Source organism: Lissotriton helveticus, chromosome 5_1 (genome assembly GCF_964261635.1).
Source record: "Lissotriton helveticus chromosome 5_1, aLisHel1.1, whole genome shotgun sequence".
Classification (NCBI taxonomy): domain Eukaryota; kingdom Metazoa; phylum Chordata; class Amphibia; order Caudata; family Salamandridae; genus Lissotriton; species Lissotriton helveticus.
This window is the reverse complement of record NC_136065.1, coordinates 767,963,003-768,035,091: the sequence shown is the minus strand read 5'-3', so window position 1 is coordinate 768,035,091 and position 72,089 is coordinate 767,963,003.

Sequence of the window (72,089 nt, the reverse complement as noted above, 5' to 3'; positions counted from 1 at the left end):
CGGGGGGAATGCATCAAACAGATCGCGGGGGTTCGCCGCACATTGGAACAGACACTCCTAACCTCGGAACGGCGTTTAGCTGCACTCACTAAACATACCGATGACTCGGAGGAACACGCCGTGCGCACGGCCGAGGCGAAGGCAGTATATCAGACTGCCTGTGCTGACCTTCGAAAATACAATTTTAGGGCCTATGCCTCCAGAGTTCATAAGGACAGGGACAAAACGGGAGCTTTGCTCGCCTGGATGGCGAGGCAGGACACCGAAATCAAACCGATCACGGACATTATCAACCCTGAGGGCGTGCCTGTGCGATCCCAAGCCGAGATCCTCATGGCGTTCCAACGCTATTACGCACGGGTATATGGAGCCCCGACCCAGTACTGTCCATCATACGTGGACCGCTTCCTGGAACCACTGACGTTGCCCACGATATCAGACGCTGATAGGCGTGCACTGGACACTAAGATAACACCCTCAGATATCACCCAAGCGCTGCGCGCCCTGTCTCGGAATAAAGCACCGGGACTTGACGGATTCCCACTGGAATACTACTCGACGTTTTCTCCTCTGGTGGTCCCCCGGTTGGCTCGGATATTCGAGGCATCCCTTAGTCTGGGAAAACTACCCCAGTCACTGCGAGAATCCGTGATTGTTACCTTTCCCAAACCCCACAGGGACCCACTCCACATGGGATCGTACCGCCCTATCACGCTCCTGTCGGCGGACTGTAAGATTCTCGGGAAGATCCTAGCTGATAGATATGCCCAGGTCATACGCCCACTAGTCCACCCTGATCAATGCGGCTTTGTTCCGGGAAGGAACACCTCACAGAACCTTCGCCGAATCTTCCATGTCCAGGATCAGGTGCGAGACAGGTTCCCCCGCTCCGCCTGCCTCATTATGGATTTGGAGAAGGCATTCGACACCCTCACCTGGCCATTCCTCTTCTCGGTCCTACGTCGCCACAACGTTGGCTCGACGCTCTTGGCGTACACACGCCTTCTGTACACCGATCTGACAACGCGGGTACGGATCGGGAAATACATCTCATCAGCGTTTGAGGTTCAACGAGGCACGAGACAGGGGTGCCCCCTGTCGCCTCTTTTATTTGCCCTGGCCGTCGAACCGCTGGCGGTTAGACTACGCCAGGAAGGAATGCTCGTACCGCTCGCTTGCGGACGGTACACATTGCGTCTCTATGTACGCAGATGACCTCCTCATATACGACCGGGACATCGAGACTGACCTAACCTCCATAGGGGTAGCGCTTGCTGAATTCGCAGACGCCTCGGGGCTCCGGGTGAACTGGGACAAGTCCACGATCTATCCCCTTCACCCGAGCTTACCCCCCCGGGACGTTGGGCTAGGGACCCATAGACTCTCATGGTCCGCGGAAGCCCCCCGGTACCTCGGTGTCCACCTGTACCACTCTCCGGCAGACATCTTTGAGGGTAATCACCGTAAAACGCTCGCTGGCCTACGCCCGACCGTTGCCTTCTGGAATAAGCTCCCACTAGCCCCAATAGGGCGGATCGCCCTGGCTAAAATGGTGATGCTTCCCCGACTCCTCTACCACTTCTCTAATCTAACGGTGGTGCCGCCCAGGTCCTTCTTCCAGGACCTCAACTCTCTCCTGGGCACCCTTATATGGGGCGCAGGTCAACGCAGGGTGGCACTGAAAACCCTCCAACTCCCCACAACACACGGCGGGCTCGGATCTCCCTCCTTCGAATCCTACTTCCTGGCGGCGCAGCTCCAATGGCTGTCGTATTGGACGGCGGATCGATACACCCAGGAGACTTTTACCCCGACTGGCAGAGTCACGACCCCGGAACTCACCCGTCTTCTCCTCCCGGGCACTAAGCCCCGGCGAACATATCCCCTTCAAGTCGCGGTGGCGCGCCAATGCATGATGCGGATCCACCGGATGTCCCCCGGTAGACCCCCATACTCCCCGCTACTGCCGCTGATAGGCTGCCCCAGACGGGACTCTTATTTCACGGCCCTAATGCTAGCTGCATGGACACACTATGCCATCATGGATATGGAGTCGCTCTTTGAAGAAGGTCAGTTGAAACCAATCAACCGACTGGTCGCTGAGTTTGAACTCCCCCCAGGTCAATTCCTCAGACACCGACAGCTGCTCGAGGGATTCCGTCCCTACTATAATATCCAGGCCGGCGAACCTGACACGCATCCAGTGATACACAGTATCCTACATATGGGAGTGGGACGCCACTTGGTCACCTGGCTGTATAAATCGATCCGGGAACTCTCGTACACTCCCCTGACGGCCCTATGGACCACATGGGAGGAAGATATCAGTCGCGCACTACACGACTCGGAATGGACCAGAGCACTTGAGGCCCCGAAACACGTCTCTAGGAATGCCCGCTTCAAAAACATTCAATACTATATACTACACAGAGCATACCTCACTCCGGCGCGACTGCAAAAGTATTACCCGTCAACACAATTCCTATGCCCTAGATGCCGCTCCCCCGATGCAGACTTTCGCCATATGTGCTGGAGCTGTCCCGACCTCCACTCCCTACGGCACACGGTGTACGACACACTGACGGCTCTCACAGGCCTTACAACGCTAGCCTCCTGGGAATCCAGCGCGCTAGGCATTTTTCACGTCCCTAAACAAGTACCGGTACATAGACGCTTTGTGTCCCTAGCGCTGCTACTGGCGAAGAGATGCATAGCCATGCACTGGCGGTCCCCGGAGGGTCCCCCCTTAGCGGCTTGGACGGGAGCGGTCTGTAAGTGGGCGGCGGCGGAAGAGGATGCTCTTAGGGAGGAAGAGGCCAGGGGTGCGCGTAAAAATCCCATTTCTATGGAATGGGCCATGCTCCTTCATAACTTCCGGCAGTCCCTGCACACAGAAGACCCACCCACACCCCCCCCCTCCCCCGCCCGAGAGGGCCCATAGTCTTTGACTGTAGCCAGTCATCCCAGTGTCGAATCCCGGTGCCTCACACCTCCTCGTCTGCGCCCCGCTACCATGTCACACGTCCCCGCATTCCACATACGTGGGATGCCTCCGCCCCCCCGACCACCCTACCACACTGCGAGTACGTACTGGGGGAACCCCTTGCCTCCCGACACCCGACACCTGTCTTCTCTTACCTTGATCTTGCTAGCGCCTATATGCTTCCCCCCCACAGTTCTGTCCCCCCTGTTACTTGGTAACACCGCTATGCGGACTGTACAGACCCCGATCCTACACCCTCGAGATGGGAATTCTCATGCCCTATGTTATTCTCCGTCTCCCTTACGGAGCACTCTCATTGTATCACAACCTGATGACATATTTGATTGATCTGTACTGTTTAATGGAGGAAGAACCTACTTACACCTGTTAATATACAGAAATGTTGCGAGCATGGCTGACCGTGGCTGAATGTTGATGCCACGCCAGCAGTTGATCCACTCTGTACCCATGATCTATGATGCAACAATAAAAACAATTTACAAAAAAAAATCTGCAGTGTATCGCGGGCCAAAGGAAACGCCACTCCGCGATGATGGATAACAATCATTCATAGGGACAAGGGGAACACAGGCAAAGTCCCGGAAATCGTTTTAAAGACCTTTTTACCCAGATTTGAAGTCCAAATTAATTCCCTTCCAGTAGGGTCCGTTACCTTTGCCATACCGTTTTTATAAAACCCCATTGTTTTGTACTCTCTTGTTAGCCCTCCAGTGGGCTTCCGGGCTGTTCTCGTGATTTAAGTGTTGGCACTCCATCGCGCTGGCAGGCTGTAACCCTTCACAGCCTCGCAGACCTGGTTTTAACTTTCAAACGGTGCATTTCCCACGGCACGGAGCCTGCCACTTTAATCTATTCAAGAAGGTACTCCAGGGCAAAGGAAACACCACTATATATATACACTGAGGAAGCCTTTACGGCGAAACGCGTTTGTCTTTCTGGGGGCAGGGGGGTCTGCCAATAAATGGTGAAATATCCCAAGCTTGGAGTGCCGTCTACTTTCTTGAAACGAAGCAAGTGTTTGCCGATATATATATATATATATACATATATCCAAATAGTAATTTCCCCAACCCTCTCGCACGCTCCAGCCGGCGATGCTCTGAGAAACGGGAAACGGGAAACGGACACCAATTGTTGTGGTTTAAAGCAGGTCTTGATTTATTGAGCCAAAGGTCAGACGCGTTTTGAATACCTCAATATTCTTGTTCACTGGCGGAAAAGCGGTTGCCAGTAGGTAGTTACAGTAAGACCTAGTTACCATAGGAAAATCGCAACATTCTATTCCAAATAAATTTGGCGCCGATTGACGAATCTTCGTGAAATGTTCAAAACTTTTGGCCCACTCTGGTCCGCTTCTATCTTGAAAGTTTTGGGGTGATTTGGCAAGCAGGGGCAGAGAAAAAAGGGTGGTCCCAAAACATGTTTTCTCCATGCAATTTTCCAAAGGAGGCTATAGAAACGGCTACAGCCCGAACTGCTGAACGTAATTACACCAAATTTGGCAAAAAAGGTAGCCCATGGTTCAGAAAGAGCCCTTTTTGTTAAATGGTGTAAATCCGTTCAGTAGTTGCTGAGAAAATCAAAATTAAAAATATATTGATATCTAGAGGCGCACAGGATCCGCACACCCTCCCGATCACAAGCTTCATGCTAATTGGCTGTCAACACTCCAAACCAGGAAGTGTTGGCAGCCATCTTGTGCCTCGGTAAAACTGAGGCACAAGAAAAGAGAAAAACAAACTCACAAAACACGAAAAAGGGGGCAGGGTAGAAACACCCTGACCCCCTAAGCCTGCTCGGGGGTCCCACAAGGACCCCCAGGGCCATAAAAATCATTTTTTTTAAAACAAATCACGGGATGCGTGCTGGATTCGCGGATCCGCACGTGAAAAATAAAAAAAACGAAGCGCGCGCTCCCGCCCTTCATTTAAATAAAGCCCCCGGGTGGGCCAGGTCCCGAGGCAGAAAAAAAGTGTGGGGCACCTCTTTATGGGTAAAAATGCAAGCCTGGTGGGTCCCGCCCAGACTTCTGGATGCCATTATCAATCTGTACTCCCATACGTGGATCCAAATCAAGAAAGGAGACAGGTCCAGCGTAGCCTGTAAGATTCCAACTTTAAATGGCCTCAAACAAGGCTGCGTTTTAGCGCCTTGCCTGTTTAACATTTACACATCAGATCTCAACAAGTGCCTTCAGACAATCCCAGCTGACCCCCCCCAAAATTTGGCAAAATACCAACACAGGGCCTCCAATATGCAGATGATATTGTGCTGCTAGCACAAACACCAGTTGGCCTGCAGAAATTGATTACGGCATTAGGAACCCACATCACTTTAAACCAACTTACGATCGATCACCAAAAGACAAAAGTCATGCGTTTCGCCAAACACAATAAAACATTGAATACGCGCACCTTTTCCTGGAAATTGGGCAAACAACCACTGGCCCGCGTAGATTCCTATAAATATCTAGGCTTTCTGCTAGATTGCAAACTTAACTTTAAACTACACATGGAACAAGGACGCATAAAAGCAAAGCAACTGTTATTCGCCTTCAAAACTCTGAAGAAAAAGCTTATAGGCTGCTCTACCGGTCATTTGCTAAAAAGTGATTGCTGCAAAATTTCTACCCTCCAACTCGTATGGCTCTGAAATCCTGAATACCAAAGATGCCACAATACTAAATACTGCACAATCCATATTCTTCAAAAGACTGTTTTTAATACCATTACACAGCTCACAAGAACAAATCCGGTTAGAATTTGGACTAAAAAAACAGATTATGTCCAGACAAGGCGCCCTAGTAAAATTCTATTGGAGGATGAGGGAGGCAGAAGATGACACTTTAGCTCAGCACTGTTGGGTTGAGATTGAAAATCAAGGAAGACAAGCTAACTCGACCACGACAATCCTGAAGGAATCTTTGTCGGCATTACAGCTAGAGGTGGCCTGGTCTACACCAGTAACGTATTCTGGATTCAAAAGTGTGGTGAACGCCACAATCAAGCGGATCTCTTTGTTAACCGATAAAACAACCTAAGCAAAAAAACATCACGCCTGGGCTGTGATACAGGCCTACCAGAGGCTAAAACCACAACAGTATTTGACTGAACACTTTTTCTACCACAAAAAGCATTACCTAATGTTGCTACGAAAGGGATCATTCCCCTCAAAGGATTGGACCCCAAAATGGAAATTAATATGGCCTTCTAAGGAATGCCGCCTCTGTTGTCAAGGTGAGGAGTTACTACTACATTTACTATGTATATGCCCCTTTTTACTGAAAACCCGTAAATCCATTCTTCGGGAGATTTTAAGGAATGAACAGATAAGAACATGTAGAACTGCAGTCATCAGGTGTCTTGGAGGGCTATCTATTCCTCTCTCCTGTAATGCCATAAAATTCTGGAAAATAGCAGCAAAGGAATTGGAAAAAATTGATATAAGCTAAGCAGCCAATAAACAACCTGCTTGCTGACTTTTCTTAAAAATACTGTACTACTTGTTAGCCTTTTAACTGTGGTATTGACTCCAAGGTTTCTTCTCCTCTCTCATGTTTAAAAAAAAAATGCTCATTGAATTTTCTGTGTTTTATGATGGTTTGCCATCCTTTTACGATTGTTAAAGAATCAGTAAAAGCATTTTTGACTTGACTTGTGGGGGGGCCCCAATCCCCCCCATACTGCCCCGGGGACCGCCACACCCTGGGGCTTTGATTTTTAACGTGGGGGTATCTAAGCCCCGGGGAATGCCACCCCCGGGGCTTTCATTTATTAATTAGCTAGCGGGGCATACGGCCCTCCGTTGCCCAGGGAAACGCCACCACTGGGGCTTTTAAAAAAAATATTCCAGGGCTTGATTCCCCCGACAAGCCCTGGGGTCTGCCACCACCCCCGGGGCTTTGTCGCTGATGGGAGTGGGCCACATGGCCGCCCTCCTGGAGCCTGTGAGGGCCCTGGGGACCGCTCAGGGCTGGCTCCTAGCGGCTCCCACCCTGCCATAGCAAACTGCTTTGGTTTTGACACCTGCTCTCTCTTCCAAAAACCAAAGACGATTGCTTTTCCACGCGGGGAGCTGCATCTTAGCAGCTCCTCATGTGGAAAAGCATTGTCGGCTCCCGCAGGGTGCAGGGAGCCGGCTGGGAATCTCCACGGTCCCCAATGGAGAGGGCCAGCCCCGGGGGATGGGCTCCCGGGACTAGAAGTAGCCCGGGAGGGGGCCACTTGGCCCCTCTCCTAAAAATAAATAAATACATATAAAAAATAACAAACAAAGGCCAGCCCCGGGGATGGGGTCCCCGGTGCCGATTATGTCCTTGGGAGGGAGGCCACGTGGCCCCCTTCCAATTTAAAAAAAAAAAGAATAATAAAATAGGGGTCAGGCCCTGGGGGATGGGATCCCCAGGGCCAATTAGCGTGTCCCCTAGTTGGGTGACGTCCCCTAGTCACAGCATAATCCCTTAGTCGGGTTGTTAATTTTCAACAAACAATTTCCAAAGACAAAACGATATCTTTTCTGTACTCCAGATATCTTTAATTCTTCATTCCATTAGGTATAAACCTGTATTCATGGTTGATAATTCTTCAAAACAAAGTAATACATCCATTATTATCCCCAGAGCATTGCCCAATGCATTTCGGCTACCGAATAGCCTTAATCAGGGACTGGGTTCTGCAAATCAAACAGGTGTATCTTACATGAGGATACGTGCAAAATATTTCAGAATCAGCAATTAACATACTAACCAATTGGTGTCTGTCATTCTATCAATGTCCGTAATATCAGTGTATATAACATGCAGCCTCCCTAAAAGAGTGTAGCATGAGCTCCACTTGAAAAATGAACGAAAATAACTGGGGTGTGGTCCTATGGGATTGTGCATATCCTTGACATTAGTGTCTAACTCATGGTGAACTATATATAACAGTATCAAGGTATTATAATAGCTCTACGATCAGCTGAGTATCCGACTAGTAATGTGAAAACTGATCTTATTCTCTGTGAACTTAACTGTGACTCATAGTGACGTACTCATAATAACATATCGGGTGAAGCGAAAAAACGAATACACGCCGACAGGCTGTGCACGTTTAAAGAACAAAATCTGTGAAAGGCAGGCTATGCGCGTTTCCAAAACAATCAAGTGTGCTCCAAGCCTCCCAAATGTGACATGCCACTGAGCGTAAGCCAAACGCTTACATGATTAAAAAATTATCTTTACTTACATTAAGAAAGAAGTTTCAATGTGCCCGCATCGAATGTCAAACGGATTTCACCGCACTCTGCTCACCAAAGTGTGTAATCACGAAACGCCATAGCGTTGTGTTTATAGTTAACATAGAAATAGGACTAACCTACCTCCAGTATAATGGAGGCCATCTTAGAGTGTGTGTATGTGGTAGAAACCATAACGTTGAGGAAAATATGAAACTAAAAGGATGAAGTTGATTAAATGGCCAACTGTCCATGTGATCAGTTATAACAACAGTACAAACATTGATAATCATTAAAAAAGGACACCAAAAACAGAGTTAGCTAGCAAGTACGTATCCAAGGTGAGAACAATAAAAGTATGTGTCAGTAGAAAAAAGGTTGAAAAATTGAAAAATTGAAAAAATGTTAGAATAAAGCAAAGTCTTTATAGATAACAGCTGTATTCGACCCGGTCATTCATTCCAGTTGGTTTCAGAGTTACTAGTTTGAAAATCCAATAATTCTCGCGTTGTAGTAGACATTTACTATTGTTCAGGCCTTCTTTTTTTACCACAATTTCCATAATTGTGTATCTCAATTGGCTTATGTTATGTGAGGCTTCCCGAAAATGAGTGGCTACTGTGGATTTCAATGATTTAGTTCGAATACTTGATTTATGTTCATTGAGTCTCATCTTAATTTTCCTCTCAGTCTTCCCTACGTACCCTTGACCGCAGGGACATTTCAATAAATAAATGACATTTGACGTGTCACACGTGGCTGTTACACGTAATTTGATCTTGTGTCCCTTGCTGGGGTGTGTCACAAAATTCCCTCTAAGGACACTGTTGCAGTGACTGCAATTATAACAGGGTAATGTCCCCTGAAATGCTTCAACAGATTGTAGTTTCTTTGGTTTTAGTAGACTTCCCAGGTTCCTTGCCCTCTGATATACAAACAGAGGCATCTCGCGAAATATGGTATTAAATTCAGATTCTTGTGAAAGTATCACCCAATGTTTCCTAATGATGTTTTTAAACGCTTTGCTCTTGGTGGAATATTTAGACACAATCACTATCCTTGAAGTTTCTTTCTTGGTGGTCTTCTTTAAGAGTTCTTTCCTGTCCCTTTGTGAACATTGTGTCTTAGCTTCATCCAAGATTTGTTGTGGATAGCGCCTTTCTTTAAATCTGTTCTCCATTTCGTTGATTCTGATTTCAGCTTTGTCAGATACTGATACTATCCTCTTCACTCTTATCATTTGGGAATAGGGGAGATGCTTCTTCAAAGAGTCTTGCTGAAAGCTGTTATGGTGTAACAGGTTATTACGATCCGTTGGCTTACGGTAAATGTCAGTTTGAAAAGTGGACCGTGTTCTCTGAAATCTCCACATTCAAAAATGTGATTTTTCTGTCGTTTATTTCTGATGTGAACTGAATACTTTCATCCCTTGTATTCAATTCGGTGATGGCAGCCAATAGCATATCTTCTGAACCGGTCCATATGATGAACATGTCATCTATGTACCTCAATATGAGTTTTGTGTGTGACTTCCACGGTTCATGATTCAGAATATGTTCCTCTTCAAATCGTTCCATATAAATATTAGCATATACTGGCGCTGCCGAATTTCCCATTGCTGTGCCAGTTTGTTGTAGGTAATATTGATTTTTCCATCTGAAGTAGCTATGGTAGAGGGTAAAATACAGAAGCTCCATTAGAAAGACTTTGAAATATTCATCCAATTCTGTGTGGAGTAATGCCTGTTCAATAGCCTCTATACCATCCTGATGAGGAATGGACGTATACAAGGACTTATCATCCATGCTACATAATATTATTTGCCCTTCCGGTGTTATTTCAACCTTTTCCAATTCCTCCAAAAAGTGAGTCGTGTCCGTAACAAAAGTCTTCATTCTCATTACACAAGGTTGTAGATGCTTGTCTAATAGTTGCCCAATAGGTTGATGGATACTACCGACTGTCGAAACAATTGGACGAAAAGGTGGTTTTCTGAGGTCTTTATGTATCTTCGGCAACATATGGATTAACGGACTCCTTGGGTGACATGTAATCAAAAATTGTTATGTTCTTTCGTTAATGATTCCATTGAGGTCCCCAGGGCCAATAAAATAGGAAAAGAAGGGGGGCTACACAGCCCCCCTTTTTAAATTTTTTTTTAAAAAAGACCGGCATCGCACTGGTGGCTCCGCCCCCTCCCTACAGCACTCTGCAAACGTGCCCCCTGGCGCGTTTGCAGTTTGGGAACTAATTCCCCTTGAATACTGGGGGTCCCTGGGGGCCAACTAGCCCACCAGGAACCTCCAGTATGTGCCAGGGAGCTGCGTTGCAGAGAAATGTTCAGAGGCCACGCCCCTATTTACACCTCTCTGCAACGCAGGTCTGTGGCGCTTACTGGAGGTACCTAGTGGGGTAGTTGGACCCTAGGAACGCTCAGGATTCAAGGGGACTTAATCTCCCAACTTAAAACGGCCATAGGGCGTGTTTACACAGTGGTGAAGGGAGGGGACGGGGCCTGAGGTGACGTGTGCAAACACGCCCTGTGACGCATTTTAAGTTGGGGAAATAATTCCTCTTCAATCCTGAGGGCCCCTGGGGGCCAACTAGCCCACCAGGTGCTTCCAGTAAGCGCCACTGAGCTGCTTTGCAGAGAGGGGGTCCAGGTCTTGCCCCTTTTTACACCTCTCTGCAACGCCACTCTGTGGCGCTTACTGGAGATAACTAGTGGGCTAGTTTGACCCTAGGGACCCTCAGGATTCAAGGGGACTTAATCTTCCAACTGAAAATGGCCACAGGGTGTGTTACATAGTGGGGAAGGGAGGGGACGGGGCATGAGGTGACATGTGCGAACACCTCCTGTGGTGCATTTTAAGTTGGGAAAATATTTTCCCTTCAATCCTGAGGGCCCCTGAGGGCTAACTAGCCCACCAGGTGCTTCCCGTAAGCGCCACTGCACTGCGTTGCAGAGAGGTGGTCCAGGAAGTACCCCTTTTTACACCTCTCTTCAATGCAGCTCTGTGGCGCTTACTGGAGGTACCTAGTGGGCTAGTTAGACCCTAGGGACCCTCAGAATTAAAGGGGACTTAATCACCCAACTTAAAACGACCACAGGGAGCGTTTTCACAGTGGGGAAGGGAGGGGACGGGGCCTGAGGTGACGTGTGCAAACATGTCCTGTGGCGCGATTTAAGTTGGGGAAATAAATCCCCTGCAATCCTGAGGGCCTTTGGGGGCTAACTAGCCCAGCAGGTGCTTCCAGTAAGCACCACTGCGCTGCATTGCAGAGAGGTGGCTCAGGCCGTGCCCTTTTTACACCTCTCTGCAACACAGGTCTGTGGCGCTTACTGGAGATACGTGGTGGGCTAGTTGGGTGCAAGGGTCCCTCAGGATTCAAGGGGACTTTATCCCCCAAGTTAAAATGGCCACAGGGCGTGTTTGCACACATGTCACCTCAGGCACCCTCCTACCTTCACCAGTGTGCAAACGCGCCCTGTGGCACCTTTTAAGAGGTAGTTTTAATCCCCCTGCCCTATTATGTACTAGGGTCTTACAGAGGAGGTCATGGTAATCACAGGGGTACCCCAAAGCATAGTGTTCCCTAGTGTATATAGGTATTTTCACAGTATTCTAAGTATCTTTTAGCATAGCACTGGCTCCAGGCCTGGTTAGTCAGATTCAGTTACCATCAGTACCCGTCAGAAAAAGTTGTGGTTACAGGATAACTTTCTGCTCCTCTGTTGGTTCTTTCTGTACATCTCATCTTCTTCCTGCACTTTTCTTCGTCTTTGTGGACTGCTGTTGTTTTTTTCTGATTTTCTTTTTTTTTCTTTCTGTAAATTTTATCTTCTTTCTTCACATGTTGTACCTCTGTCGGCATAGTTAGAAACTAGCATTTAAAAAACCTTAAAAATTAACTGAAAAAAACATAGGTTTCAGGGGCGTTATAGTTAGCTGGACATTTCACTCATACAAAGCCATAGAAATTCCCCCCCTTATAGTTAGTTCAGCTAACTATAACTTGCGTGCTCACAATGCACTGCTGATGACATCACATATTACATCACTCATGACATGGTCAGTGACATCACTCATGACATCACTGATGACATCTCAAATTACATCACTGATGGCATCATCCTTGTGATAGAGTGGCAGACCTTCTCTTACTCTAATATAACCTTTGATACACACACTCAAAAATAGAAACTAACATTTTCAAAACAATGGACATACCAATACCACTTACAACACATTTTTTCAGTAATTCCAAGATCTACACACACATCCTCTCATTCACCAACAGTCCTATACAGTCACTTATACATGTACTCACTCATGATATGTACTCTTACACCTATACATCCTGTTACACACCGACGCTCATCTATATAGTTACTCACACATATAGTCACACATGCAAACAAAGTATCAAACATCAATTTACTTGCATATACAGTTATACACACACCACAACATTTACTGCTACAGAAACTTACACATACTTACTCTCTTAAACAATCACTTATAGAAACACATACTTATTTATACAGGAACTCTTCCAATCTCTCAGTCTCACATATAGCAGCACTCACATATATTACTTTAAAACATATGTAGTTACTCATAAAGACACTATTGAGACATTCACTCACTAACATACCCATACACACTCATCCACCCATACAGTCATGCACACATGCTGTCTTCAACACATACAAACAGTGAGTCACTCATTCATGCATCTATGCACTAAGTAATACCCCTCACCGAACCATCCAGACACTCATACTAATACTCAAAAAACCATTTAATAACCCATATAGACACTCATGTAGCTACTCACCAACCCATGCAGCCACTTATACACAAAGTGAGAGACTGATACAGATATTTACATATTTAAACATTACTCACTAACCCATGTATTCACTAAGATATACTTAATTAGTCAGTTATACCATCAATTAAAAAAATCATCCATTTAGAAACATATATACCCATTTATTCTTCCATCAACCTTGAGATATACATATATAAAACATATTTAATTTTCATAAAAACACACATTCACTGGATGATGTCATCAGTGATGTCATCAGTGATGTCATTTGAGATGTCATCAGAGATGTCATGAGTGATGTCACTGGACATGTCATGAGTTATGTAATATGTGACGTCATCAGCAGTGCATTGCGGGCGCGCACGTTACAGTTAGCTGAACCAACTATAACAGGGGAATTTCTATGGTTTTGTACGAGTGAAATGTCAAACTAACTCTGACGCCCCTGAAACCTATGGTTTTTTCAGTAAATATATATATCTAATTCACTGAAAAAACCATAGGTTTCAGGCCTGATATAGTTAGGAATTGCATTTAAAAAACCTTAGAAATTCACTGAAAAAACTGTAGGTTTTAGGGGTTTTATAGTTAGCTGGACATTTCACTCGTACAAAACCATTGAAATTCCTGTACTAACTATATCTTGCGCGCCCGCAATCCACTGCTGATGATGTCACATATTACATCATTCATGAAATGGTCAGTGACATCACTGATGACATCACAAATGACATCTCAAATGACATCACTGATGACATCATCCAGTGAATGTGGTTTGCTTCGTTATTTAAATATGCATTATATATATAGCAATTTGCATTGAAGAATGAGTGGATATATACATATAAATATCAAGATGGAGGATTTAGTAGCAGTGTGATTGATTTAAAGTGTCTCTCTAAATATATTGGATAGTGACTAAACTGTGTGAACATCTGTATCACTTTGTCAGTTGTTGTAAAAACTACTTCTCCAGTTGGTTACTAGCTATTTGAAAGTCTATTTTAGTTATTGATTAGTTAACTGAGTATTAGTATGGGAGAGTGAATGTGTATGTGGTTCGGTGGGAGGTGTGTGACCGCACAAAGATGTGTGAATAGTTGATTTAGTAGGTATATGACGTTAAGACTACATGTTATAACAGTTGTTTGGGTGAGTGAATATCTTTATGGGTGTGGTGATGAGCAAATATCGCTCTTAATGGTACATATCCAACAAAGTAGAAAAATAAAAGGCAATGTATGTGTCAGTTGTTGTTTATTAATAAGTATACATAAAACTCAGTGATTGTATGCGTGACTGTATGAATAACTGTATACTTGTAATAGTGATTTTATAACACACCAAGTATAATTTACTATCTATATGAATAGATAAAGTGGTGTTTGTATAAGTGTATAGCTAAGTAAATGTAAGTATGATCCATTGTTTGCATAAGTGAATAGGATAACTTTATAAGTGAATAGGATGTGTGCTGGTGTGTAATGTCGATATGGGTGTATAAGTATATTTGATAGTGTTCTATTGATCATTGACTGCATGTATGAGTGAATCTGTAGGTAAGTGATTAGATGTCTGTATAGATCTAGGAATCACTGAGTGGGTTTTTAGAAACTTGTATTGGTGTGTCAATGGATTCAAATATGGTACTCTGTATTTTACAGTGAGTGATGAAAGGTTATACTAGTGTATGATGAGGTGTATCGTCAAGTGGATGATGTCATCAGTGATGTCATCAGTGATGTCATTTGAGATGTCATCAGTGATGTCACTGACCATATCATGAATGAGGTAATATGTGACATCATCAGCAGTGGATTGCGGGCGTGCGAGATATAGTTAGTACAACTAACTATATCTGAGGAATTTCAATGGTTTTGTACGAGTGAAATGTCCAGCTAACTATAACACCCCTAAAACCTACAGTTTTTTCTATGAATTTCTAAGGTTTTTTAAAGGCTAATTCCTAACTATTTCAGGCCTGAAACCTATGTTTTTTTCAGTGAATTTCAAAGGTTTTTAAATGCTAATTTCTAACTATATCAGGCCTGAAACCTTTGGTTTTTTCAGTGAATTTCGAAGGTTTTGTAAATGACAATTTTTAAATGTATTAATTGTTATGTATTTTTTACTACATTCTTTAAACTATTTATTTTTAGATATTTTATTTTTTAAATTACATTATAATTACATTATACATTACATTATAAAATATATTTTCTCTGAATGAATTACTTTAGTTTAAATACTTTGCAAATAGGCAATAGACTTTAAAGCACAGTAGTTACAGTTGTTGCAATGGGCAACACAATTTCAAACACAATGCAACATTGACCTCAATGTGTTTTTCTAGTTAAATGCAATTAGTTACTTTATGGATTACTTTTCTAAAAACAGGACTGGATCTTAAATTCAGTTCTAGGACATCTCCTCTAAACGGTTGAGTAAAAGTGTTTTAGTTACAGTAGTGATTTTTAAGGAATATTATTGTATTTCAAAAGTTGACACTTAAAAATTTTTCACATAGAATCACTAATGTTATCCTATGGGAGGCCATTCACTTAGCAGGTAAGTAGTGTTATCATTACTTTTTCTTACTCAGTGGTAGTTCCTGGTTCCAGCACTGGTGCATCTCCTGTAAACAGTTGAAAGAATGTGTTTAAGTCATACAAGCGATTTTTTAGGAATATTTTTAGTTTGTGAAAATAGACACAGAAACTTTTCCGGTGAAAACCAGACAATGGAGTCCTATGGAAGGAAATTCAAGTTACTGTTAAGTATGGTTAGAATTTCTTTTCAGGATCAGTACTGGGCTCAAAGATGCAGCACTGAGGTCTCTCCTGATAACAGGTGAGTAAATCGGAATTCGTAGTTCGGCTGATTTTTGTGGAAATTTTTTAATTTCCAAAACATCACACAAAGAAAAATTTCCAAGTGAAACCAGTCAATGTTAGCCTATGGAAGGAAATTCAAGTTACTGTAACTACGATTAGAATTACTTTTCAGGATCAGTAGTGGGTTGAAAGATGCAGCACTGACGTCTCTCCTGATAACAGGTGAGTAAATCGGAATTCGTAGTTCGGCTGTTTTTGAGGAATTTTTTAAAGCTCCAAAACTGCATGCTTGGAAAAATTTTCGAGTGAAATCAGTCAATGTTAGCTTATGGAAGGAAATTCAAGTTACTGTAACTATGATTATAATTACTCTTTAGGATCAGTAGTGGGCTGAAAGATGCAGCACCGAGGTCTCTCCTGATAACAGATGAGTAAATCGGAATTCGTAGTTCGGCTGATTTTTGAGGAATTTTTTAAAGTTCCAAAACTCCACACTTAGAAGAATTTCCAAGTGAAACCAGCCAATGTTAACCTTTGGAAGCACTGGTGCATCTCCTGTAAACAGTTGAAAGAATGTGTTTAAGTCATGCAGGCGATTTTTTAGGAATATTTTTAGTTTGTGAAAATAGACACAGAATCTTTTCCGGTGAAAATCAGACAATGGAGTCCTATGGAAGGAAATTCAAGTTACTGTAAGTATGGTTAGAATTACTTTTCAGGATCAGTAGTGGGCGGAAAGATGCAGCACTGACGTTTCTCGTAATAACAGGTGAGTAAATCGGAATTCGTAGTTCCGCTGATTTTAGAGGAATATTGTGCTCAATAGTGAAGGAAGGGGGCAGGGCCTGAGGGGACATGTGTGCAACCACACCCTGTAGCGCGTTTTAGATTGGGGAAATAATTCCTCTTCAATCCTGAGGTCCCCTGTGAGCCAACTAGCCCACCAGGTACCTCCAGTATGCGACAGGGAGCTGTGTTGCAAAGAGGTGTTCAGAGGGCATGCCCCTTTTTTACAACACTCTGCAACGCAGCTCCGTGGCGCTTAATTGAGGTACCTGTTGGACTAGTTGGCCCCTAGGGGACTTCTGGATTGAAGAGGAATTAATTCCCCAACTTAAAACGCGCCGCATGGCATGTTTGCACACATATCACCTCAAGGTCTGCCCCCAACCTTCACCACTGTGCAAACGCGCCCCGCAGCGCGTTCTAAGTTGGGGGATTAAGTCCCCTTGCATACTGGGGGTCCCAGGGGGCCAACTAGCGCACCAGGAACCTGCAGTATGTGCCAGGGGGCTGCGTTGCAGAGAGGTGTAAAAAGGAGCGTGACCTCAGAACACCTCCCTGGTACCTCAATTAGGCGCCAAGGAGCTGTGTTGCAGAGTGTTGTAAAAAGGGGACGTGCCCTTTGAACGACTCTCTGCAACACAGCTGCCTGGCACATACTGGAGGTACCTGGTGGGCTAGTTGGCTCACAGGGGACCTCAGAATTGAAGAGGAATTAATTCCCCAATCTAGCTCACTACTATTCCTGAAAAGTAAATTTAACTGTACTTACCAGTAACTTGAATTTCCTTCCATAGGATATCATTGCCTGCTATATAAAATATATATAAATTAAAAAAATATTAAATTAAAAAAATTACAATTTCAATATTTTTAAAAACATTTTTTTCAATTTATATTAAAAATGTGTAATGTAATTTAAAAAATAAAATATCTAAAAATAAATAGTTTAAAATAATGTATTAAATCAGTATAAAAAAATAACAATTAACACATTAAAAAATTATCATTTACAAAACCTTTGAAATTCACTGAAAAAACCATAGGTTTCACACATGTTATAGTTAGCTGGACATTTCACTCATACAACACCATTGAAATTCCCCCGTTATAGTTAATTCAGCTAACTATAACTCTACATGGAAAAACACTATTTTGAAAAAAGAAATGCAGCAATGTGTTTTTGACTCTGCACAGCAGACTGTGCAGAATGTTTCAAATGTGGTCAATTCAGAAAAGAGACAGTGAATTTGATGTGCCAGTCCAAGAGCAGCGTGCTTTTTATAGTTATTGTGAAGAACAGGGAAATAAAAGTATGCTTTTAAAGTTGTGGATGGTAACCTTTTTTAATTCTAGACAAATACAGATGCTTTTGTGCTTTTGTACATTGAAAGATACTGGACAGAGGACAATTAGACAAAATGTGATTTGTTAATCGAATGAAGCAAATGTTAATAAATGGTGTATATAGACAGAAACTGCAGTTTTCTATAAACAGTTTGCACAGGTCTCAATAGAAAGTCCAGGGGTGGAGATTGAGACACAGGATTCCCCAGTGAAGTGGCAGATTGTACTGCAAAGCACAGCTACTGTGCATGACAGAACATTTAATTTCCTTACAGATGAAAACGCTAAAATCTTGGAGACAGAGGTGGTGACGCACGATTCTGATTGGGTGTACATGAATAAATTCGAGCACCTAGGAGATAAACACCATACAAACAGGTGGGCAGAAAATGAAGGGATCCATATCCCTCTAGATTTACTCACAACTATGATTTCAATGTGTCAGGATGCACAAGTGCAGACTCAGTTAGACAGGATTGTGGAGAATTTGCAGAGCAAGGGATGGGGGATAAATCCCACCAAATTACATGGACCCTCTCAAAGTGTGAAGTTTTTGGGTATTCAGGGGCATCAGGGACACAGAGAGGTGGTGCCCCAAGTGAAACAAAAGATCAGAGAATTTGCAGTGCCCCGAAACAGAAACGAAGCCCAGAGGTTCATTGGTTGGTTTGATTTTTGGAGGCAGCACATCCCTCACTTGAGTCACATTTTGGCCCCTTTGTACAAAGTTATGCGAAAGAAAAATGCATTGAATGGGGAGAGCAACAACAGATTGCATTTAAATTAGCAAAAGAGGCGAAACAGCAAGCTTTGGATTTGTGGCCAGTACGAAGGGTGATGTTGAGCTGAATGTGACAGTACAAGGACCATTTGCTAATTGGAGTTTGTGGCAGAAGCAGGTAAGAATGAAAGTACCTTTAGAGTTTTGGACAAAGAAATTGCAGATGCTGGAGATAGATACACCCCCTTTGAAAAACAGTTGCTTGCATGCTTTTGGGCTCTGGTGGATACTGAGCAATTGACCCTAGAGCACGATGCAATTTTGAGACCAGAAATTCCAATTATGCAGTGGGTGATGAGTTTCCCCAAGACTCACAGAATCGGACGTGCACAGGAAGCCAGCATAATCAAAAGGAAGTGGTATATACAGGATGGGGCCTGAGTAGGTCCCAAAGGCACTGCGGTGTTGCATGAGCAGGTGGCACAGGTGTCAATGGAAGAGACTGAGGTGTTGCATGATGTACCTGAAATACAGGAGTCTCCTGTAAGTTGGGTAAGCCATTTAGCAAGTTGTCCGTGGAGGACAAGAAGCATGTGTGGTTTACTTATGGTGCAGCCAAGTATGTAGGGGCTAAGAGGCACTGGAAGGTGGTATCATACAATCCTGTGACCCAGAAATTCTTGACCACTACTACAAAAGGAAGGAGTAGTCAATTTGCAGAACTATATGCTGTGTATCAAGCTTTGAAACAAGAATTGCCAGGAAAATGTCATATTTACACTGAGTCATGGCCCACTGCCAATGGGCTAGCAACTTGGCTTCCCACGTGGCATACTCATAATTGGATGATAAATGCAAAGGAAGTGTGGGGTAAGGAATTGTGGAAAGAGGTCTGGACCATGTTGACACAAAGTACTGTTACTGTGTATCATGTAGATGCTCATTGCTCCACTGACTCACTTGACCGCTGGTTTAATTCTCTCACAGATGAAAAAGCTAAGATTTTAGAGGCTGAAGTGGCAACACAGGATTCTGACCTGGTTGGGATTGCGAAATGGGTACATCAGAACTGCGGACACTTTGGAGAACAGATTACTAGCAGGAGGACAGAAAATGGAGGGATATACATTCCCCTAGATTTGATTAAAACTGTAATTTTGCAGTTTCCTGTTTGTCAGAATGCACAAGCCAGACCAGTGCCACAAAGGTGAGGGGTGAGTTGGAGAAAGGAAAATTACCAGAGCAGACAGAGCAGATGGAGTGCCTTGGGCTTCTGCCAATTGATAAAGGGAGCCCGTATCCAGCAGTGAGTGGAGAAATAGTCAGGAAGGAGACTGCCCCTGCTTTTCTTACTGTACAGGGAAAAAGATAGTTTCACTCGAATACCCAGAATTCAGAGGCTAAAGCGTGTGTAGAATTCTCAGACAATTCCCCAGAGCCAGCAGTGAGCTGTGCAGATAGGAATGATAATAAAACAGGGGCAGTAAAACAGTGTGCTTTTGAAAAATGTTTCTAGCAAGAAGAGTGATGCTTGTTTCTTTTCCAGGTCATCATAGTGCGGCGTGTTGGTGTGCTTGGTGCCCGAGTCCCCGTATGAGTGGGACCCTTCCCCAGGGGGCCAGGATATTTCCACCACCACCTGATTCATGCCAGTGTCCCACTGTCGCCCTCCTTACTGTACCGGGCAAACGGTGGCTTCTGTTTTGCGGGACCCCGCTGCACACCTCCTCATTTACGGCAAGACTGCTCAGGGCCCACCGCTCCGAGCCTCCGTCAATGACTTTTCTGCAGCAGGTAGGGATGCCTGACGCCACACCGAGGGTCTCGCCGTTCAGTGCTTCAACTTGGCTCGATTTGGTGCAATTTCAAGCCCCACTTCAGCACCATTTACGATGCCTGAAGCGGATCCGATTGGATTCACGTCCGAGCGGCCTTGATGGTTGGCCACGCCCCCCAAAATTGTATATTTATAATATACTTATTTATAGTGGCATCCTGTCAGCCCTCTTCATCCTGGCTGGGTTCAAACTGGGGTGGCGTGATGAGAAAAAAAAGCTGAATTTAACTCTGATATGTGACTGGGGTAAATGTTTGCATTGTTCAGGATTCCGTTCATCATTTGTTCTTTTTGCATTTGTCGCCCCAAGTAGGAGAGGTATGCCCAGACTTGGGTACCGCGCTAACTGTACCACTGGATTCAAGCTAGCCTGGCTTATGAGGGGTGATACCTAAAAACTGGTCCCAGGATGCTTGTGTCCCAAACTAGGGATGACCTGTCTGTTCAGGCTGGACTGTTCCCATGAGGAGCAGGGTTAGCACTTATTTGTGTATGACAGGATCCAAACTGGTGTGGCGGGTGAGCAGAAAAATAATGGCTTTAAGCCAAATCTTTGACTGGGGGTGAGTGTTTGACAATGTTTAGCTTTCCATTCATCTTCGTTTTGAGTTGCTATAGTTGCCCTAAGTGGAAAGGGTGTGCACAAACGTGGGCCCCATGCCTGCTATACCACTGGATTCAAGGTAGCCTGGCTGATGAGAGATGATACTCCGAAATAAGTCCCAGGATACTTGTCTCCGGTCCCGGGAAGACCTGGCTTGGCAGTTTGGGCTTCACTGCTCCCATGATCCACCGGGTCAAGACTGATTTGCATACAGCTGGTTCTGAACTGGTGTGGCGAAGTGCACGAAAGTATGATAATGGGTTCCACCCAGATCTGTGACTGGGGGTGAGTATCCTCTCCTTGTCTTGGCTTTCTTCACTCTAATTTGGCAGGGTATGCCCAGATGTGGGTCCCTTGCTCACTTTGCCACTGGATTTAAGCTAACCTGGCTGATGAGAGGTCTTACCCCACCACTGGTCCCATGATGCATGTTTCTGGTCTAGGAAAGACCAGGCGTGGCAGTTCGGGCTGGACTGTTCACATTGGGAGCAGGGTCAAGACTGATTTGTATAGGGCTGCGTCCAAACTGGGGTGGTGTGGTGAGTAAAAAGCAGATGGATTTAACACAGATTTGTGACTGGAGTGAATGCTTGATTTGTTCATCATTTGTGTGTGTTTTAGTTATGTCACACTAAGTGGAAAGGGTATGCCCAGACGTGGGTCCTGCGCTCACTATACCATTGGATTCAAGCTAGCCTGGCTGATGAGGATTGATACCCTAAAACCGGTCCCAGGATGCTAGTTTTCCGATCAAGGGAGGACCTGACCTGGCAGTTCAGGCTGGCCTGTTCCCTTTAGGAGCAGGGTCAAGACTAATTTGTTTATGGATGGGTCCAAACTGGGATGGCGAGCAAAAAAACATTGGAGTTTACCCAGTCCACATGGAAGGCAAGATGGCGGCCACACAGACGGCCGAGTGAGCTCCTCTTCCCGCTCTCCACCGCTGACCCAACCGATTGAACAATGAAGGAGGCTGCCGTGTGACCGGTTTGTCTGAGAGAAGTAAAACTGACATACTTACCCGGATGAGCTGGCTCATGTGGTTCTTGCTGTGGCGTGCTCCTCTCCCTTGTCATCTGGCATCCAGGTCCCGTTTGAATCCCGTAATCGCAACAGCATCGGCTCAGCCTGTGGGGTGTCGGTAGTCATGGGGAAGACCTCCGTTACTGCTGCTGGCTCTGACGATCGGGAAGCTGACATTCCACAGCCGGTGAGTGCAGTTTCGGCTGGCAAGTGCAGTACTGCTGTTCGTAATAAACAAACTGTACCTGCATTGTTTAAAGTGCAGTCCTCTAAAACTAAGACAACGCTTAGTGCTCCTGCTGCGACAAGGGGGACTGGCTCCGCGAAATCTTCACCTTCTACTATCGCACTGACAGTTTATAAGTACGGGGGGGTTCTCCTGCCCCCACCATTTCTGTGCCTCCAATAGTAGGTGTACAGAAAGAGGGATCTCAGAACAAAGGGAAGATACAGTAGAAATGACTTTAGGCAAAAAATGAACAGAAATCTTCAACTTTAGGAGTACATTGTTATTTAATCACAAGGTACTAAAACGCATATTTAAGTACACTGCATTAGTTTGTGAGTTCAAAAATAGTAGTGCCCAATGGAGAGAGAGGGGGGAGGTGTCAGTGGTAGGAGGTAGTGCAAAGTGAGGAACGTGAAATCAGTCAAGCGTACTTATTTTCAAACAATAAAACTCTTGAAAAATGGCTTCAAACGAGAGCCAGACATAGGTACATAAAATGATCATGTAGTTCCAAACAACCAGACTTCTAGAGGCAGCAGTACAATTCGTGCTAAGGATAGAAGTTTGGCAAGAAAGACAGTTGTCTACGTTTCGACCCGACAAGAGTCCTTGTACGATCTGGCGAGGCCTGATCGCAAAAGAACCGGGAAAGGCCACAGTTTTTTTGTGTGCCCTGACTTTTGCCACAAGACAGTCGAATTGTGGTGGCATCTTAGGCAACTGATCCCGGAATTTCAGGCAAAGGAGGCTGAGGTTTTTCTCCTGAACCCGGCCAAGCTAAAGTGATCTGCAAGGGGCAAACTCAATTCTTTCATACTGAGGTTCAGGCCAAGGAGTATCTACTTACTCTGAAGACAGGATAGAGTGCCACAGTTGGTACTGGCAGTTCTCCTTGCAGATGACTACTATATATAATTTGGGGGACTAGATTGATTCTGTCTTATGCCCTTGTAATTGATTTTCAATTCCTTGTCCCTCATATCCGGTCTGGGTCAGATTTTGGCTGCTTCTCCGGCTTGGCCGGTCTTATCCTATTTGCTTTTCTTTACACAGATAGGCTCTTCATGGTTTTTTGTAGACTGTTTTTTTTGAGTATATTTTGGGTCCAGGAGTGGTCTGTGCGGGGGGCGGTTGCGACTCCACATCACCAGGGACAGTAGGTCCCCATGCCTTTGACGGTGGGGGGAGGTAGGGTGGGGTCCAGGGTGGGAAAGGGTCAAGGGGGTGGGGGATAGGGGGGTCGTGGGGCTTGGGGTTGGGGGAGTGTGGTGGAGGGGGGTTCAACTTATTGTTATTCAACATCGTTATGGCATTTTGCATAAAGGATTTTTCAAGTATTCTTTTGCTAATCTTATTAAGGTGTTTTCTCAAGCAGTGGTATAGGATTACTGGGCCCGGGCAATGTCGGGGTGATCAGGATTGCTATTAGAGATGGCGGGTAGGCACAATTTCATTCGAATTTGCTCTCTAAACTGTCGTGGGTTGAACGATAGGAGAAAGAGGGGCGTGCTAGCTAAATTTGTCAAACATTGGGATAAAGGTGTATTGTGTTTGCAGGAGACACGCATCCCTTGGAATAACCGTGCTTGGCTGAGGGAAGTGGGTCTTGACTTGATTGCTTGCTCACGACAAACTACAACTACAAGGGGAGTAGCTATAATGGTCAGGCGAGGTGTCAGTGCTATTAAGCAAGTGAAGGCGGACAATTTTGGACGATGGGCTCTTGCTGATATAATGGTTAGGGGATCTCCATATACCGTCTGCTCATTGTATGGCTCTAATTTGGATGACCCCTCTGTCCTACATTTTTTGAGTATTGAATTTGCCCAATGGTCCTCCCCAAAAATGTTGTGTGGTGACTTTAATATTCATTTGAATTCAAACTTTGATTTATACAGTAACGACTTATATTCCGGGAGGAAAAGCAAGACATTTAAGACTGTTCAGGGATTTTGCTTGGAACATGCCCTAGTTGATGTCTGGCAGAAGTGGTAGTCGACCGACCCCGGTTACACTTTTTATTCAGCCCCCCACAGTAAATTTATTCGCTTAGATTATTTTTTGATGTCAGTTTCGATTCTCGAAGGAGGTACTTGTGAACTGCATCCTAGAGTAATCTCTGATCACAACCCATTGATCTTGCAACTTCGTTCTAGGGGGACAAAATCACCTCGGTCAGCTTGGACTTTTGAGCGGAAACTATTGCTTGACCAGGAGTATTGCAGTCATATGTCTGAATGGATAAAAGATTTTTTTCAGCTGAATAATGGTTCAGCCCCTGCAGTAACCATTTGGGATGCCTTTAAGGCAGCAGTGAGGGGGGTGTCTCTCAGCTTCTCATTACACCGCCAAAAGGCGATTAAAGAGAGGATTGAATGTTGGAATGTCCAGCTGGGAGAGGCTGAGGTAGCATTAATCAGAGTAATCACTGATCAGTCAAAGAATGAGGAATGTCTTAGGCAGATAGCTGTCTGCAGGAATAGAATTTACCAGCACTTTGGGGAAGAGCTTGCCGAAAATTTTATCCAGTATAATACAGATGTCTACGTGTTTGACGAGAATACTGGCAGACTGCTGGCTAAAAGACTACAGCATAAGGGGGTTATGAATCGGATATGTCGCATTCAAGACAGTACAGGTTAGATTCAAGACCAACCTGATAGAATCCTTGACGTATTTCAGGAATTCTATAAGGCTTTTTTTCCTCTGAAGAGGAGGACCTAGGTGATTCAGGGGAGGAGTATCTGGGTGATTATGTAACTGGGAAGGTGACACCGGAACAGTCGGATGTCCTTTCTGCTACGATTTCTAGGGAGGAGCTACAATCAGCTCTAGGGTCAGTGGCAGCGGGTAAGGCGGCTGTTCCCAACTCATTGCCTCTTGAGTTTTATCGCACATTTAGGAATATTTTACTCGGGGAGTTAGGATCGCTTGCTCAGAATGGTCAAACCCCTGAGTCTTGGCACAAGACCACTATTGTGGTCTTTAGAAAGAAGGACAAACTAGATCTCCTCCCTTTTTCCTTCCTCCCGGTTTCAGTGAACTGTGTGGACAGTAAAATTTATGCCAAGATTATTGCACTTAGGCTAGGTAAAGTGATTTCCACCTTGGTTTCCAATCATCAACATGGCCTTATACCTGTCCGGAACACCACAGATCACATCAGGCAGGCAATAGCCTTATTTGACTGGGCCCAGGTTTGCAAACAGCCTCTAGCAATAATCCTGTTGGACGCTGAAAAGGCGTTTGACAGGGTCTCATGGGGCTATTTATGGCAGCTTCTAAAAATGAAGGGATTTCCACAAGATTTCATCAAGTCCATACTGTTGGACCTGGCCCTTTTGGCAGGTTCACCCCAAAACTTGTTGCTTTTTCCTAACCTGTTTCTGGAACCTGGTGTTGGTGATTTTAGGCCTTTGCGCACTTTTTCACTGTGGTACAGTGTAAAGTGCGTGAGCTCTCTGTGTATGTGTGGCGAGTGATCTGCCCTCCCATAGGAATGCATGGGGAATATGTGTGACCATGGTAGTTCCTGATGTGTGGGGAGTGCTGGGTCGAGTTTGGTATGTGCGAATTCGTGAGATTGAATGCTGCATAATGATGTATGTGGCATGAATGTGTCTAGTGTGGAAGTGCCACTTCTAGACATGGCTGTGCGTGTGTAGTGTGTCTGCTGGCACGTGATTGGCTGGCGCCTGGCTCCAGGAGTGCCTGGGCCTGCTTGTGGATTGACTGTCTGGTTTGAGGGTGACAGGGGCTGGGGAGCCCCAGGAGATTGTCTGAGTCAGCCCTTGGTTGAATGACTGCATCTGCAACTAGAGTGGTGGGAGGAGATAGCACCTGGGAGTGAATAGGGCTGTGACTGCCTGCCACAATGCTGGCTCCACCTCCTGCTGGGTGGCTGTAGCCTCTGCCCCTCACACTGAAAGGAGTTCCCTATAACCAGTTGTAGCTGGTTCTCACACTGCCTGCACCCTTTAGACAAAGGTTTTTGCTGTATAAAAAGGGGCTGTGTCTCCTTACAAAATGTTTTGTTTTTGCTAACTGGAATCTGCCAGAGGCATGCTGCTGCTGGGGCCCGGGGGAAGGCTTGCCTCCCTGGGCCCTGCCCAGCCCCTGGATTGATGGAGGACTATGCCTTAGTCCTGGGACCCCTTTTGCCTTTCTTTGCAGCCCCCCAGGACCTGTTGTAGCTGGAAGCGCTTGATTTTACTTATAGCGCTGGGGAATGCTGATTTGGCCCCTAGTCGCTTGGTAGCGCTTCATTTCTCCCCTAAAGCGCCTAGGAGCGCTTTATCTGTCCTTCTAGCGCTTGGGAGCGCTGTTTTCCTATCCTAGCGCTGGGAGCGCTGTAATTACCTTTATAGCGCTTGGGAGTGCTTTGTGTGCTGGAGGCCGGTGCCCACCCGACATTTGCCCAGGATTGCGTGAGGAAACGCGAATGCCCACCTCGCTTCATTTTTTTAAAAATCTTTTTAATTTAAGAGGGAGCCTACCCCTCGGTCGAGTCATCCCCCGCCTGCCGTGCCCGAGACGCTGCCCGTGGCGTCCCGGAAGTGGTTGGCCGGCCGGCCAATCATAGCGTGGCCTGGCCGGAACGCCCGCCCGCCGCCGCCGAGAAGGCAAAGCTGCCCGAGAGAGAGGGGAAGCCGGTGGATCGGCGCGGGGCTCCTGTATGATGGAGTGAGTCCCACGCTGAATGAGGAGATGCCGCCTAAAGAGAGGAGCCGAGGTGTGGCGGGGCGCCCGTGTCCTGGAGGGAGTCCCGGCAGGAGAAGCCTGCTTGTGCAAGTGCGCCGGAGAGAAAGAAGTCCAGCCACGAGGGTGAGGGGAGCCGCCGCATAGATGAGCCCCGCCACAGCAGCCCGGTGAGTGTGGACGTCTGGGGGGCTCAGCAGTGGTTCAAGAGCAGCCCCGGATGGCAGAGGGCCGCTCCATCGTTAAGGGGCATTTCTGAGGAGTGGAGCCCCGAGGCTCAAGGGGGCATTTTGGTTGCTTTAGAGCCTGCAAGGCTCCACCATCGTTTGTGGCGTTATGGTTCCTTTTGAGGAGCCCACGAGAGGCTCAGGGCACATTTGTTTACATCGAGTCCCCCAGGGAGGGACTCCAACGACGCCGCATTTTTCTTCAGAGCCTGCGAGGCCAAAGGGGCATTTGTAGTTCGAGCCCTGAGCGGCTCCATGGCCCCACAGTTGTTTAGAGCCACAAGGGCTCATGGGGGCATATTTGTTGAGAGCCCATAGAGGCTCACAGCCCACATTGTTTACGAGTCTTGAGAGGCTTTGGGGGTCACAAGGGTTTTGGCCCCCCTTGTGTTCTTGAGCCCACGAGGCTCCAACGTTGGCATCATCAGTGTTTTTCAACTGCCCAGCACTTTGTGGGCAGTTGCCACATTTAGGCTTGTGTTCTTGACTGCCTGTGCAGCCTGCCTGACATTTGGACTACGGGCATTTGAGCCCTTGCAAGGCCAGTTGGCCTAGGGACTGCCACAGGTGGTGGCTTATGTAGTTTTGCACAATTGTGTGGTTTTTCCTGCATCTCTGAATGTTTTTAGGCATCATGTGTTTCTGCGCTATTGAGTTGTGTTTTCTTCCTTGTTCTTTCACCTCTGAATGTTTTTATGCATCATGTGTTTTCTTCCCTTACACCTCTGAATGTGTTTTTATGCATCATGTGTCTTCCTTCCCTACACCGCTGAATGTTGTGATGCATCATGTGTAATGTGTTCTTGCTTATACCCCTAAATGTATTTTATTCTTAGGTGGTTGTTCTTTCCTGTACAGGTGGTCCTAGTAAGGTCCTGGGTCCCTGCGTGACATTCTCCTAAGGTAGTTAGGGTTGCGTAGGTGGTACTTACCTGTTACCAGTAGTTACTGGTTGTGTGCTATACTTGCTAATTTGTGCTGCAGTGATTTTATAGCCTATATTCTAAGTTCTAGAAGTGCTATTTCTAAAAGTGTTGATTCTGACAGTGGCCCATGTGGCCCTGTCCTGTACATAATCCCTTTGAATATTGCCCGTGCCAGTTGGCACAATGTACATGTGTGACTTCTATCTGATGTGTTTTGACAATACAGAAGTTATTTTTATATAACCTTGTGTGGAGTTCCTTTTGTGGTGTGCCTAGGATGTTGTTGCTGTTGTGTGCGTGCGCAAATGCTTTACACATTGCCCCCGGGATAAGCCTGTCTGCTTGTGCCAAGCTACCAAGGGGGTGAGCAGGGGTTATCTTGGTGTGTGACTCCCTTGCCCTGACTAGAATGGTGGTTTCTGCCTGGCTTTGGCGTCAGCCTTAGCCTACCAGAAATAGCCAGTTCTAACACATACAAGCCCTATACATTTCCCCTGGAGCCTCAGTCCGAATTTCTGGTCAAGAATCACTTCCCCTTTTGATAAGCAGAGGTACCCGACAGGGGTTCCCCTGCTCTCCGCTTTTATTTTCAATGTATAAAGACCCCTTTCTGAATAAACTGGAGAATAGTCTAAGGATCAAGCCAGTCCTGGTTAACGGTGTAGCTCACAAAACACTAGCATATGCTGATGACGTGGCTATTTCTACGAAGGAGGTATGTTCTGCTCTTCCGTCAGTTTATGATCTAGCGAAACAATTTGGTGTAGTCTCTGGTTATCGACTCAATGTCAATAAAACACAGGTTATACATTCGGATTTTTTAAAACCTACAGGGATCCTAATAACCCCAGTTGCCACCTATCTGGGAGTGAAGATCACACCGTCAGTGGAGGATATACCAGAAATCAACATGTTACCATTTGTTAAAGAGGTCAATCAATCTTTGGAGAGATTGGATCATCTCCAGTTCTCACTTCTTGGTCGCTCCAACGTAATCAAAATGTTAATATTACCAAAATTCTTATATTTATTTTTTCCATCCCTACTGAATTTCCTTTTTTTTTATTTTTTTTTTTATTTATTTTTTCCCAAGAAATCCAGTAAATGTTTACAGCACATTTATATACATTCTACCATTTTCTAGCCATGCCACGGATATTTTACCAATTAAATTAAATTATTGCACAGAAAGCGGGAAAAAAGAAGGAGAAAAATACCAGAACAGAAGATAGAGAAAGAAAAAGGAAAAGAAAACGCCAAGAAAGATACATAATAAGCAAAATAAGGAAAGGGATTTTAAGTTTGCCATTACAATTTACAATTTACGAATTACAATTTAACAGGTATTGACTGTTTCGCCACTGGTCCCCTGCCTGTTAGTCATCCCATTTTTCCAATCATCTATAGGTTGCCATATCTTCCTGCCCAGAATTTTAGCTCTTCTTCCCTTTCTGTCATAAATTGCTTTTTCTAGATTATATGTAGACATTAGCCTTACAATCCAGGTTTGGACTGTTGGAGGTACCTTATCAAGCCATGTTGTGGCTATACATATACGCAGAACTGCGGTGACCAAAAATACAAACTCCTTGAGTATATTAGCCGACCCGCTTGATACCCCCAGCAGTATTAACTCATCTGAGAGCTTTATTTTTAAACCCAGTGATCCATCCATGAACTGCTCTATTTCCCTTTTTAGGGAGTAGAGTTGAGGGCACTGTGCAAACATATGTACGATATCTGCATCCGATGAGGCACAGCGCGGGCAAGTTATTCCCGTGTTACCTCCCCATTGTGCAATCCTAGCCGGAGTGTAATATAGTGAATACAAGGTCTTGTAGTGCTGCGACTGTAGGGTTGCTGAACATAATATTGTACAGCCCAAATCTAAAGACAGCTGAAATCCGTCTGGCTGTAGCCCCACTTTGTCGGCCCACTTCGAGGCGAACTTATCTCTATCATCATTTCTATAAGCATAAAATTCTGCGTACAGTTGCCGATTGTGCAATGTGTGCAGTATTCTACGTACTCCATTAGACGACATGTACCTAATCCCTGTGCTCCTCCCTGTTTCTTTAAAAGATAGCTTCTTATTTGAAGGTATTTAAAGAAGCTGTTTCTCGCTACCTTAAACTTTGCTTGAAGCTCCTGGAACTGCAGGATGCCTCCTTGCTGATTCATGAGATCCCCAATCTTCTTAATCAGCTTATTATGCCATTCCCTCATAACCATGTCGCCAAAAATATCCCTAGGTAGGGAATGATTCATGTACATCCGTGTATATCTGTTAACCCTACCTAGACCCATTTTGTTTGTAATCACCTTCCAGATTTTGTATGCAGCTTGTAGGGTCTTGAATTTTGTACGTTTAAAGTAACTATAATCAATTGTATTTAAAAACCCGTTTTTAGCCCCATCACCCATCAGTGCAGTATATACGTTTGTGTGTCCGTACGACCCGTTTCCTTGGTCTGTTCCCTCACTCCCAATTAAGCCCTGAAAATACTGTATAGCCACAGCCCAATAATAGAGCCTAAAATCACGTGCACCCCAGCCCCCTTCTTCCCTAGGAAGTGTGAGGTATCGATAGGCCCTCCTGGTCTTCCCCTGTGACCAAATGAGTTTATTTACTATTGATTCTATCTTATTAAACCATAGGTGATCAAAATATAGTGGGATTGCCCTAAATAAGTACAGAAATTTTGGAAATGTAATCATTTTTATCACATTTATACGTCCCATCAGAGTCAATTGCAAATTATGTATTCTCTCCGTATTTTCCTTAACTTTATTCAAAAGTGGTCTCATATTGACTTCTACTATTCTATCTAAATCTGCCGTAACTTTTATGCCCAGGTATGTTGCTTCCTCTACCACTCTAATATCTTGGTGTATCATGACCGAGTTCTGCACTATTTGAGTTTTTTCCTTATTAATCCGGTATCCTGAGATTGCTCCAAAGGATAATGCCTCCTTCTCTATCTCGTGAAGGGCCCTTTCTGGATTAATTGTGATCATGGCGACGTCATCCGCATATGCGAATACTTTGTAGCTTTTAGCGTGTAATATAACTGGGGAATCATATAGTTCATTTCAAATTTACGCAAAATAGGGTCAATGTATAGGGCGAACAGGAGCGGCGATGCTGGGCATCCCTGTCGCGTCCCGCGTTTAATCTGCACTGCCTCACTGTAGCCTTTATTAATTCTTATTCTGGCGGTGGGATGTAAGTATAGTGCCTGTATGGCCTTAATATATCCTTTACCAATACCAAACCACTCCATTACCCCCCAAAGATAGCCCCAGGAGACCCTGTCGAAGGCCTTCTCTGCGTCCAGAAATATAGCCGCAACAGGGTCCCCCGCAGCCCCCATAGCATCTAAGATAGTGATCATTTGTCTAGTATGCTGAGTGGTCCCCTTCCCCGGTATAAACCCGTGCTGTATTGGGCTGACTAGTTGCTCTATAACCTTACTTAGTCTTTGTGCAAGTGTCTTTGAATAAATTTTTGCGTCCGCATTCATCAATGTGATCGGTCGATAAGACCCTGGTTCTAGCGGTGGTTTGCTCTTCTTAAGTATCACAATGATATCTGCCCCTGCCCATGATTGTGGAACTGAATTCCCTATCTGTGCCTGAATGAGAGTTTCATACATATCTTTCCCCAGTAGATCCCAAAAAGTTTTGTAAAACTCTGCTGGGATTTGGTCTGGACCTGTGGCTTTCCCTGAGGGAAGGTTTTTCACTGCCTCCTGGACCTCCTGTAATGTGAATGTGAGATCTAACTTTTCCTTCTCCTCATCCTGAAGCGCTACATGTGGAATGTCTCTCAAATAGTCCATAATTTCCAATTCTGTCATGCAACTAGTTTGTTGATAGAGTGTAGCGTAAAAGTTCCTAAAAACCTCTTGCACCTCTTCTACCTTGTTAACTACTCCTCCCGTCCTATCATATACTTCCTTGATCTCCCCTGCCGCAATATTTTGTCTTGTCCGGATTGCTAGGAGATGACCTATCCTTTCGTTATACTCATAGTATTTCTCCCTTTTAGCTAGGTAATTGGCTGCCGATCTCCAAACTACCCACTTTATTCACCTCTAAATTTAGTAGTATATCTTCTATAGGATCTTGGTTGGAGATGGCTACAATTAGTCGATCTTCTAACTCTGCTAGAATACCTGTTCTTCTATCTAACTCAGTTTTTTCTTTCTTGTTCCTTTGTAGCGTATAGCTTAGGGTCTCCCCCTGATACCCGCCTTGAACGCATCCCAAACAACGCCAGCTGATGTTGACCCTCTATTGACCTCCCAGAATTGCTGTTTCCACATGCTCATTCTCTTTAGGTATTTTTCTTCCTTTAATAGCCCTCTTTCAAATGTCCAGATATAGGGCTTTCTACCGCCGCCCCTGTCTAATGGGAGAGTTAGGACTAGTGGGTTATGATCCGAGAGAAGCTTAGGGAGCCTCTCCAGCCGACTAGTTCCCACCAAAGTGCTAGATATAAAAAAATAGTCTAATCTGGCGACCATCCTGTGTGGGGCCGAATAATATGTGCTCCCTGTCCCAAGTGAATTTTTCTGGGCCCATACGTCGACTAGTGCATTATGGTGTGCCAAATTATAAATAGCTTTACAGGTTTTCTTCTTCCTCCCCCCATATATGCCCCCTCCCGTCATACCCAACCCATTCAGACCATCAATGTTAAAGTCTCCACAACAAATAATTGGTTCCGGCCATAGTGGTAGCTCCTGATCTAGAAATTCAAAAGTATCTGGATCATCGTCGGTGGAGCCGTACACCGAAGCAATCGTGCAAAATCCTGCTGCTGATTCCCCCTCAGCTATAACCCATCTTCCTCCTTGATCCTCTTTTTTTCCTTTAAGTTTGAAGGCCCCCTTCTTAGCTAAGATGGCAACCCCTTTTGTCTTAGATTCTTGTCTAGTATGTGCAAGTACCTCGAAGCCCAATTGGCCTAACATGTAGTTATTTTTACCCTCTATATGTGTCTCTTGTAGACATACTATATCTAGCTTCAAGATTCTTAGCATAGCTGCCACTTTCTGTCTCTTTCCCCCGTCATTTAACCCGCAAATGTTTATAGAGGCGATCCTCACTGCCATCTAAATATTTTATGTTTTCCCTTACTATTATACCAACTGCCATTTCCATCACCCTTTATGTGCAGAACCTTTAGCCCGCAAACCCTGTGTCTGTGTAACTCCTCGCAACGTGCTGTATTATCCAATTTCTTCCCCTGTCCCTGGTCCCTAACCCCCCCACCCTCTGCTGCCCCACCCCCCCCTGCTACAGGCAAATAGGTCCATCAGACCTATGTGTAACCTCTATGTTGCTGTAGTGTCACCTCTCCCTCCTGCCCCTACCTCCTCCACTTCCTCAATATTTTATGCTGGAAGTCTACATGTACCCTGTCATGTTTTAGCTGGACTTTAGCCTTGCTGGGTACAATAAATAAGCCTCGGCACCTTCTTTCTGAAAGGGAGTGATCAGCTGTCTTAGCTTCCATCTTCTTTCGACAGTTACATGACAAAAGTCTGGTCTTGAAAAGAATGTAACCCCATCATGAGTTTTCGTAGAATCAGGCCTAGCTCTCTCAATGATTTCCTGTCGAGCCAGGAAATTCCCTAAGAAGACCAGTATTGCCCTTGGTAGTGTATCTTGCTGGCCCCCTCGATGCTTCTTCATTGCTAAAGGGAATCTGTGGGCTCGCTGGACTTATGTCTCCCACTGCCACTGGGAGTCAGGGAAGGCTCCCTTCAGAAGCTTAATTACGTACTCTCTCGGATCTTGCCCTTCCAGTCCTTCTTTTATGCCGAGGAGTCTCACGTTATTTCGCCTCTGGCGATTCTCAAAGTCTTCGATCTTCCATTGTAGGTCTTCCACAATCTTCCCCTGCTCAGTTTTAAAGTCCTGCCAGTCCGTTGTATCATCCTCCAGTCTCCCAGTGCGCTCTTCCACTTGGGTGACCCTCTGCTCTACTTCTTCATACTTTTTGTTGAGCTTTCTAACCGCTGCTTGTATCTTTTTTGTATCTCTTCTTGCTCTCCTACTTTCCATCCTGGCCTCAGATTGTATCTGCTTGAGTGTACCAAAAATTAACTCCATTGTTACGTTCTGTGGGGGAGGTCTTCTACTTGCCCCTTCCTCATTCCCGTTTTCCTGATACACTCCTGAGGTGGCTGAATAGTCCCATGACAGTTTTTTTATCATGCTGCTCGGAGGCCCCCCTCCATTGCGTCTTGGCGTAAGCTTCTTCTTTCTTTGTGTGCTTTTATCCCTGGAGATTCTAGTTGTGTCTGAATCTGTATTGTCACTCAGGGATCTCTCCCCCTCAGAGTCGCTCATATTAGTCGAGTCTGTCCCTTCATTGACCGTGTAAAACTCGGAGGAGCCTCCTCTGGTTCCCTTACTCCCGGCATGTTCGTGCTCCTGCTGGGAATCCAGACTTGCTAGACTCCCCCATTTCAAATCCTGTACCGGGATGTTGCCAGAATTCATCCCTGCTTCAACTAACATCAAGGCATCTAACATTTGTATATTATTTTGCTTTTCTAGTGCCTCCAAAGCTTCCACACCTCCAACACCCTCTCCTGCCCCTCCCTGCTCCTCACCGCTCACCGCAGACACAGCCTTCTCCACCGCCTCCTCCTCGCTTGCAATGCCGGCGGTCTCCGCGAGATGCGTGGTGTTTTCTGCCATCTGATCGGGTTGCCGAGCAACTCTGACGCTTGCGTCCTCGAGGACGGCGATTTCCACTTGCTCGGCTTCCGCGTTTGTCTCGAGTGAGTTCGTTCCGCCAGTGGCCCCCTCCTCAGAGATCGAGGGGGGGGGGAGTGCTTTTACCGAAAATGATTCAGACAAGGTGGGTTGCCTCATGTTTGCTGCTTCTTTGTTGGGAGGGGGGGTTTGAACGTTGGGATCTGTGCGGCTCTTTCGCAGTCACAGCGTAGCCCTGCTGGGTCTCTTTTTGTGTTTTACCAGCTCCGGTCGTCGTCGATCTAAGCTCCAGTCTCTTCTCAGCTCTCTCAGCTGTCTTCTGCTGAGCCTTTGTTAACGTGCTGGGTGCCGGGATCTGTTTTTTGGACGCTCCCGAGGTCTTTGGAATTGCCCCCGGGACATGTCCCGGTGTCACGCTTTTAGTTGTCCCGGCTACTGACAGCAGTTTCTCTCTTTCCAGCTTAGTGCGGTGCGACATTGCACACAGTCTAGTAGATGCTCCAACTAGTTTCCTTAGGTAGTTCTTACAATCCTGAATTACTGCAAATATCACTCGCTTCACCCAGGGTTTTCTCGTATTCGTGCCGCACCAAGCTGAGGTATCGTAAATCAGCCCTCCAGACAGCGGCATACCCGTTACCAGCTACCAGCATACCATCATCTCAGCCCTGGGTAGGAGAGAGAGTACAGTGCGACTTCTCTCTACAGCGCGATAGCGGCCATCTTGCCCCCAGAGTGCAGCACACATAGAAAAAGCAAAAACAAGGAGAAATAAAAGTATTACTCATTGCGCCAATCTAATACCTGCTTTTGCATGGCATTAGTTTTTGGCACTGCCTCAGATTTACACAGCAACACCCATTACACAACCCTTTCATGCAGCAAACTGAGTGAAAGGGTATTTTCAAAGCAGCGTTAAGCCACAAAAAGTGGCTTAAAGCCACTTTGTAAATATGGTTCAGGGCATTGCGCCACCAGAATGTCAGAAAAAGTGATGTTCCGATATCAAAATCCCCTTGTAAATATGCTTCACTGTGTGGATTCTATTGAGTCAGTATCAAACAAAAATGGGGGAAGAGCGAGGAAAGCTAAAGGGACCACGGAAGACCGAATTAGGTTGTAGCGGGACATCCATCTTGACAAACGTGTGCCTACAGACGATTCCGCTTTTGGGCCCTGAAACGCTGCCAAACACTTTATTTCAGTGTTTGAACAAGTGAGGTCGTAAGTATTGACTCCTCATTTTTTTCAACACACCATAGCGCGTGTGTTGTTATTTTTAATACTCACGTGGCCATATTTTGCCACTCACTCACCTTTTTTCACATGGTCCTGACAAAAGCCCCCTCCATTTTCCTTCTGGGGCTGAAACATGTAGACCTACCACAGACAACTAAGAGTCACAACAACTCCACTAGTTGCGCTCTTGGATTTTAACATATCCTGGGTTGCCACAAATAAACACATTTGGCAAGGATTCCCAGAGATATTTTTAACCTGCACATCTCACATCACACCAACACACCACACCAGCTCCGCTGTAATCAGGAGTCGTAGCACAACTGGGCGGAATTTGGCCACTCGGTTGGGACCCCAATGATGAAGCATGACACCAACTAGGTTGGTGTGTGAGGGGTCTTTTAACAAAACCTAATGGTTCTGCCACACTGTTTACTACCACAGCACTTCCAGTGGGTATGTCCACTTTGTTTGTACATTGATTATATTGAGTCACCTTAAGATGGAGAGGTTTCTTGAGTGGATGGAGAGCTAAAGTGCAACATACATTTCCAAATCGTTAAAAGGTGATTTAATCTACTATTTTCCTTCTCATTTTCTTCTCATTCTTTCATCCCTTCCTTTGTCCTAAAAAAGATGGGGATTTGTGTGCTGGATCTGTGAAGGAGTCAGTAGGACACATCGGGCAGTTGACAGTGGACATTACTTTAGTCATTCTAGAAGGTAACAAAGAAAACTAGGAGGAGGAAACGGCACTTTAGCGCAGGTTATCATAGGTACAGTATGGTTGGACAAGCTTTCCCTGGGCATAAAAGATTCAGTAACAAAAATGTCAACTTAATGTAAAGTATAAAAACAGTGCTTCTGTATTTGAAGTGGTCAGTGAGAAGGTGGGACTCTGACTCACTGCTACAAGGCAAACCATCTTAGGGTGGTAGCAATTAAGAGCAATGACATTGAGAAATGGCAAACAATGTAAGCGTAGATGGGAGCGAAAGACAACAGAGGAGCATGGCTCCCAATATTTGTGGCCCTATTTCTGCATCATTGAAAGACCTTTACTGTAGGGTAGGGCATTTACTGAGTACAATATTACCGCTACATTCCAAGTTCTGCACCTACGAATATTGGCTAACATGTAAAAGTTTCAAGTTTTTCCGTGTTCTAAGGTATACAATACAATCCAGAATGTACAGCATTATCCCTAAATAAGTACACCAGGTTTTACACTGCAGTGGATAATGCTATTTACTGGATATGGGAAAAGGTGGGAGTACTCTGCTGCCCTTTTGCTTCGGGACTCGAAGTCCCACAATGTCAGCGTCTCAGCCCAGGAAAGGAGGGTCCAATATTGGTTTTCTGAGCCGTGTGCTTTGTAAAGCGCACTGCCACCTCCCGCGGTGCAGTCCATGCCCAGGCAAAGCCAATGCCAAGGGCAGGTCTGTTCTGTGCCCGTCAGCGCCAAAGAAGAGCCAGGGCAGGACCAACCCCTTGAGTTTGGAACCAGGTGCTGATTAGTTTCACATCAAGACCAACTTATTTTACTCAGGTACTGTAATTATATTTTCTTAAGATGATGCTCCAATGTTCTGTTGCAACATTGATTTCTTGCATTTTTGTACTTTAGCGACTCTAGGTTGTGCCCCCCCTCCCCACGTCAATGCTTTGTTTGCCTTTACATCAGCTAGGGGGGGACCTTGTTCACTACTGCCCATTGGCCTTGTCTTGTGCCTGCTTTGACTCTTTGCGTGTTTGCACATTTGCTGGGGTGGCACTGTTTCCCGGCCTTGACTTTTGGTGTGTTTTTATATTTGCTGGGGTGGGACCTCTTCCCTCGCCTTGACTTTCTGTGTGCGTGCACATTTGCTGGGACAGGACCTTGTTCCCTGGTGCCATTGGCCTTGTCTTCTTCCAGCTCTGACTCCTTGTCTGTTTGCACATCTGCTGGGGTGGGACTTCATCCCCCAGCCTTGACTTTTGGCATGTTTGCACATTTGCTGGCGCGGGATCTCATCCCCCAGCCTTGAATTTTTGTGTGCTTGCACTCCAGCTGGGGATCGGACTTTTGTCCTCCATTCTCAACCTCTTTTGTGGTTGCGTATTTCCATTTTGACCACCCATATGCAATGGGAGACCTTGCTGCCCTTGAGACTTGAAATGTTTAGTCCCATGATACTCTGTTTGTGCCTTTAAGTGTTTTACCTTCCTTTGCGGCACTCTGAGGAGATTAGGCTGGGCTATCTATGCCTTTTAACTTTTCTTTCCAAATAGTCTTTTCACCCTGTTATTGTGATTTTTTTTGTGCCTTTGGATTTAACATTCTTTTCGTATTGGTCTGCTTATCCAATTTGAATTTTTCTGTTGTCTGGTGTTGATTTTATATGTACACAGGATGGCCAAGCATATGTTAGGCCCAACACTGAGGGTGCAGCTACCAAGAAAGTAGCCACCCTTGATGGGTACATAGAAAAGGCAGTAGGCACCTTAGACAAGGAAATTCTTCTCACTGAAAAATGTCTAACATTTGCTGTCATACCAATTGATGGCGGATGTGAGAAGTTAGTCTGGCTTATGATGTCCACTAGTTCTAGTGGGCACCTTGCACCAGTCTAATCGACCCTTATTGATGGTGGTTGTAAAGTCAACCTTATAGAAAGCTATCCTAGTGGTAACATGAAACAGCAGTCTTCAGGCTAAGACTTCAGTAGGAGAGTTAAGCAAGTTGTTTTACCATATATAATCCCTTGAATACCAAATGAAAGGACACCACACAAGGTATATATCAAATATATATGTATTTAATCTAAACACAACCCCTCTGTACTCTTTATGAGGTCAGAGGTAAAAATACAATACAAGTCACACAGTTAATACACAATAAGTTGCACAGTATACGTTATGCCCTAGGGGCCTCACTAACCATATACAAAGAAAGTGGTATAACTACCACGTGAGAGTTAGAAAGTAGGCCTAGGGCCTGTAGATTCGCTGGGGCTACACTAAACGACCAAAGGTTAGGAAGTAGGAGACCCACAGGAGCCACGTGCAGTGTCTAAACACAGTCGCGGGTTCCAATTGACTTTCTATGGAGTTCGTAAAAGTTACAAAGTTACAAGTTAAGGACCCTTCCGGATGGACTAGGATGGAACCCTTTTAAACTAGGACACTTCGAGAGTCAAGACCCACGGGAGCACCAGAGTACTCGTGATACCTCACTCAGGGAAACCGGGTGCATAGGTGCCATTTCGTGTCGGGTTTCGTCGTCGTTTCCTAAGGAGAGCTGCAAAGAAGTGCTGCAGGCGGCCAGGGAAAAAGTATCTGGGTGGATCCAAGGGAGGATCGGTTATGTGAAGAACCTGAAAGCAGAGGGGACAGAGTATGGGTCACTAGCCAGTGACCAGGAAGGAACCAGGAAGGAACCAGGCGATGTTGCGTGCTTGAAGGTGAAGAAGGTGAGATTGTCTCTTCAGCCACGAGGTCCAGGAGGTATCGATGATGACCAGGAGCTGGATTAAAGCTGTCTCATAATGGATCTAGATGACTGCAGTGTGGTTTCCAGATTGAACCCAACAAGCAGTGGTAACCGCAACCCACGCAGGATGTAGAGATTGGCTCTGTTGCAGACCAGCAAGGTCTGTGGCACCTCTCCTTTGTAGGGAAGCTGGGGCAAGCCTGGCGCAACCAGGATAGCAAGATAAATTCAAGATGGTGACTTTGGGAGGCTCACTAGCCAACAGGCAAGGAGCCGAGAAGACGCATCAAGCACAAATGTAAAGGCAAGGCCCACGGGACATTTGCAGAGTGTGGGGGCCAGGGCTTCAGGTCAAATGATACTAGGGGTTGGGGATTCTTGTACCCCAATGCACAACTTACTGAGGCTTCAGGAAAGGAGTGCAGGTAGCAAAATGCCGGATGTCCAAGATGTCCGGTCCCATGTCTCTCGTGTCCGCCACGGGTCTCAGCTTTGCTGTGGATGTGGGTTGGAGTCAGAGAAGTCTGGAAGTCTAGTTCTTGAGTCACAGAGTCTTAGGGTTCTGGCAGGAGCCTTGACACTGCAGACCAGCAAAGTTGCTGTTTGTGCCTGTTTGAACAGGGTGGTCACTCCTTGACCACAAGGGAGATGTCTTCCGTCTTCTAGTCAGAATAGAATGTCGAAGGTCCAAGAGTTCTGTATCAAAGTTTAGTTCCAGGATAATCTAAAGTCCTGGGGACACAGCTCCTATACTTATACTAAGCTAAGGAGCTGGATTACCTGCCTAGGGCCCTCCCTTGGGTGGATCTGAGAAGGGGGTGCTTACACCCATTTCCCTTTGTCCAGTTTCACGCCAGAGCTGGGGCTGGACTGCCCCAGCAACTGGTTTGAACCGGGCTATGCATGGACCACCTTGTGTGCCCCAGGCAGTGTCTAGATGCATTCACTAAATGCAGCCCTCCCTGCCCCAATACACATAACCCCTGTCTGGGGAGGTGCTGGCACCTCTCTGGACAGGAAACCTATTGTCCAGGCTGCCTTTGCTGGATTTTTCCCCAGGACCAGATGGTCAGACTCGTGACAGCAGCATCCATTTTGTGATGCTGAGGCTCTGTTTAACGGGTAAAGCAGTAACATACATGTATTTTCCCTCTAGAAGGGTGGAATGCTACCCCCGCCACCAGAATTGGCAAGAGTAGTATTCCAAAGTGTTTGACACCTTACACGACATGTTTTGATAAAGCCAAACCAAAGTTAGCATTAACCGCGAGGATTATAATGCACTTAAGAGTATATGGTATGGCTATATCATAGAACAGCTATAAGGAGATGGTTCCAAAATCTGCAGAGGGGCTCAGCTCATGCTAGGACACCCTCTCACATAAACCCAAGCACTCTGCCTCCAGGATTGTTGAGGCCTACCATAGGAGTGGCTTATAGGTGTATATGTGTCTAAATGTAAAGGTAGGTATAGATATACTATATTTAAGTATGGGGTGATTACACCACCTCACCCAGGCTGTGTGAACCGACATGTGGTGTCAATTTGGAAGGCAAACCAGGGGTGGCACAATACATGCTGCAGCCCCTGGTAGGCCTAGGGTACACCTATGCCCTGGGTACTTATGGTACACTATACAGGGGCTCACAAGAGTGACCCAGTAACCAAGCTGATATGCACCTAAAGTGCATGGTATCAATTTAGAGAGAGAACAGCTGGGCTGTGGGTCTGATTTGCAGGCCCACAGCCACATTAAAGTCGAAAAACCAGAGACTCACAGCAAAAAGTGGGGGTGACCATAGGAAGCAGACCTTACTCTCCTACACAACCCCCCAATGCAGGGACATTAAACTAACCTTGACCAGTTGAGTCTTCATGTTCTAAGTGGAAATATTTGGAGAGTCCATCTGCATTGGCATGGTCAGTCCCAGGTCTATGTTCCACTGTAAAGTCCATCACCTGTAGGGAAATTGACCACCTAAGCAGTTTGGGATTTTCACCCTTCATCTGATTTAGCCACAAGAGGGGCTTATGGTCTGTCTGAATCCTGAAGTGACTACCAAACAAGTATGGCCTCAGCTTCTTCAGTGCCCAAACCACAGCAAAGGCCTCCCTCTCAATGGCTGCCCAACGTTTCTCTCTAGATGTCAGCCTTCTGCTAATAAAAGCTACTGGCTGGTCTTGACCATCTTTATTCAGTTGTGAAAGAACAGCACCTACCCCCAACTCAGAAGCATCTGTTTGAACAATGAATTATTTGTAGTAGTCTGGACTTTGCAGAATAGAAGCAGTGCACATGGTCTGCTTCACGTCATCAAATGCCTTTTGACAGCTTACTGCTTACTGTCCACTGAACTTTCTTTGGCATTTTCTTGGAAGTTAAGTCATTAAGGGGTGTCACTATGGAACCATACCCCTTGACAAATTTCCTGTAGTACCCAGTCAGGCCCAAGAAAGGTCTGACCTGTGTCTGGGTGGTGGGAGCCGTCCAGTCCTTTATGGTCTGGATCTTGCTCTCCAATGGTTGAACCTGACCTCCACCTACAAGGTAGCCTAGGTATACAACCTGACTCTGCCCTATCTGGCACTTGGTAGCCTTGATAGTTAGGCCTGCCTTCTGCAGGGCCTCCAAAACATTCTTCCGGTGGATGAGGTGATCTTCCCAAGTGGAGCTAAAGACAGCAATATCATCAAGATAAGCTGCACAGTAGTCATCCAAACCTGAGAGGACTTGGTTTGCCAACCTTTGGAATGTGGCAGGTGCATCCTTCAAGCCAAAGGGCATTACCACAATTTGATAGTATCCTCCTGGGGTTAAAAATGCTGTTTTGGCTTTTGCATCATCAGCTAGTCTGATCTGCCAGTAGCCAGCTGTCAAGTCAAATATACTCAAAAACTTGGCAGATGCCAATCAGTCAATAAGTCCATCTGCCCTTGGTATTGATGGGCATCTGTCCTAGTGACAGCATTGAGGCCTCTGTAATCCACGCAAAACCTCATCTCTCTCTTACCATCTTGGGTGTGAGGTATAGGCACCAGGACTACTGGACTGGCCCAAGAGCTCTCTGAGGGCTCAATGACTCCCAACTCCAACATCTTTTGGACCTCTTTCCTGATACAGTCCCTGACATGATCAGGTTGCCTGTAAATCTTACTATTAACAGGCAGACTGTCCCCAGTGTCCACTTCATGAGTGCACCAGATAGTCTGACTTGGAGTCAGAGAAAACATATGTCTGTAGGACTGTAGAACTTGTCTGCAATCCTGTTGCTGTTGGACAGTGAGGCTGCATGCCAAGGCTACACAGTCAACTGAACCATCATCAGGGTTCTGAGAAAGCAGGTCTGGGAGAGGGTCACTCTCCTCCTCCTGTCCCTCATCTGTAGCCATGAGCAAGCCCATATCTGCCCTGTCAACATATGGTTTCAATCTGTTGACATGAAGCACCCTGTGGGGGCCCCTGGGAGTTCCAAGGTCTACCAAATAGGTGACTTCTCCCTTCTGTTCAACAATAGTATGGGGTCCACTCCACTTGTCTTGGAGAGCTGCTGGAGCCACTGGCTCCAACACCCACACTTTCTGTCCTTGCTGGTAAACAGTCAGCGTAGCCTTTTAGTCATGCCAGGCCTTTTGCAATTCCTGACTAGGTTTTTGGATGCATTTTTCATGTACTCAGCCATCCTGGAGCAGAGACCAAGTACGTAGTCCACAATGTCTTGCTTGGGAGGTTTGAGAGGTAACTCCCATTCCTCCTTCACCAGACAAAGGGGTCCTCTTACAGGATGCCCAAACAAAAGTTCAAAAGGGCTGTAGCCAACCCCCTTCTGTGGGACCTCTCTGTAAGCAAACAAAAGTCAGGGTAGCAGGATGTCCCATCTTTGCCTAATCTTTTCAGGTAAACACTTGATCTTGCCCTTTAAGGTCTTGTTGAATCTCTCCACCAGATCATTGCATTGGACGATAGGGTGTGGTGAACTTGTAGTTCACTCCACACTCCTTCCACATAGCAGTCAAATATCCAGACATAAAGTTTTCACCTCTGTCTGAGACAACCTCCTTCGGAAAACCCACTCTTGAGAAAACTCCCAGGAGGGCTCTTGCCACAACAGGTGCTGTTGTGGTCCTTAGGGGGATAGCTTCTGGGTATCTGGTGACATGATCCACTACCACCAGAATAAACCTGTGCCCAGAGGTTGTTTGGGGATCCATTGGTCCAACAATGTCAATCCCTACATGTTCAAAGGGAACCCCCATCACAGGTAGTGGTATTAGGGGGGCCTTTGTGGTGCCACCTGATTTGCCACTGGCTTGGCAGGTGACACCAGAGCGACAAAACTCCTTGGTATCCTCTGACATATGAGGCCAGTTAAAGTGAGAGACAAGCCTGTCCCAAGTCTCGTTCTGGCCAAGATGTCCTGCAAGGGGAATATAATGGGCTAGTGTGAGAAGGAAGGCCCTGAATTCCAAAGGTTTGACCAACCTCCTGGAAGCACCAGGCTTGGGGTCTCTAGTCTCTGAATACAGGAGCCCATCATCCCAATAGACTTTGTGGGTCCCACTAGCATTCCCTGCAGCCTCAGAAGCAGCTTGTTGTCTGAGGGGTTCAAGAGAAGGGCAGTCTAACTGCGCCTGCCTCAGATCTGCCCTGGAGGGTCCCCCTGTCCCAAGAAACTCAACCTCATCAGGCTCAAGCTCTTCTAGGACAGTTTCCTCCTGGGTATCACAATCAGCTTCCTGTGAAGTCTGACTTTCTTCCTGAGGCAAGGGGAAGGCACTGCCTTAACCCTACTGCTTCTCCTCCTGGTAGGCAACTGGTCCATTGTTCCAGAATTCAGTGCCAGTTCAGTGTTGCCATTTCTGACCTGTGACCTAGTCACAGCAAGGACATGTGCTGATATTCCTAACATCTCTGCATGGGTTCTATACTCCACTTCAGCCCAAGCTGAAGTCTCCAGGTCATTGCCAAGCAAGCATTCCACAGGGAGGTCTGAGCTAACCACAACCTTTTTGAGGCCAGTTACCCCTCCCCAAGAGAAATTAACAATTACCATACTGTGAGTGGTAGTGACATTGCTAGCATTGGTCACTAGGTAATTTTCACCTAGTATGATTTGTCCAGGGTCCACAAAGCCAGGCGTCACCATTGTGACACTAGCACATGTGTCACTGTAAGCCTGAGCCATTTTGTCATTAATTAAAAGAGTCTGTCTGTACTTGCCCGAGTTACTGGGACTCACAGTAGAGGATATAGCCATGTCCAAATCACAGACAAGAACAGCTTGAGTTGGTATTCTGACTAGGCCAGAATCAATCTCAGTTCCCAGTGTTAACCTTACTACACCCATCTGTTGAGAACCACCACTATTAGCTGTACTAGGGGGAACAGTTGCCTTAGGGGCAATGGTGGCTGGAGCTGCCTCCTTCTTGGTGCAATCACTGGTCCAGTGAGTATTTACTTTACATACTTTGCACCATGGTTTCTTAGGACCTTCTTTCTTTTTTGATTGTTGGTGACCCCCACCATTAGAAGCATTTTGGGGACCTTGAGAAGACTTCTGGTCATTTGCTTTCTCCCCACCCTTTTGGTCTTGCTTCTTCTGATGACCAACGTGGTTCTGTACCTTCTGCTTCACTCTGGTTCTGACCCATTTGTCTGCCTTCTTCCCCAATTCTTGGGGAGAGGTCAGATCAGACTCAACCAGGTGCTGATGCAATAACTGGTTCTGACAGTTGTTAAGAATTTGTTCTCTCACGATCAAATTATACAATCCTGTATAGTCATTAACCTTACTGCCCAGTAACCAGCCTTCTAGAGCCTTAGTAGCACAATCTATAAAAGTCAGTCCAGTCCTGAGTCTGTGTCTTCTGGGTATCTCTGAACAGCAACCTGTACTGCTCAGTGGTTAAGCCAAACCCATCTATCAGTGCACTCTTCAGGACATTGAAGTTGTTAGCATCCTGTTCACTAACCGTCAGGAGCTTATATTTGCCTTTGTCTGCAAAGGAGAGCCACAAAATTGCTGCCCACTGACTCCAGGGTACCTGCTGTACTTTGCAGGCCCTCTCCAAAGCAGGTATCCACTTGTGGATGTCATCCCCACACTTGTAGGGAGAGACAGTTTTGCTCAGGTTTTTATGGTCATAAGACCTTTCCTTTTCTCTAGGTACTGTGCTGCCACCAGTAGGCTCTAGCCCTCACAACTTTTTCTCTCTTTCAAGAGCCAGAGTCTCTTTTGCAAGGGCAACTTCTTGCCTCTTGATCCTAAGCTTGACTCCCTTCATCCTAACTCTGTGCTCTCTCCTCTGAGGGGAAGTCATACTCCTCACAGCAGAGGCACTGGACCCTACTGAGGAATCAGAATGATCAGAACCACTGGAGTGTGATCTGTGCCTTCTGCTTCCTGGGTTAGGCCTACTGTGGTGAGTGAAGGGGGGCCTCCCTTGGCCCTCTCCACCTCCGGATAGTCCTAGGTTGCCATGGGGAGCTTCATCAGCTGCATCCTGGTCATCATCCTCATCAGAGACCAATGGATCATCTCCAGTGGTATTTTTCTCTGCTGAAAGATGGCCCCCTCTCTACTACATTGGTTACCTGGGTCTGATGCATTCTCTACATCATGAGCCACTAAGATATCTACCAGGTGGTTAAAGTTTGGACTCTGTCCTTGTCTCAACTTTCTGACTGCACACAGGCTTCTCAATTCATGAAAAGTGAATGAGTCATACTTAGAAGGCACTCTCTGGGTTTCTTCTTGAAGAGTTCCACCAGGACCTGCTTCTAATGACATTTTATAATGAGGTGTGGTATGTGCACCTACCTACACTAAATGGTTTCCTACTAGAACCTCTCTAGGAGTTGCAGTCAGGGTGTGCTAGGCCCTTACCACCTACAACTACTAAGTTCAGTAGAACTTATGTATATCTAAGACTTGATTTATATGTACCTACAGGTACCTTGATATGGTTTTTCAGATGATATTACAAGATTATTTGGTAAAACAAATTGCAAGTTCTTATCCCAACCGCTGCACACCAATGTGTGAAGTTAGCCTGGCATATGATGTCCACTAGTTCTAGTGGGCACCTTGCACCAGTCTAATCGACCCTTATTGACGGTGGTTGTAAAGTCAACCTTATAGAAAGCTATCCTAGTGGTAGCATGAACCAGCAGTCTTCAGGCTAAGACTTCAGTAGGCAAGTTAAGCAAGTTGTTTTACCATATATAATCCCTTGAATACCAAATGAAAGGACACCACACAAGGTATATATCAAATATATATGTATTTAATCTAAACACAACCCCTCTGCACTTTTTATGAGGTCAGAGGTAAAAATACAATACAAGTCACACAGTTAATACACAATAAGCTGCACAGTATACGTTATGCCCTAGGGGCCTCACTAACCATATACTAATAAAGTGGTATAAGTACCATGTGAGAGTTAGAAAGCAGGCCTAGGGCCTGTAGAATCGCTGGGGCTACACTAAACAACCAAAGGTTAGGAATAGGAGACCCACAGGAGGCGCATGCAGTATCTAAACACAGGCGCGGGTTCCCATTGACTTTCTTTGGAGTTCGTAAAAGTTACAAAGTAACAAGTTAAGGACCCTTCCGGATGGACTAGGATGGAACCCTTTTAAACTAGGACACTTAGAGAGTCCAGACCCACGGGAGCACCGGAGTACTAGTGATACCTCATCCAGGGAAGCCGGGTGCATAGGTGCCTTTTCGTGTCGGGTTTCGTCGTCGTTTCCTATGGAGAGCTGCAAAGAAGTGCTGCAGGCGGCCAGGGGAAACGTGTCTGGGTGGATCCAAGGGAGGATAGGTGATGTGAAGAACCTGAAAGCAGAGGGGACAGAGTGTGGGTCACTATCCAGTGACCAGGAAGGAACAAGGCGATGTTGCATGCTTGAAGGTGAAGAAGGTGAGTTTGTCTCTTCAGCACGAGGTCCAGGAGGCATCGACGATGACCAAGAGCTGGATTAAAACTGTCTCACAATGGATCTAGATGACTGCAGTGTCGGTTTCTGGATTGAACCCAACAAGCCTTGGCAACCGCAACCCACGCAGGATGTAGAGATTGGCTCTGTTGCAGACCAGCAAGGTCTGTGGCACTTCTCCTTTGTAGGGAAGCTGGGGCAAGCCTGGAGCAACCAGGAAAGTAAGACAAATTTAAGATGGTGACTTCGTGGGGCTCACTAGTCAACAGGCAAGGAGCTGAGAAGATGCATCAAGCACAAATTTAAAGGCAAGGCCCACGGGACACTTTCAGAGTGTGGGGGCCTGGGCTTCAGGTCAAATGATGCTCGGGAATGGGGCTTCTTGTACCCCAATGCACAACTTACTGAGGCTTCAGGAAAGGAGTGCAGGTAGCAAAAAGCAGGATGTCCAAGATGTCCAGTCCCACATCTCTCGTGTCTGCCACGGGTCTCAGCTTTGCTGTGGATGTGGGTCACAGTTAGAGAAGTCAGAAGTCTAGTTCTTGAGTTGCAGAGTCTTCGGGTTCCGGCAGGAGCTTTCAAACTGCAGACTGGCAAAGTTGCTGTTGGTGCCTGTTTGAACAGGGTGGTCACTCCTTGACCACAAGGGAGATGTCTTCTGTCTTCTAGTCAGAATAGAATGTCGAAGGTCCAAGAGTTCTGTATCAAAGTTTCGTTCCAGGATAATATAAAGTCCTGGGGACACAGCTCCTATACTTATACTAAGCTAAGGGGCTGGATTACCTGCCTAGGTCCCTCCCTTGGGTGGACCTGAGAAGGGGTGGTTACAGCCATTTCCCTTTGTCCAGTTTTGCGCCAGGCCGCCCTTGATGGAGTTTCCCCCAGCACCAGGTGGTCAGACTCGTGCCTGTGGCAGCAGCATCCATTTTGTGATCCTGAGGCTCTGTTTAACTTTAACCAGGTAAAGCAGTAACATACATGTCTTTTCCCTCTAGAAGGTTGACACCTTACACGACATGTTTTGATAAAGTCAAACCAAAGTAAGCAATAACCGCGAGGATTATAATGCAATTAAGCGTATATGGTATTGCAATATCATAGAACAGCTATAAGGAGATGGTTCTGAAAGCTGCAGAGGGGCTCAGCTCATGCTAGGGCAACTTCTCACATAAAACCAAGCACTCTGCCTCCAGGATTGTTGAGGCCTACCATAGGAGTGGCCAATAGGTGTATATGTGTCTATATGTAAAGGTAGGTATAGATATACTATATCTAAGTAAGGGGTGATTACACCACCTTACCCAGGCTGTGTGAACAGATCTGTGGTGTCAGTTTGGAAGGCAAACCAGGGGTGGAAAAATACATGCTGCAGTCCCTGGTAGGCCTAGGGTACACCTATGCCCTCGGTACCTATGGTACACTATACAGGGGTTCACAAGAGTGACCCAGTAACCAATCTGGTATGCACCCAAAGTGCATGGTATCAATTTAGAGAGAGAACAGCTGGGCTGTGGGTCTAATTAGCAGCCCCACAGCCACATTAAAGTCGAAAAACCAGAGAATCACAGCAAAAAGTGGGGGTGACCCTAGGAAGCAGACCCTACTCTCCTACAGCGGAGCCTCCACTAGCTTATTGGGTCTGGAAAATGCAGGGTGTGACACTCCAGAAAAGTGTGCCCCCTCACTTTACCTGCAGGATGCTATTCAAACACTTTCACTACCAGGCGCGGTGCGTCCATTGGGGCGTGGGGGAGTAGCCCCCCCATCCGCAGCCATCCGCAGCCTACTCGGCATCTTTGAACTTAAGTAAACTCTCAGTATATTGAAGTTCAAAGACGCCGAGGGAGAACTGACAATGCATGTCAGTCAGCATGACGTCGGACCGCCCTCCCCCTTCAGAGAGTGAAGGGGGTGGGCGGTCTGGCATCATGTTGACTGAGATGCATTGTCAGACATGGGTCAGCAGGCCGCAGCACAACACAAGTGCGCATGAGTGGGGACAGAGGGCGATTTTTTGCACCTTGCCCACTCATGCGCACTTGTGTTTCCCCTTGTTTGCGCATGCCCATTAGGAGCTCCTTGGCCTCCTAATGGGTGTGCTGCGGGCGAGGAGTAACCGTGCCACTCAGCGCCAGGATTGGCTTAGGGGTTGCCACTCCAATGCTGCTGTTCCTGTTCCTGTTTGAAGAGGCGCCAACGTGGACCAGGAGCAGAGGCGGTCAGGTAAGTTTTCAAAATTTTATTCTCCCTATAGTGCTGTATTCCTAGTGAGAGGTGCCGTTAGTAAGAGTCTGATATAAAGAGGAGCACGCCGTGAGACAATCTATTTAACGACCAGGGTGTCTCTGAGGAGAACACTTTTAGGTCACTGGCATGAAAAGCGAGCGCGTAACTCCCGGTGCCATTTTGCGGCTATGATAGCTAAGAACTGTGAGAAGTTGGCCTGATATGTGATGTCCACTATTCTAGTGGGCACCCTGTATCAATCCAAACAACCCTTATGGTGATGGTTGTAAAGTCAACCTTATAGACCAGCTATCCTAGTGGTAGCATGGACAAAGCAGTCTTAGGCTAAACTCAAGAGGGCATGTAAAGCCAGCTGTTTTACCATATGTAACCCCTTTAATACCAAATGAAAGAACACCGCACAGGTTATATATCAAAATATATATATATTTATTACAAACACAACCCTCTGAACTCTTTATGAGGTCAGAGGCATAAGCACATAATAAGAGACTCAATTATCATACAATAAGTTGCTCAAAATACAGTAGAGCCCTAGGGGCACGTAAAACCATATACTAAAATAGTGGTATAAGGACCACGTCATGAACAAAGGATAGGCCTAGGGCCTAGGGAATTGCTGAGGCTACGTTGTACTACCAAGAGTTAGGAAGCAGGAGACCCACGGGAGTCATGTGCAGTGTCTTAACACACACGCGAGTTACCATAGAGTTAGAATGGGAACGAAAGAACTAGAAACTATTTCTTTTAGGACACTTCCGGATGGACTGGGAGGAAGCTACTTGAAACCTAGACATTAGGATAGTCAATACCCACAGGAGTACCGAAATACTCGCGTTACCTCACCCACAGGAAGCGGGTGCATAGGTGTCAAAGTGTGTCGGGTTTCGTTGTTAAATCCTATGGAGCCGTGAAGAAAGATGTTGCAGGCGACCAGGAGGGAAGTGTCCGGCTGGATCCAAGGGCGGATCGAGGATGAAGAGTAACTGAAAGCAGAAAGGACAGAGTCTGGGTCACTAGCCAGTGACCAGGATGGAACCAGGAAGGATTAGGCGATGTCGCGAAGCAATCAGGTGATGTTGTGAAGCTTGTCTCTGCAGCCACGTGGACCAGGAGGTGTTGACGACAACCAGGAGCTGGATACAGACTGTCTCACAAAGGCTCTCGCTGTCGAAGGTATCGGCTTCCGGATTGGAGTCAATAAGCCTTGGCAAAGGCAACCCACGCAGGAGTCAAAGATGGCTTCTTGATCAGACCAGCAAGGTCTGATGGACTTCTCCTTTTCAGGGAAGCAAGGGCCAGCCTGGAGCAACCAGGCCAGCAGTGTAAATTTTAAGGTTCGTCGTCACAGAGGCCACTAGCCAACGGGCAAGCGACTGGACAGAGCGCGTCAAGCAGGAAAATGAAGAAGGGCCCCACGCAGAACTCGCGGAGTGTGGAGGGATGATCTTCAGTGCAGTTGATGTTCGGGGCTGGGGCTTTTCAATCCCCAATGTACAACTTCGAGGTTGCCTCTGAAGCTGCACAAGTAGCAAGGAGCAGGCTTTTCAAGATGGCTGGTCCCACGTCTCTCGTCGCCTCCACGGGTCTCAGCTTTGCACGGACTGTGGATCGGGGTCAGAAAAGTCTGGAAGTCTGGCTCTTGTTGGACTCTGTGCTCGGGCTCCGGTGGGAGCGTTGACAAAATAAACCGCAGATTGCTGGATGGTGCCTGTAGGTACAGGGTGGTCACTCCTTGACCACAAGGGAGATTCTTCAGTCGTCTTCTGTGAAGGAGATCGTCGAAGGTCCAGAGATTCATTTCAAGTTTCAGTTCAGGATAAATCTAAAGCCTCTTGACTCAGCTCCTACGTATATACTAATCTGGTGGGCTGGATTACCTGCTAGGTCCCTGCTATGGGTGGGACCAGGGAAGGGGGTGGTTACACCCCTTTCCCTTTGTCCAGTTTCGCACCAGAGCTGGGGCTGGAGTGCCGCAGCACCGGTTTGAATCGGACTATGCATGGGACACTTTGTGTGCCCCAGGCAGTGTCTCATTTCATTCAGCCCTCCCTGCCCCAATACACTATGGCCTGTCTGGGGTGGTGCTAGCACCTCACAAGACAGGAAACCTATTGTCCAAGCCTCCCTTGCTGGAAGGACTCCCAGCAGCAGGAGGTCAGACTTGTGTCTGTGGCAACAGCATCCATTTTCTGATGCTGAGGCTCTGGTTATCTTTAACTTGGATTAGTAGGAACAACTTGTCTTCTCCCTCTAGAAGGGTGGAATGCTACCCCCGTCGCCAGAACTGGGGGGGTAGTATTCCAAAGCGTATGACACCTTACACGACATGTTTTGATAAAGCCAAACCAAAGTTAGCATTCAACAGCAAGGATTATAATACATTTAAGAGTATATGGTATGGCTATATCATAGAACAGCTATAAGGACATGGTTCCGAAAGCTGAAGGCAGGCTCAGCTCATGCTAGAGCCTCATCTCACATAAAACCAAGCACTCTGCCTTCAGGATTGTTAAGGCCTGCCATAGGAGTGACTTATAGGTGCATATGTGTCTATATATAATGGTAGGTATAGGAATACTATACCTAAGCAAGGGGTGATTACCCGACCTTGCCCCAGCTGAGTGATCAGCCAGTTGTGTCAGTTTGGATAGCCAGCCAGGGGTGGCAAAAGATATTCTGCAGCCCCTGGTAGGCCTTGGGTGCAACTATGCCCTGGGTACCTACGGTACACTATACAGGGGCTCATAAGGTGACCCAATACCCACTTGGAGATGTACCTAAAGTACATGGAGTCCATTTTACAGTGAGAGCAGATAGCCTGGGGCCATGATTAGCAGGATCCCAGGTAAACTAAGTCGAAAGCCAGCTAAACACAAGGCAAAAAATCTGGGGTAACCATAGTCAGGTATCCACCTTCCTACAAGAACAGTGAGGGATGCAGGCAGCTTTCTGGGGAGTTCTCTAGATACACTCTGTGCAAACATTCTAAAAATCAAGATTAGTAGGGATAGTGCAGTCCGATAGGGTTGTGTGGTGGAGTCCATCTCTTGAGTGCTTGGCCTGTATATGGTATTTAGGCTAGTAGCAGAGCCATTGATTTTATTGTTTATTTATTGCATGAGAGATGGACGACTCTTTCCAATCATGCAGGGCCATCAAAGGCCACGCCTGGTTGGGAAATCGGCCGAATGTCACTCTAGGCCAGTAGAGACTATTAATGCATCAAATATGTCGACATTTGTATTTGTGAAGCACCCATTGAAAATCGCAACAGGTGGCAGGAGTGCTCCAATGGCAGAATGTTGTTTTACTAGGTGAATCGAAAATCCTCACTTTCTTCTTGGCTCGTGCTGTGCAATGCAGCTTGTTAGCCTTCCCAGACAGAACAAGCACTAGCAAAGCCAGGTCTGACTTTCCTTTGGTTTCTTGACTAAAACATTAAAGAAAAGCCTTCTGTAGTGAAAAATAGAAAAGACAATTGCTGTCTGCATAAAATGTATTCATGCGCTAAATTTCATGGTGGAAAACCCTCCGGTAACCCCTTTTAATTTTTCGGACTCGCTCGCCACAGTGCTCTCCCACAGAAAGTTTACGGCACACCACTTTCAAATGTCACCAGCCACCACTGATCATCACACCCTAAGCAGAAAAGAGAGCCTATTCATAAACTTGCAGCCAATTCAGCCAGTCCTACATCAAAGCCTCATGACTCTTCTGACTGTAAAGAGGTTCTCAGGGACAATTTGTGCAGATGAGCAAGGAGATTGCCAACCTTCTTGATTCTACTTTATCAGGGCTGTGCGAACGTTTGGGGCACATTGAGGCTAAATTGAGTGAATTGGATACTAGGCTGACACAAGCCACAACATGAAGGGGGATATCACTATTGGTCAGAGGCCTTCAAGCCCTAGCCAGGAGCTTTGGCTAATGATTAGGGGGACGGGAAATCCGTCTTTCTGTATGACTGGTGTAGCCCCCACCTCTGGATCAGATGTGTCTGTTCTCCCTTGTACAAGGGATTATGATTTACCTGCTATAAAAGGTGGGCATCACCACCAAGAGTGAAATTATTTTTTACCCTGTAAATACATGGGGCTGACCATAGGATTTGATACAAAGTGTGATCTTCCACCATATGCATGCCTATGTTATAGTATTGGCAAATGTTCCAAAGGCTGCTCCCAAAAGCTTCGAGAATCTACCATTTAGCTTATTAATAAAGCTATACACTGGATCAGTGGACACTCCAGGCCCAGGGTAGCTTATTCCCCAGGATTTTGATGGCAAGACATGTGGGGTGAATTGGGAGGATGCATAAAGAATTCCAGGGGGGTTATGTAATCATCACCTCTAGAAGTCCTAGGACTGCAGGTGGTGTAATTCTTGCTTCTCAGTAAGGCCAAATTAAAAATAGCAATGTTAGGATCTTGCCCCTTGGTTTCTTTTTACAGAGATTTGGTTAAACCCTCATGTCAGGGTGACCTCACCTTGCGTCTTGGCACCTCCACTACCTTGCTTTAATTCTCAACTTATAACTGTTTCTCCCCCCGGTCGACCTGACAGAAAATTATTGACTTAGTACTTGTAATTTGCAAAATCGATTCCTTTAGAAGGAGCTGGATGTTGTTTTGGACCCTGTTTTGCCCAAACTTGTATCCCCCATGGCATGTTAAACCATGTGAATCTGCCAGTTTCAGACCATAAAGAGTTTTCTTTGCAACCCAATGAGGTAAACCCAATTATCCCTGTTGACCCTGCCCATGAGGTTAACATTTTGTTTTGGAATATTGCCTGCCTTGCTGTGAGGAATGGGGCCAGGTCAGACACAAGTATGATATTGTTTTTTTTTTCAGGAGACATGGGCCAAGATGTTATTAGTAGGGATGGTTGCTATGCCCATATGGTTCCTGCTCTACCATCTTTGGCTGGCAGGGACCGGCCTGGTCTAATGACTTGGTTTGAAGTTACCTTGGAATGTATTATTACTCCAATCCCCTCCAATTGCAATCTGCTCCAAGCATTTTTATGTAAGTGCGCCTCTGATGTATTAGTTTAATTCATTTTCATAATGGGTATTTTGAATGTGACCATACTGTCAACCTTAATATGTTAGCTCATCATATCTAAGATCTTGAAGCCCATTTTGTTTCAGCACACAAGGGTATAAAATCACCCTAGGTGGAGATTTTAATGTTAAATTATGTCTGAATCAGTCAGAAAACAAATCCCACACATTTGATTGTCTTCGCATAGGAAGTGATAGGCAGACTAGGGAAAAGGGGGTTTATGTCCAATTTTCAAACTATAAAAATGTTGGATTTCTTTAATGTCAATGAATTTTATGACCCATTTTATTCAACAAAAGTTACCTTTAAAAGAGGGGAATGCTCCTCCATTATTGAATATATTTGTGTTACCTGTGACCTGTTATCCAGGGTCTCTAGTCCTGCTATTACTAAAAGTCCTCATAGTGACCACAATCCATTAAGCCTTGGTTTATCTATCCCTAAGAAGGGGGGAGTCACAAGTGGGTGACATGCCAGCCTTTAGTAACTAAGACCCAAGGCCTGAGTCTGGCCTGGCGACTTGGGTACCCTTTCAAAAAAACTATTTGACTCACCTCCCTTTGGTGCTTGAATGACTTTCCTTTACAGATGACCATTGGGCTGTGTCCGAACAGTTTGCCAAGCTGAATTCAATAGTTAGCAACTTTCCTTTGAAACCCACTAGATCAGAAGTACAGGAGGTCGAATGGTATGACCAAACTTGCAGAGGGGCCTCTGCATGCTTACAAGAGGCTCTGAAAGACAGACCCAGGGACACCAACACAATTCTAATGTGTAGAGCGGATTATAAGGCAGCCCAGAGATCCAGGCGCAAGGAGCTTCAGAATGAGTCCTTGTGTAAGTTGGTCATGGCCTGAAGGTTGAAGGACGCTAGGGCCTTTAGGGCAGTGGCAGCAAATATTAAAACTGCGGGCGGAAAATCGAATACTGTCATTACCTTTAGCTGAGAAGCCCGGGTTAATCATGTGAAAGTGGTCTATGGGTCTGAGACCTTAGACCAGTCTGCCAAGCATGAGGTAGCTCCACCCTTAGACCTAGAATTTACTTTAGTTGAGGTAAGGGAAGCGATCATCAAATGCCCCATAAACAAGGCCCCTCAGGTGAGTGGACCGATTGCTTTAGACTAGGGACAGAGGTAAACATGGGGCACATCTTAGCACCTTTGCTGTTTTTATTGTATATCAATGGTTTAGGCGCGTCCCTGTCCAACAAAGTTTCTGACGCTCCCTCTGTTGGTAGGAAAAAGGTTCCCATCCTGTTGTATGTGGACGATGCAGCCCTACTCTCGAGAACCCCCAATGGTTTTAACACCCTAATACAAGAATGTGTCCTCTTAATGGTGTCACTTGGAATAAAGTTGAAACCTTTATTATGGCCTGCAATCTTAGGCAAACCAAGATGCAGGGTATTTCATTACAAGGCCACTCCGTCGCCCTCACCCCTAACATTTCTTGCCTGTGTGTTGTCTTCAATGCAACGGGCAACTCCTGTGACGCCCCTGATCGAGGGAGAATCATAGAAGAAAGTGCCTACATATTCTGATGTATGGATCAGGCATATGGGGGTATATCAACACAAACCCTTTTCAGGGGGAACACAACAGGGTGCTTAGGACACATTTAAGTGTCCCACCTGCGTGCTCCACTTTTATTTTGCACCAGGAGATGGGGTAGATTTTATGGAAGATTCTATTAAACTGGCGTCTGTGGTGCTCGATTTGGAATAACCCACCTAGCTCCTTTAACAGGAAAATGATTAAGGACTGACTCTCATATGAGAAAGATTTGAATATTACCTGGCTCAAATGCATAAAGACGGAGCTGAGGAGCATGGGGAGGGCGCACCTCTTTTCCGAATCTGCTACAATGACCCGAACTGATATGACCTGGACGAAAACCACATTTAAACCAAAGAAGTTCTGCCTTATAGAGAGCTACACACGTATGGAACCCTTTGTAGGAGAGTATGCTGTGCTCTGTAGAGCCATTGCTTTGGAGCCGTATTTGGAATGGATTGATAACGCGTGGGACAGAATGTTATTTACCCGTTTCAAATTGGGCTTTGTGAGATGGCACCTGGGCTTTCCTCTTGGTAGGTTTGACTCATCTAAAATATTGTCGTGCCCCTTTGATGAATCTTCTCCACAGAGTTGTAGTATCCTAGTGAAGGCCTAGTAATTAGGTAGCTGGGGACACACGTGTATGGATAGTGGCTGGCCAATAACCTAACCACGCCCAGAGCCCTGGGCTTTTTATTAGCTGCATAACGTGCCCAACGTGTACGTGGGGCTGAACCAATGTACCCTCGCGCTAGAGGGGTAAACGGGGAGGAACAGTGGGAGGGGGCGTGTGCTGTAGTGGACTGCTCCGCAATCAGCAACACTACAAGAGTCTATGCATTTTACCTTTTTTGCCGACTTTAACTCGATTTTACTGAAAGGTTTTTAATTCCAATAATAAGGCCTGGTGGATTAGAAATTCGGGGCCATCATTTATTTGATGAGTGGGAATACGTATTGACTTATATTTCTTCGGACTTTTATGAGGCATTTTCCGGTTTTTAGGTTGTTTTCGGACCCATTTGTCTCACGGATTGTGCTTTAAGTGCTGGGCGGATCGTCCTGACTAATCCCGTTTTGCTCATCTGCTCTTCCTCGATCCAAGGCCCCGGCTAGGTCTCGGAAGGCACCGTTTCAAAGGGATCTGTGCACTTTCAACAGCTGACAATGTAGCTTTCTGTATCTATATAACATCTGGCCCCATGAGAGGGGAGGCTTCCATCCTACATGCTCTTGGGAGAGAACGCAAGAAAGGTTTCCCTTTTACCGCTCAGATACCGAGGGTAACCTGAAGGCTGAAGCCCTGTGAGAGATTTATGCATCCTCTCTATCCAAGGACTTCCCCAGATGGACCTTTGCCTCTTACCCTTGTCGTTACTGGCACAGAAAGGAAGGCGTTGCTAAGCGACGGCGGTGCTGTGCCTGTCACATTCAGAGGTTGATTGTTGCTGCACATGTCCTAGACTGACACGAGTCCACTGCTATTCAGTAGCAAAGGATCGCTCTTCCTAACACATGTTTCTTTATCCGTACTTATAAGACTGGTACATTTATTTACATTCCAGCTGTGTGAACTGAGCTTTGCTTCTTCAAAGATGTACCTATGGTAAAAGAATCAGAGAATACAATCTACACGCAATTTGCCGGAAGATAAAGTAAAAGCATTTTTTCAATGAACAAAAAAACGTTATGTACAAGCAGTGCTTTAAATGGAAAAAAGAAGTGCAGGGACTCACCAAATTGAGATGTGGACTAAGGGGCGGGTTCGCGGGCAGGGTTAGGGGGAGGAGCTATTTGCATTGCTAAGGGACCCAAGCCAGGGGCACACATTTAATGTGAATGAGATTGAATTGGTGTACAGATGTGTATTGAGTATTCCATTTCCCTTATAGGTACAAAAGGGTACATTGGATGTCAGTGAATGTAATGCCACGTGATGTAAGGTGTCCTATTATTATATTGTAGCGGAGTAGAAGTTAGAGCTGTGAGCAGCTCAGCCACCCCCCAAGCCTACCGGGAGCAGCGCGCTGCCACAGCAGCTTTCAGTTAGCTTTGTGCATTATAGCAGCGCTCCAGTTTAACAGCTGAGGAGGCGCTATAATTCGTGACTTTGCTTTTCAGTGCAGTGATGAGGATCACCTCACTGAAATGCAGTAGTCTAACTTGGCAGGACTGCATGTGCTTTAGAAACGCTTACATTCGCCTCTGCCCACTTTACTAAACCTTAATTCCCACTGGCTCTGCACAGCATCACTATCACTACCTTCCTCCTCAGTCTGGCTCCAAACAAGTGCTGCCCTACTCTGCTATACCAGCAGGAAACCTTCTCGGAATTCCTAGAGTCAGGAGATATGCCCGTTAGCATGCCCTGATCACACACCTAGAGTCAAGCAGTGACATTTTAAGGCATGGGCAAAGTGGGCTATGGTCCAGGGCCCCAATCTTTCAGGGGCCCCCCAGACAGAGCCAGCTCTGATCTGCAGAGAGTCTTGCCCTCATGACGTGTATTAATTCTTAAACAATTTATTTTAAATACAGAGGGGCAGATTTATGATAACTGGCGCATTCCCAGGGATGCGCCAGTTATTTTGCGCCGCTGCTCCGCCACCCATGGTGCGCCGCATTTACAATGCGGCGCACCATGGGGCAAAAACGGCACAGATGCGTGACGCATCTGTGCCGTAAAGGTGGCGCATTGCTGGAGTTGCGTCACAAGCGCGACGCAGCTCCAGCAAGGCTCGGGGGTGCCCTATCTGACCAATGCTGCGTCAAGACCTACGCCTGCTTCAAGCAGGCGCAGGGTTTTGACGCAGCATTGGCCTGAAAGTGACTGAGTGAAATCTTATAGATTTCACTCAGCCACTTTTGCGAGGCGCACCTGCCCCGGAACGCCCACCCTGCGCCGGAACGCCCACAAGTGGCGCAGGGCTTTACAACGTGACGCATCTGCCTAGATGCGTCACGTTGTAAATGGGTCGTAGGGATGCGCCACGTTTACGCCGCAGTTGCGTGACGCAAACGTGGCGCATTCCCATCATAAATCTGCCCCCATGTTTCCTTTAATTTATTTTTTATTATGGGCGATATGTGAGAGACTGTTTCAGATATTTTGCAGAGAAATGTAATGTTTGTTTCATGCAACATCCATACACAAACTTTCTTTTAGGTCAAAACAGGACCTCATATATAAGAAATGGGACGGTGTCACAGAGATTATTTGCAGCATAATTAGTGAGCTACTGCTGTGTTACAATGTTGAAAGTACACATAATTATCCCTGAATATGTGATGTAAAGACATTTAGAATTTGGACAAATGTGCCCGTTAGAGATCTGGCCAAAGACTGCATGAACGAGCTGAAATTGAATCAGGAATTCAATACTGTTCCCAACAGGAGCCCCAAAATACTTATGGCCCAGGGCCTCCAAAATCCTTAAGATGTCCCTGCTAGTGTGCAAGTGACTCCACCCACAGAACCTGAGTGAAGACTGTGTCCCGAACTTCCTGTCAGCTCTGAATGAATGCCTGTGGGCTGTCGCTCAATTAGCACACTGTGAAGGGTAGATTAGCACTTGATAAGAGTGCTTCAGGAAAACGGACCATCTCATTGTCAATTAATCAATCAATCCATTTATCTAGTGCACTATGCACCAGTGAGGGTCTCAAGGTGCGGGGGGGGGGTGCTGCTACTGCTTGAACAGCCAGGTCTTAAGAAGTCTCCTCTTGGTCAGTAGGTCCTGGGTCTGTCATAGGCGGAGGGGGAGGGTGTTCCAAGTCTTGGCGGCGAGGTGGGCGAAAGATCTGCTACCATCGGTCATTTGTCAGATGCGGAGGACGGTATCGAGGGGTGTAGAAGGTGAGTCATTGAGTCATTCGATGAGGTATGCTGGTTCGGTGTTGTGGAGTGCTTTGTGCAAGTGGGTGAGGGGCTTGAAGGTAATCCTCTTGTTGCTGGGGAGCCAGTGCAGGCCTTTCAGGTGGGCTGTGATGTGGCTGTGGCGGGGGATGTCGAGGATGAGGCATGCCGAGGCATCCTGTATGTGTTGTAGTCATTTCTGAAGTTTGGCTGAGGTTCCCACGTAGAGGGCGTTGCCGTAGTCCAGCCTGCTGCTGACGAGGGCCTGGGTGACCGTCCTTCTGTTTTCGGTGGGGATCCATCTGTAGATCTTGTGGAGCATGCGGAGGGTGTTGAAGCATGAGGAGGAGACAGCGTTGACTTCCTGGGTCATTGACAGCGATGAGTCTAGGATGACCCCCTAGGTTGTGTGCGTGGTCGGTTGGCGTCGGTGCTGCTCCCAGTGCGGCCGGCCACCATGAGGCGTCCCAGGCGGAGGGGGTGGATCCGATGATGAGTACCGCCATCTTGTCCGAGTTCAATTTCAGGCGGCTGTTCTTCATCCTTTCGGCAATGGCCTTCATCCCTTCGTGGAGGTTGGTTTTAGCGATGGTGGGGGCCTTGGTGAGGGAGAGGATGAGGTGGGTGTCGTCGACATATGAGATGATGTTCATTCCCAGGGACTGAACCTTACCATAATCATAAATACCATGATTGGTGTTTTTTGCAGGGCGTGGTCCCCTCGGGACTGTCTTCAGGCCCCATTGGTCCTGTGGGTACATGTTTGGTAATGTGCTCCAACACCATTTGCACTATTCCTCCCACATAATGGTGGTGCAACTCCAGTGCTGATGCTGATAACAACACAGGCTTCAACTTCAGCGCCACATCCGACACTGCCGCCTGCCCATTTCATAACAACACTCTCAGCACCAGGTGAGTCTTTGCAACCGATGCTGCCACCACCAGCACTGCAGCCAGCGACAGCTCTAGTGCACAAATCATCTTACTAGAACAAGTTTCTACCCCGGATCAATGACCTCTAATGAGAATACATCCTCTGTAACATGTAAAGGGGAAGCGCAACATCTCATAGAAGAGGGACACTATTCCTTTGAAGATTCTAAACCCTTGGAAGACCAAAGTCAGTACACATATCATGCCGGTGATGGACAATCCTGCTTCATGTCCCTCAGGGATGAAACCAGAGGTCTCATCCTACTCTGCAGTCATATGAAAGGCTGCCAAAGCTCCTGACCTTCAAATCCCTTCAGCAGAGACCAAAGCTAACCTTCTCAACAAAGTGCTACATCAGCCGCTCTGGCTGCCAAACCTCTGCTGTCTTTTAATGAAGCTGTCATGGAACCTATCCTTGCAGTCTGGTACAAGCCCGCTACTTCTTCTGTGGCCGGCTGAGTGCTGGCCAGGAGATATAAATCAGCTCCAGGCCGCTAGTGTATCTATTGAGAAACAGATTAGCTTAACAAACTATAACCAAACATCAATAGAACCATAGCTCTCCTTTGCCCTTCTCTTAGTCAGCCACACCTGGGGCCAGATGTAGGTAGCCAAATACCGGTCGGTAACGGCCAAAAATCGGTAATTCTGGCCGTTACCGACCGGAATCTGGACTTTGAGATGTAGGGCGCCCAGAATTTCCCGATTCGGTAAAAATTCTGATTCGGTAGATTTACCGTTTTGGAAAATTTTCCGAGTCGGTAAAAGTACTGAATCGGAAATTTTACAGATTCTGAAAATATACCGAGTCGGTAAATGTTCCGAATCGGTAAAATTACTGATTCGGAAAATATACCGAGTCGGTAAATGTACCGATTCAGTAAAAGTACCGAATCGGAAACTAAGAAATGGAAAAAATAACACCATTGAGATGTAGGTGACCCATAAATTACCGAATTTGTCCAAAAATCGGTATTTAAGAGTCGGTATTTAACATGGATTGAAAGCAGGTAGTAACCAGGTGCAGCCTATAAAATAGGGCCCCAAAATGCAACACTGTAACCAGAATGGCGGCATTCTACGTCATAGCAAGGCGGCTACGGCTACAGGCAGCAGGAGAGAGGGAATGGAGAAGGGAGGAGCAGGTCTAAAGGGAGAGGATTACACTCTTCCAATTGACTGAGCCAGAGATACTGCAAAGATAGAGACTGCACCCCCAAACCATCATGGACCTGATCAGGGACCTGCACCCACACCTGGAGCACCCAAAACCAAGGGCCCATACCATCCCACCCCATGTGCAGGTGCTCTGTAGCATACACCTGCTTGCATCTGGGAGTTACCAGAGTGTTGTTGCTGCGGTAGGTGGGGTGTCCCAGAGCTGCCTGTCCCGTTTTTTCAGAAAGTTCCTGGATGCCATGATGCAAAGAATGGAGCATTACATCCACTTCCCAGAGACTGATGCGGACTTGCTCAGGACCAAGACTGACTTTTACCTCATGGCAAATTTCCCACACGTGATTGGCTGCATTGATGGCACCCACATCCCAATATGCCCCCCAGCTGCCACTGATCACATATACAGGAACAGGAAGTTATCACACACAATTAATGTACAAGTAATCTGTGATGCCAAGTACATGATCACAGATATAGTGGGCAGGTACCCAGGAAGCACCCACGACTCCTACATCTTCCAAAACAGTGGGATCTACACCCGCCTGATAGCGGGTGAATTAGGGGAAGGATACCTGCTAGGTAAATTACTGTGTCACACTCCCTTGATAGATGATGCAGACGTATGTCAATGTGTGCCTGTGAGTAATGTTTTTCTCCTTTCACATTTGGGGATAGTGCATATGCACTTCGTTCCTTCATCCTGACACCCTACCTCAACCCCACAACCCCCAGCCAGAGACGATACAATGTGGCACATAAATCCACCCGGAACATCGTGGAGCGCACCTTTGGGCTCCTGAAGAGCCGGTTCCGCTGCCTCCACAAAAGTGGTGGGGCACGGCAGTACTCACCAGTAACATGCTGTAAGATCATTGCAACCTGTGCAATGTTGCACAACCTCGCAACTAAGAAAGGCACAGAGGTGGAATTGGAGGACTATGAAGACCATGACGATGAGCAGGCACTACCAGCAGCCAACACAGTAGGAGTACCAACACCCACAGACGGAAGACAGAGACGGGCAGAGATCACACACAACTACTTTTGAGTAAGTATAGGGACAAAGCACGTGTTGTACTGCAATGCACGTAGTTTATTTGGCACTACGTCAAATGTCTGAAGACACTATTGTAACATACCAGTGTGCCTAGCACTACTGGGTGGACGGGGGTTACCTCACCCTCACATGTCCAACTGAATTTGGCAGACTCACTGCTTGCGCCCATGAACAGCACTGCGTGATGCGTTAGGTTTGCTTAGTTCCAAGTCTGCCGTGCCAGCGCCGGTACTCTGGCGTCTGCTGCTCCTCCGTATTTCAGGGATAGGGGTGCTGCTCCTGCTACTGGTGTTGTCTGTGTCCCCTACGCCTTCAGCTCCTGTGGTGGCTGACTGGTTTGTCAGCAGCACTTCCATTGCTGTAGTGACTCTCCCCACCCCCCTCGTGAGATCAGTACAGCAGTGCACCAGCCCCTCCTGCATCGCAACTGAACGGCGACACAGCAGTGAAGTCGTAGTTGCAAGACGGTGCATGCCCCTTGTCTGCTGTTGCATGCAATGCCTCTCCCTGCGCCTTTGGGCACGGTCCTCATGTAGTTCTTCACAGAGTGACATCACACACTGTGACATGTCCCTGACTCCATCGGCCATGTCCCAATGCTGTCCGCCATTGATGTTATTCCCTTGTTCATGTCATCAAAGTTTTTGTTCATATGGCGCATTTGTCTGTGCACTGCACTAATAGCTTTTGCCTGCAGGCGCTGCACCTTGACCATTGTGGTCTCAAGGCCACGGAAGACACCGTCATCACGGCCACTCACGCTTGCCTCCTGGACCCTACGACGTCTTGTTCCTCCGGATAGAGTGACAGGAGTGGATGGAAGACCTGCTGCATTTCCTGCCATTGACTCCTCACCCTCCCTTTCCTCATCGGAGGATGTTTGTAGGATCCATAGCGGGGGAACGTCATGCCTCCTGGGCCTGCAGCTGTCTGGCACCTCTGTGTCTGCTGGTGTGTCAAGTCGTTGTGACTCATGTTGTGGTGAGTCAAGGAGCAGAGGAGATGCTTCAAGTTGCATGATGTCTGCCTCTGGCATGGCAGCTGCTTGTGTGCAGGGTGCTGTAGGTGTTGCAGTGATGGGCCCTGCATCCCTGCCTTCTTCCTCACTCCTCTCCCTTTGGGGATGTGTCTTCTCCCTCTCCTGCATTGACTTGCGCGAAGTCTCTCCTGTGGACAGATATGGACAGTGTCTTAGTGGTGCTTTCACTGTGTAATTCACTATTAAATCACATTATATTAGCACTATTTCCTGCTACTCCCCTGTCTCTAAATGTATTGTGTGGCATGCCTGACATTATTTCATGTTGACTGCTCTGATGTGTATTCTTATGACTACCATTCCCAAAATGCATTGCAGGTGAATACTCAAGTCTGTACTGGATGTCCTCAACACACAGCCACATTGGGGGAGGGATACAGGCAAGGGGGTGAGGAATGATGGACCTGTCCCTTACCTTTCTTTGATGCAGCTCGGGCTGAGCTGTCTGCATCACCAATCCCCACAACGCACTCTGGCTCCAGTGTGGACTCCACAAGCTCTTCCAGATCCATATGAGCAGGTGCCCTGTTCTTTCCTCCACCTGTAGCATTGGCCTCTTTACTTCTTGCTGCCAATTTCTTCTTGGTTATGATCCTTAGATCATACCATCTCTTCTTGAGATCGTCCACTTCCCTGGTTGTCACTCCTATTGCATTCACTTTGGTTTGGATCTCAAGCCAGTTGTTCCTCTTCACAGCCTCTGCTACCTGCAGAGACTGCTTTCCAAAGATTTTGGGGTAGTGCTTGAAAACCTCCTCCACCAGCACCTGAAGTTCACCTGTGCTGAACTTCATCTTCCTCTTCCTCTCTGCACCTTCCCTCTGGGAGTCTTGGGAATCCATTTGTTTCTCCTGCAATGCTCAGCTTCACAACAGCCTGTCACTGTGTAACTGCTCTCCTGTGTGATCTGCACCTGCATGGGTGTGGCCACTTCCTGGTTGTGGGGTGGGGTGGATGCACAGGATTGGTAGATTGCTCTGTTGGTTGGCTGAGGGGCGGGGTGGAGGCACGTGATTGGTTGATACATCAACTGCCTGATATTTTGTATCCCCGACTCGGTATTTACCGACTCGGTATTTACCGATTCTGTAAATACCGATTCGGTAAATACCGATTCGGGAAATTCAATTCATTCCTATGGGCATCCATCCATTCTGAATTTTACCGAATCAGTATTTTTTACCGATTTTTTACCTACATCTCATTTCCCTTTTCTAAAATACCAATTCGGTAAAATTCGGTATTTTAGAATCCGTAAAAATGAGTTACCTATATCTGGCCCTTAGTGGGTTAGACCATTTTAGACATGCTGCATCAAGGTGCAATGGCCATGTAGAGTCCTTAAGCAATACTCTCCGTAAACACGGCTAATGATTAGTCAACTCCTTCCTCCGCCTTGTCTGTTTGGGGCCTCTGGGGGTTCTGGGACTCGCTCAATTTGACTACCCTTTGAATTTGGGATGCAAGGTAGTAATTCTTGATATTAGGCACTGCATGCCCACCTTGATCTGTGGGTAGGTATAGTTTCGACAGCACCACCCAGCAGTGAGAGTTGTTCCATATGAATTTCCTCATTGCTTTCTCCAGGGTGCAAAAGAAGGGGGAAGGAATGTAGAGGGGTAGGTTGGCAAAGTAATAGAGAAGGCGGGGGAGGAGAACCATTTTGTGGAGTGCCAAGTGCTCTGCTACTAACAATGGCAGTGGCTGCCAGAAAGTCATCTATGCCTACAAGGAAACGGTGGCCCTAATAAGATTGCTGCCATATAAGTCCTCAGTTGTATGATACATCTTACACCCAAGTACCGAAACGTAGAGGGTTGCCAGGACACTTGGATCTGGTTGGGAATGAGATGGGGGCCTAGCAGCACTTGGACAAAGGGGAACAAGCAGGGCTTAGCCCAATTAACCCTTAGGCAAGAAAGATATGCAACACGTTTGAGTGTCAGGGCGATTGCATCAGGGATTGCGTGTAGACTCCTGAGATAGATTAGCAGATCATCTGCATAGAGGGAGAAGGAGTGTAGACCATCTCCCAGAGGTACAACTCAGTCACCACTACCTGCATGGAGGGCAAGTAAGAGTGGCTCTATGGGCAGTGAGAAAAGAAGGGGTGAGAGTGAACAGCCTTGGCGAGTGCCCATATGAATCATAAACTAGGAGGCCTGTCTTGATTCTGACCATTGGGTGAGTGTAAAGTAGCGCGATCAGCTACAGAAAGCGATCCCCGATGTCAAAAGATGATAAGGTGCCGAAAAGGATAGCCCATTCCAGAGAATCAAAGGCTTTTGCTAAGCACAGCACCAGACACCCTACCTGGAGCTACAAGCCCGAAGCGTACTTTAAGACATGGAAGAAGCACCCCAGGTTTAGGGATGTGCTACGGGCTAACACAAATCCGTTCTACTCCGAGTGGACCAGTGCAGGGACCAGAGGCACCAGCTGACTAGCCATACTTTTAGCCAGCACTTTGTAGTCTGTGTTGAGAAGCACTAGGGGCCTGTACCAGTCCAAGTTAGTGGGGTCTTTGTCTGGATTGGGAAGGGATATAAGTAGCGCTTCACAAAGGAAAGTGAGGAGACATTGTTAGGATAGAAATATTCGTGTTTGTGTATTGCCTATGTAAAGTTAGCATTAGCTGTGACATTTTCTGTTTTACCACGGTACGGGCAAGACGGGACCTCGCAGCTTCCTTAACCAAGATTGCATCATTAAAGTAGACCGGTGGTAAATCAGCAAATAAATTTGCAGAAATTCCCCAAGCATTTAAGAAGGGTCAATCACAGGCTGCCGACCTCTCAGCATTTACTTATGGGCCCCTGATCAACATACAGCTGTCCATCTTAGCCCTTAAGAACGAACACGAACACAGAATTATTAATATCCAAAACCATCAGATAGAGTTCAGTGTCACGGAAGCACACAGCACCACGCAGGACCGATCGTGACGTGAAATTGACCCTCACAATCTAAGTCTGACCATTAATGATAACAGATTTTAACCTGATACAGGACGATTTTACTTCCAATATTCACACACTGGATAAAAATACTACTAAGACAATTAAGTATTTAATCATGAAGTGAGAATACAGAACTCCTGACGAAGGCCACTCGCCGAAACGCGTTGGATTCGGTTTTGTATTTGGCGATGATAATCATTTGCTGATATATGTACTTGAATATGTATCATTGTAAATACGAAGCCATATAGATTGGTTGTATATATATGTCTTGAATTTTATGAATTATTGTTAAAAAAAGTATACAAACTGTAAAAAGAAAAAAACTATACTATATTTGTGAGAAAAAAGAATTAAAAAAAAGTTTTATAAACTTACATACTATGGTGTTAGTCAATCTATGAGGTAACAATGTGTGATGTTATTTAAGGAAATATACACATAACCCGGTGTACAGGCCAGCTTTCACAGAAATGTTCTGTTCAGGCGCCATTCCGAATCATGATCCAAATTAATCCCTTGCTATTTCTGAGAAAAGGCCTCTGTTATGTTTCGTTTCTGCAATGTTAGGTTTTGCTTCCCTAATGAATAGACTGTTCACATTAGCACATACCTTTCTCTCTAGATAGAGGCCTTCTCTCCCACTTGTCTGGTGACAGGCCCAATTGGAACAACCTTGGACTTTTTACCTTTGTGTAAGATAGGAATGCTGAGACTGGTTTTTTTTTTCTTGTCTTACATTGCTTAGCAGCACCTGCCTGGAAAAGTCCACTATGGGTGTGTTTTATCCCGGTTATGAGTACATAATGTATCTTCATGCTTGCCGATTTCCGTCCCTCTGCAGCACTCCTAGGGACTGGGCAGACTGGGCTCAGCTCTGAGTGTATATAATAAACAGTTATTGGTTTGTATTCTCTACTATCTGACCAACTCTTCATTTGCTATGGAAGGCTGAGAGGTGGTCATAAGTGAGCTGGTTGACCCTAATCGGGCCACTTCTTTCAGTTGGCGCCCAAACAGGGACTTCTTCGGGTGATTGATCTGTCCCCTTTCTGCAGGTGGAGAGCAGGCTGAGTACATCATCAGGTCGGACTGACGGCTCGGGGATCCCTGCATGAAGAGTATTATTTGCTTGCAACTGCCCCTTCTGTCCTGCCAGACGGTGCCTCACCCAGTGGTCCTACCGACTGGTGCCTGAACGGCGAAGCCTTGGATCTGATTGCTTGGTCTGAAGAGTCAGCAGTGGGGAATTGGTCCGTTTGTGCCACTCATATCAGGTGAGTTTGTTTTGGTTCTCTCTGGGTATGGTACCATTGTGGTTTCAGTTTGATACAGTCTGAGGATCGTTTTTGGTAAAAGTATTTGCAACTACTTTACTAGGTAAAAATACAAATTTGTTTTCCTTTTAAAATACCTAGTCTTAGTAAAATCTTGTATTTGTGTTGCCTTGTTGTTCTGCAGATGCTCGATGGGAAGAAGCTCAGCTGGCGCCTCCTGAGGGCAGCCCTAAATTTTATATATATGTGAAGCATAGTCTTGGGCCTATTACGTTTAGTACATTATGGCACAAATATACGAGGGACAATGCTGAGTTACAGTGGCCGCTGATAGGCAGTTTTGATTAACAAAAAATTGGGTTTTTACAGAAGCAATTATTTAAGAGACGAAATAGACAGTCTATGTTTGACTCCCTCAGAACCTGGCAGAAGGAGGCTAGGCAGAGAAAGTTAAAGATGGAGAGACATGCAGGGACAGGGAAAATGAAAACATTGACACAGAAAGCTGTGGCTTATGATAGAGAAAAACAAGAGTCTGGAATTGAATGTGGAGATAGGAGATTTCAGTTGCATATAGATACATCTTATTTGACCAAAGAAGAATACAATACTTTTGTAGAGGAATTGTTAGAAATTCGACCCGGCCCCCTTATGCCCCACAGAGGATATATCCCACCATTTCCTTACAGTCACAGCAGCCCGTTACATCTGTCTCAGCTGTTCCTGTATCAACCGCTGTAGTTTCATCGGCTGTGGCTACAGCACCTCCCGCTCCTTCTCTAACCTCGCCGTCTTCGGCAAATGTGACCCTCAGCACATCTACTGTTTCAACTCCTATATCCTCTGTTCTCTCCCCTCTGGTGCAACCTCCGGTGATGATTGTGTCTGTCACTTCTGTTGTCTCTCCTTCCGTGGTTTTTCATCCTCCGACACCTTTGAATATTGAGACGCCAGTACGCGGATTTGAGGATAGAGATTGGATGAAATTCAAGGCGCAAATAGGCCCGTTAGTGTGATCTGGGTTGGGTAATGAAGAGAAGCAAGTAATAGGCTGCGCGCTGGGCCCGTAATGGGATTTATAGTGTGGAGGACGTTTGGGAAGTGATGCGAGATTTTGAACCCTTTATACAGCAGCATGCCCTTAAGCATATGTTTGGTACACTGATTAATCTTTGGCAACAACATATTGGGACGAAGCACCTCAGATTTTATTTGATAGTAAAGATTCTGTGTATGCTGCAGATCTGGAACCAGGCCAAGTATTTAGGAATGTTACAACTTTAGTTGCTTATAGGGGTAGATTACATGAGAGGAGCCCTACTCAGGTATCCAAGTTTCCGATGCAGGAGGTCCATTCCATACATCACCCAGAAATACCTGAGTTGATGGACCAGCACGTTACCATTACTAGATGTGCTGTGCCTGCCCGTTTTCAGGAGCAATGGGTTTATACTCCATGGAAAAGAAGTGAGGTTTTGGCCCTTAAGGCTCATTTGCCTGATCCTAGGAAGAATCCTACAGCTTATTATAAAGAATTAACAGAGGCTGCCTCTTCTACTTTAATGACTCTTGCTGATATTGAAATGCTCTTTGGTCTTTTCGTTCTAGTTGATGTTTGGAGACAGAATCATACTCAAGATCATGTTGCAGAGTTGGGTGGTACATGGGATGTGATTAAGGGATGGGATCAGGAAAGCAAGCCAGGTGATAAACCCTGAGCCGAGGAGATATGATCTTTGCCAGGTCACATTATTCCACCTAAGAAGGTGAACTGGGATGAACTGATGGCTTGTCGACAGCAGAAGGATGTAAGTGTGTCTGATTTCTTTACCCAGTTCAAAGATACGTTTTTGAACTATAGTGGGCAGGATATGTCTGTTCAGGGAGGTGTTCGATTATTTGCTGATAGATTTGTTTCTAATCTTCTTTCTGAAATTGCGACTCATTTACAGGCGTCTGAAAGTACTTGGTCCACCTCTTCCCCCTCTGTTATTTTTTGTTATTTTTAATATGGCTCAGTATTATGAACATCGAGATCAGTAGGAAAAGAATAGGACTGATAAGAAACACAAGGATTTAAAGATGAAGTATTTGTTACAGCAAGCGTTTTGGGGAAATAATAGGGGACGGGGTGGTCCTTCTAGGCAGCTTCCACGTACTAGTAGACAACCTTCAACAACATGTTTAGGGCCAAATCAGTGTGCGTATTGTACGGAGGAGAGGCATTGGCGTAGCCAGTGCCCTGTGCTTTTACAGAAAGTTGCAGCACCTAGAAGGTGAGCTTCTGGAGGACGGGTTCGTGGGATAGAGAGAACTAAGAATGTTACTGCCTCACAGGGTCGTTCTGATACCAACTACTTTGATGATCCTCAAGATGGTCAGTATTATCATGATGATTATGATATGGATGAGGTGACTGGTATGTCCAATAGCTAGGACAGGAAGAGGGACCAGTTCCAATATCACTAGATCAGCATGTGCTTATGTCACAGCAGATTTGCAAGGCTCGACTAAGGAATTATTGGTGGACACAGGTGTGACGAAAAGTTCTATTTCTCGACATATGGTCCCTGGGGAAGCCCTGTCTGGCCATAATAATGTTTGCGTAGGTTTTTCAGGTGTATCGATTGTAAGCCCCATTTCCCTCCCCCTGCATTGACTGTTGGTCCTTTTACTGTGGAGACTCTGTTTTTGTTGATCTCTAATTGTGGTGAGAATTTGATGGGTTTGGATCTATTGAAGAAGTTGTATGCTACAGTTTATTGCTCTACTGTGGGTGTCTATATCACGATGGGTCCTGATGTGAGTACTAAACAATGTTTGTCTCTGGATGAACCCCTTCCAGCTGAATTTGCTGATATCCCGCCTACTCTATGGGCATCAGGTGACACTGATGTAGGACTGTTGCATATACCACCAATTCCTATACAAATCAGAGAAAATGCTGTTTTGTTTTGCCCCATATTCCTCAGAATAAGATACAACAGGCAGGAAAACCTTCAGATTATTCAGAATTTGATACAAAAGTGAGTAGTTGAGGAAAAGTCTGGCAATATTTGTAATAGTCCTATTCTTCTGATTCTTAAAAAGGCACCCTCAGGTTCCCCTGAGGACGCTGATGATGTTTATTGCTTTGTGATTGATCTGCGCAAAGTTAACAAAATAGTGGTTCCATATTTCCCTGTGGTTCCTGATATTACTGCGCTCTTGACAATGATTCCTTCGACTGCTACATT